Below are 72,089 nucleotides of genomic sequence, written 5' to 3' on the forward strand. Positions count from 1 at the left end.
TTTTTTAAAAAAAAAATATAGAACTAGAAGCATTTGGACCCAAGACTTTGGACTCCAAACTCATTGTAATTTGTTTGAATCTTCTGTGCATGTAGAAGAACCTTCTGAGACTAGAGACCCATCTCCACAATGAGTTGCTAATATGAAAACCCAACTGGCAGTAAGATTTGGAAGGAAAAGGGAAGACAAAGTATAATTAGGCATGGAGAGTAGTTGGAGAGACAACCATCATAGCGATTGCGATACAATGTTGAGTATGATTAAGGGCAAAGATTGAAAATAAAAAATATATTATAAAGGCCGGGTATACTTAGATCATTTTTAGCAATGTTAGCTATTTTTGAGTCAAATTTTAGCCAAAGTAGCTAAAAAGTCATTTTAGAAATACGTCTGTATCTGTGCTCTCTATTTTAGCTAATTTTAAGTCTATATTATTTTTAACTTAAGATTAAATAGTTTAAATATATTTATAAATTACATAAAATAACTCGAAAAAAATGTTTTAAATTATAGAGAGTCTTATCTCGCTCTCTATATTTAGAAGCGAGATAACTAAAAGTTATAATAGAGAGCCACTTAGAGCATCTTTAGCAGGCTCTCTATTTTGGCTCTTTAGCTATTTTAGAGAGCATGTTTAACTTTTTATCTATTTTAGCAGCTGCACCAGACTCCTAAGTGACTCTCTGGGTTCGTGCGTCTGCGGTGCAGTGGATTAGTCTGGCTTTCGCCGCAATGACGGTGCAGGTGTTGGGATACCACTGCATGGGTGTGTGAGTTACTAACCTAACTTTCCGATAAAAAAAAAATAGAGAGCATTGATGCAGACATATTTCTATAGTGACTAGCTAAAATGACTTTTTAGCTATTTTGGCTAAAACTTAACACAAAAATGGCTAGCATTGCTAAAGATGCTCTTAGGAGTCTTGTGCAGCTGCTAAACATGCTCTCTAAAATAGTTAAGGAGGCAAAATAGAGAGTTTGCTAAAGATGCTCTTAGAGATTTACTGGGTTCAAATAGAAAAACCCCAGGTCCCCAGCAAAAAGATTCCCATTTCACCATCACAATCTCCTTTCTGTTTATGGTTCTACAATTTTGATGATGATTATTCAGTATTTTGAAGAAAATTTATAGTTTTCTTGATCACTTTCAAAGCCTGAATAATTTATGGTTGTTGAATTGTTAGGACTTTAATATGTATGCTTCTTTTGAGTTTCTATGAGTCTAATGATGTTGGTTATGGTATGACGTACTTGTCATGATATAAGTTGTCCAAGATAATTCAAGGGTGAACTTCGTTTTTCTCCTTTCAAAAAGATAATAATATATTTAGGACTTTTTTAGGACTTTAAAATGTATGCTTCTTTTGAGTTTCTATGAGTAATAATGTTGGTTATGGTATGATGTCGTTATCACGATATAAGTTGTACAAAATAATTCAAGGGTGAACATTGTTTTCCTCCTTTTAGAAAGATGGTGATATATTTCGCGATCACTGTCATCGTTTTCCTCCTATTAATAAAATAATAATAAATTTTGCGAACTCTGTCATCGTTTTCCGATGCAGAAAGACATAGCTCGATCCTCCTAAACCCTAATGGAGAAATATATAGCTCGATCCTCATAGAGATGTAGCTTAACCCCAAAAGTAATTAGTTCAGTTAAGCTAATAAAGAACAAGAGGCGGTGACAAACTGCCGAAGCAACCCACCAAAAGTTGACATCAAATTTATCAGTTCAAATACAACTTGCAATGTATGTTGCACCTGTTTCTTCTTGTAGTGAACTGAAAAAACAACTTTATTTGAAAGGGTTGGAATTCAATCAAGCGGGCAGGCCGTTCCTTTACACTTTTTTTTACAATTAAAGATAATGTAATACATTAGGGGATATAGAACCAAGAACCCGGAATCATGAAAATGACGAACAATAGAATGCATGAGCCAACTAGGCTAAAAGTAAACACCATCGTAGATCTAGATAACAAACTCGCTAGCTTATGACCAACTCATTGGCTAATTATTCATCATCATCTGTAGCAAGGAAAGAAGAAAAAAAAAGGAAAAACCCAGCAGTCTAGGGTACGGAATCTAAACAAATAGCAGTTGAGCACTTGAACCAGCCAAGACCTCATATTTCTTCACAGGAGCCTCATGATCCTTCTGGTCATTCTGGTCAATGTAATGCTGCATTTTCAATCAAAACAATATATTACTCTTTCAGAATCAAAATATGATGAACCAAATTAAACAGCTCATAATGGATGAAGTCCCTAGCAGGCTAACAGCTACATATCAGCTAGATCAGATCAGTCACAATATTCTTCAGATATAGCATCATCCATGAGTTGCTTTGCAAACTTAGGGACATGCATTGTCCAACACATGTAAGTTTCCTCTACAAAATCTGTTTTCCATCATCTACTTGACTACTTCTCTATCTTTCTCTTTTTTATTTTTTTTATTTATATCATTTAAGTTGAAACCCATGAGTTTTTCCGATTTGAAATATTGATATATAGTTCTAAAAAGGACTTTTGGTCTCAGACACAAAATGAAATTATATGAAGAATGGGAGTCCATTCTTATTAGTAATTACTACATGACATACTCATTGAAATTATATTAGTTTAGTGAAATTCTAAACTAGTGTTTTTTGAAAAATATTTATGTATAATTGTTTAAGTGTTTTTTTTTACAATACATAAGGGCTAGTGCGGCTGCCCTCAGATCATGATTAATGAAACTGTTGAATACATCGGATGGGGAACGGAAGGGGGGGGGGGGGTTTGGGACATGAAACCTAAACCCCGACCCATATTACATAGAGCATAGAGATAGTTTCCGAATAATAGCAGGGCCCTCCACAAAGAGTGCAACATTGACTGCTTTATTTGCTTCACAATAATGGTGGTATACATGAAATATAACGCTAAACTGACATGATAAGACAATTAAATTTGTTTTCCCACTATATTGTCGATCAGTACTAAATTTGCTGACACTAAGTTTCATCATACCATTAGGAGGTTGTGCTCATTTGATCTAACAAAAGACACGCGTCGAGGAAGTCAAAGATCAATGCCGACGTGGAGGGCCGCTAGACGAGGGCAAAGAATGACAACTCGAAGCAAGTCTAGGTAAGCGTGTTACGTCCCGTACCTCAATTTATCGGTCTACTAGTTTTTTAGATGGTAAACAGGAATTACTTTCACATTTACTTTGTTTTAATACTTTTAGTGGCTCTAAATTGTTGACTTTTGTTCGGGTCAAAATTTGAGAAAGTTTCCTTCATGAAAGTTGTACAAGACGTAAAATCGAGCGCGTGCATATGTGGTACGTAAAAATCGGAGTTCGTATGCGAAAGTTATAAGCGAAAGATTAAAGTTACTGTTCATGATACTGTTCACGGTAACTTTCTATAAATAGCCGAGTTACCAGGGTAAGTTTCCATTTCGGGAAACCTACCCCCCCTACCCCGATTTCTCTCTCTTCCTCTTTCTTCTTCCCCCGCGTCGGACTCTCTCCTTCTTCCTTTCGATTCGCCGCCGTCCGGCCACCTGGGGACGAGCCATGGTCATCACCGGCGCGCCTCATTCTCCTCTACACGCTAGCAGCAGCGGGTCACGGCGATTTGGCCGGAAAAGTGGGAATCGACGGCTTGAAGAAAACTGTAGCAGATTGGGGTTTTCAGGCAATTCTTCCGATTCCGGCCGTTTCTGGCCACCAAACCACGGTCGAAGGTGCGGTTTTTGCCAAGGATCATTTTGCCCCTAGCCTTGAGCCACGATTTGCAGTGTAGAGGGAGAATCGATCAAAACTCGATCCTAGGGTTCTTGGAATTTCTGGGTTTTCTTCACCGGCCAATCTCGAGCACTTAAAGGTAAAATTGGAATTTCTTGTAGTTGTGAAAAATGTTGGGTCTGTTGAATAGGTGGTGCTGCCAATTTTTGGTGGTCATCGGAGGTGGTGGCCACCGGCTCGTGGGGCCCACGCGCTGCCACTGTTGGTGGCGCGTGGAGACGAGTAGAGTAGGTTTTTAATTTCTGTTTTAGCCCAATTAAATCCTATAAATGTTGTGGATCTTATATATGAAGTTTTGTGAAGATTAGGGAAGTTTTGAATCGATTATAAATTCCTGGAAATTCAGAATTTCGGTTATCGATTTATGAGAATCCGACCGCCGGATATCTCTCGGTCCTGCCTTGGAACCTTTAAATTAACGAATTGGCATCAGTGATAGAATGTGGGTTGAATCCGAGAAGAATTGGAGAGATGATTTATGAGGATTCGATTTTGAGAATCGTATTTAAATAGAATAGTTATTCACGAATTATATTTATGTACAGGGCGTCGTACCGAGCTATTGCTCGACGAAGGAACTCGTACGCGTGATCGCCTAAATAGTACTGTGAGTGGACTTTTGTTTTTAAATAATGATGCATGCATTTATTTCTTAAAGTAATGCTCTAGTTATTTATCATATTACATTTTGAGCATATAATTGTTTTCGGATTTTGATTTCGATTTATCTCGAGGAATTACTTTCATTGATGAGTTTCATGAAGTGATTATAAATTATTCCGGTTGTGATTTTCGGATATTAATTTTGTTATGCCCGGATTCGAAATTATGATTTATGTTGTTTTTCAACAAAGTATTTTCCATGGTATTTATTTTAAAGTGGAATATTAGTTCATTATTGAACTTCCTTGCTTATTAATCATTGACCCGAGAAATATTTTTGCGTGTGGGACACGCCGTTGATTTATTGTTATTTTCTTATTTATTTATCGACTTTCGGTTTTGGCATTGGGAATGCCTTGATGATGATTTTGGAATTGGTTTTGTTTCGATTTATGGAGATTATGATTTATTATTATTTCTCGCATTTTTGCTATTGATTTGAGATACTCTTGGCGTGTGGGACACGTCGTTGGAAATTCATTTGCGAGAGTTGGGGAAGCTTTATGGATTTATGTGGTTTTCGGATTTTCTTTTGCCATACTTTGGGTGACTATTATCATTGCTAGCATTGATTCGTCGGCCTTTGTGGCGAGGTGATGGGATCACCGAAGACCGTCCGCCTTTGTGGCGCTGGTTACTGTCTTTGTGACAGTAATGCTGAAGCCCAGTATCCTAATCGCTACACATAGTGGCGTGTGGGTATATAACGGGAGTATATGGGAGTACTTTAGCCTGGGAGGCTATCACCCGAGCCTGGGAGGCTTATTCGTATGGCTATCTTCTTCCCCTACTTTTATATTATTTCTGGGCTAGCGGGGTCTAGTCCGATGATACGATACTTAGCGGATTTGATTTACAGTTCCCAGTTTCCAGTTTCCTGATTTTAAGAGATAAATGTTTTACCATTGTTGTATGCATCGAGTTTTTAAAGAAATAAATGTGGGAAAGTATAAAATCCTTTTTCTTTTCAATTATTTATTTTTGTCCACTCACGCTAACGTTTTCATATACTTTTCCCCTGGGCCCTTCGGTTTCAAATGCCCAATTTGCAAGCAAAATTAGTTGAGGTCGGGCGTACATGGAGTCGAGGCATAGCCAACAGCATTGCTTCCGCGTACTCATTCTATTTCTATTTTCTTTGTTACCTAGTAGATTAGTATTGCTCTGATAACGTATGAGATTAATATTGTTTTTGGGTTGAGACTGATATTTGTGAAATTGGACAATGTTGTGATTTGGGGAGCAGGGTGGCTCCAAGAGAATAAGGATGAGTGATTTAGAAGTGTAAATTTCCTTTCTACAGGTTTGGGCAGTCCATTTTAGGGGAAGTTCTGCCAAATTTTTGGAAGAATTTCTTTTAAGGTGGGTCCCGCAGGGCCAGTTCGGATTTCAGAGTGAAATCTGGGACGGGTCCTGTCAAAGCGCATGAGGCGCATTCCAAAGTAAGGGTTTTTTTTAGCTCTTCTCAAGACTTTGATATTTTTGTTTAATTGTTTAGGGAAAGCATATAATTTTGTAGCACAATATAAGAGAATTGAAAAAAAAAAAAAATTGGGGGGAAATGGGGTTGTGGCCACAAGGTGATAAAAGATTTTAAGAAATAGACAAAACAAATCGTAATGATTTTTATCCCTATTTCCAGTCATCTTTTTATATTCCACCATTAAGTATCATTAGATGATGAGATGCTTCAACTATATGACTATTGTACTAAGGAATATTTTGTCTTTTGTTCTTTTGTTTTAGAGTTCAACTCGGGTGATTGCAGGTGGAATCTAACTATATACGTAATTACGTCTAGCCTATTAAAACATTTCAAGTTTTCGGTCTTATTAGTTGAAATAAATAGATGAACAGAGTCTATTCCAAATCAACCATCCCACAGTTAAATTTGATATTAGCTCAGGTAGATTAGGATTAGGAAAGAAATATTCGAAGCACTTTCTGTTGATCTCTTTGATTGATGGCAACAATTAGATGACGTCGTCATGATTGAGGTCGGCAATCCTTGATAACCAAGTTAGTGGACAATTCTTAGGTTCATCCTTAGGGTGAACGAGCATATTCGCCCATATTGTCGATTAACATACTTTTACTTAATAAATTTATAATCTAACGATCCATATCTTAACTTAGCCTTCATAGATCATCTCTGTAAAAAATCAATCGAATCGGAAATCGTTTAATTATCTAACTGAATCAACAAATGGATGGTTCTAACAGCACTTACTACTATTATATATGATGAACCGTCCATGTATTTCATAGAAATGAATGACTAAAAGGTCTTCAATTTGATTGAATTTTTACAGAGCTAATCTTTGTATTACGTTATACAACATGAATGGTTGGATTAGAAAATTATAAAGTTATTATGCGTTAATCGCAAGAGAGGGCGAATATACTCATTCACCCAAGGGGTGAACCTAAGAATTGTTCCAAGTTAGTGGTGCACCAAAATCCTGTAAGTGTTTAGGCTTGTTAATCATCTCAAAAAACAACGTACGAACACAGAGATATTATTGTCATTCACAATAGGGTTTCAATAGTACGAATAAAAAAACTACATAAAACATACTAAATATTTGGGGAATTCTAGTGTAGTGGTGGGTATCTCATACCCACATTTACAAAAGTGAGAACAAATTTTGTTGTCAAAGTTGTAATTTGAGCCCTACTTTGTGTAATCTTAGTTCTAATAATGGTAATTACACATCTTACGACATTTTACAAGTTTTTGAACAAATTCGTTGTCAATGTTGTAATCTTAGTTCTAATAATGGTAATTACACCTCTTACGACATTTTTACAAGCTTTTGAACAAATTCGTTGTCAATGTTGTAATTTTTGTTTAACTATATGTAAATAGTGTAAATAAATATGGTAACTTTTGTTCTCAATGTTGTAATTTTGGTTCAAATACTTGTAAATTTTTATTCAAATAGTTATAAATGAGGGTATCTCATACCCACCAGTACACTAGCTTGTCTCAAATATTTGATCACTCACAAAGTCATAACCATAATAAAACACGGCCGGGAGAAATAGAACGCTGGGTCATGCATGAACGCAGTGAATTGCTGCATGTCTGAATTAACCGGTGATGCAAATTAGATGTCTCATGTCTCTTCAGCTCTTGTAGTCTTGTTAACTGCTCCAATTTTTTTTTTGGTAAGTTGTTAACTAATGCAACTTGGGTTTTATTTTTGGTAATTAGTTCCAAAAAAGGAAAGAAATCTTTACAAGATCTCCAAACGAACAAGGACTCAACAGCATCAATCGAGGCCTATATAAGTTCATAAACCCACCATGGCTTACAAAGCTAACCTCTGACTCATCTCATTGTGTCGTTCTTGTCCTTGTTAGCTTAGAAGGCTATGAAGTCGACCAACTCTAGTTCAGCACCGGCCAGAATAAAGGAGAAGCAGCCAAGGCTGCCTAAGCTCGGGAAAGAAAAAACGCAGAAGACTCGACAAAAAATATTCAAGAATCGATGGTCGACGCTGAAGAGGAAAGCAAAACACCTTGCTTCCCTATGCAATGGCCAGGTCTGCATGGTTATGTTTGGATCCAATGGCATTGTCGAGGTTTGGCCAAATCCAGGAAACCCAGCCGCGGCTGAAGCTATCATGATAAAGTACTTGGAAGCTCATAATAAACATAGCTTTATTCGCAAGAAGCTGGAGCTTAACCTTTCCGATTTTTCGGAAATCCAGAAAACGGGAGCAGTTGATACTGGAAGAGGGTTTAAGAGTCATCACAAGGGTTTTGCAGTGTGCCAGGAGGAATTTGGCAGGTTTTCAAGGGACTCAGGGATGGATTTATCTGTATACTTGAAGTCCAAGGTACAGAAGTTGGATAAGACAATTAGATCAATTGAGGTAACGAATCCTATTTACATGAATCAGGCTAATGGATATTTTGGGACAGTAGAGAGTTCTGGTCAGATATCGGAGAATATTTATAGCAACAACGATTTTAACTACGATAGCTTTTGTCCATGGGGATTTTCGGATTGCCACAACAATCCATATGAAGGTATATATGGTACTACTACACCAAATTCTGGACAATCTGTGATATCGAACGCAAACTCAATAGGTTTCGCAGCGGTAGAGAACAATATGCACCAACAAAGAACACAGAATATTAATGGCTTTGGAGAAACAGATCTTCTTTCTCATCATGATCAGCATCAGCAGTTTATGGAGGTTCCTCAATCACATCCATTTCATTTTAATGAAGTACCAATTTCATTGTGGTCATGATCGATCAGAACACGGATTGTTAATTGTCTAGATGAACACGTACGTCGTAATAGTTCATGAGAGACGGATCCTTCTAGTTTACTTCTTGTGGCGAGATTGTACCCATTTTGATGCTTTATTAATAATATTGTCGCTTTCTTCAAAAAAATCATGAAAAAGCACTAATTTTAACTTTTCTATTGGATAATATAATCATTCCATCAATTTATTTTTGATGCATGAACACGGAAAAATTATTCTATGGTCACTGATCATGATACACGTAATGGTCTAGATTAATGTCATCGGTCTATATGACGAGATAAACTATGGTACTGTGATGTTTATCATACACTCATTTTACATCTATTTGAACAAAAATTACAATCATTTGAACTAATAAATTACAACATTGAGAACAAAGTTACCATATTCATTTACACTATTTACATATAATTAAACAAAAATTACAATATTGACAACAAATTTGTTCAAAAACTTGTAACAAATTCGTAGGTGGTATAATTACTATTATTAGAACTAAGATTACACAAAATATGATTACTACTCTGACAACAAACTTGTTGTCACATTTATAAATGTGTGTATGAGATACGGGTATGTATTATAAAATTTTCCCTATATGACTTGTATTTGTTGATTGGTTCCCTTAATTTTAATGTTTTTTCACCCCCTGCAATTATCCCTACCAAATCCGAGTAATTTTATTGACTTGGATCACCATAAAAAATTCTCTCTGTTTAGAATGTGCTTGCTTGCGTTCTAGGCTTTCGTCAAATCTCTCATTCCCTCTCTGTCCGGCGGTGCGTCCTAGGGATTTGGTTATCCGATGGGCAGTGTCGTCTCAGTGTAGGTTAGTTGTGTGGTCATGGTGCTCTCAATCACAGTGGGTTCGATCGGGATCGTTGTGGGTTGAGGATAGTGGTTGAAGGGATCGCAGTTGATGGTGGGTGGTGGTCTGATTCTCTTCAACAGGGTTGGAGGATGAGGGTGTTGTCGCAGGGTTGGCCGAAAGTTGCTTGTTTGGGATCGTTGCTGGGGTCGAGCAAGATCAGAATCAAAGGGACGGTAGGTACTTTGCTTTGGGTTGGATCTGGGAGTAATCTTGGATCTCATCTGGGTAGGATGGGGGCTAGTGCCTTCACCTATCGCGGGTCCACTAAAGCTAAATCAAGAATCCAGTTGGTGCAACGGGGTTGGTAGAGCGCTGGCGGCGGCTACCCGACGCCGGTAGTGAATGCAATGAAATTGGGCTGGGCTTGGGCTCCCTTTTTAGCTTTGGCTGTTTTTTTCTTTTACGTTTTCAGTTATTTATGTGATTTAGTTGTATTGCAATTTATGCGGGTAATAAGTCCCTATATTGGTTGTGTAGGGCTAGTCGGGCTATATGACTGTGTGTGCAACGTGTCTTGTCTGCTCTAGGCGGCGAGTTCCTTACTTCATCAAATGGTCGCGACCTCCTAGTGACAAGGTGAAACTAAGTGTAGTTGGATTTATTTTCCGCTGGCAACATAGTAGGAAAGCTGTGTTTTTGGTAATTATGCTTCATTGTAATCGAGTTATCTTTCTGTTATGTCACCGATATGTCAAAGCAAATAGAGTAGCCAATAGAGAACTCTTTGCTAGTTGGTGGTTGGTTGAATACATTTATTTGGTAGAGAAATCTTGATATCATTTTAGGACATTCTCTAGATGCTTAATGTAATCAGAAGTTTAGGCTCAATGTCCTGCCCCCTTGTATTCGGCAGATTTATTAATTAAGGCTTGAGGACAGCCGCACTAATCCTTTATTCCAAAAAAAAAAAAAAAAAAAGTTTGACTTGGACCACCACATGACAACGCGACGTGGTAATCTGGAATCACTGAATAATTACTCCATGAACATCAGAGCAATCTGGGACTTGCCAATGACTTTCAAGGGAATTTGCATGTCTAATGTGAGTATCTCACTACCTGGCTACCTGCAAAGCTTAAGAAACTGCTGTAGAACTGTACTGATATCGAGGGCATTATGAGCAATGTGACTTCAAGGCTTGCGATTTGTTGCCCAAGCAGAAAAAACCAATCGATTGTGCTTTCTCTGAGGACAAGTTAACCATTAAGGACGTTAACTTCACAACTTTTTATTTGATTCAAATAAGAATGTCAACCATATATAAATGAATAATGCTATGTGAACTACGTTTTTAGCTCTCACCTTATGTGGGAGCTGGTATGAAATTTCTACACAACCAAATAGTAAGTGGGCTTCCGGATGTCTTCACCGGGTCATAATAGCCCCAAGTCTTTCCCTCCTTCCCTCGCCAATCAGTTCAATTTCATGTCCTTGCTGGAATTCCCTAGTCTTCACCAAATGAGCAGACTTGTTTTCAAATCAAACCCACACCCTCCTCCCTATCTTCTTCTTCTTCAAACATGTTCAAGCATGAACCAACTCAAGCAAATCCATGCCCACACACTCATCACCGGCCTAGCTCGTTTCACCTACATCACCAGCAAGCTCTTAGCCTTCTCCGCCTTATCGGAACACGGTGATTGTCACGCCCCGGATTTTGAATGATAAATTCAAATCCGAAACCTGAATAATTACAATTACAAAAAAACCAAATCTCGAAACTTCGAGTTCATTATTACAATTCACTCTCACAATATATTATAAAGCTCAAATGAGCATAACACACCTCACAACTTACAATTGTTGTAAAACTCTAACAATTGCTCTAACCGCACGATCACCGTCCTGGTTCTCCTGTCCTGTAGGATTACCCGCTACACAATTTGAATAGTGTACCGGGAGTTGCAACAACACAAAACCCGGTAAGCTTTTTACAGCCAGTATGAGTAAACAAGAAAGAACTGTTGATTTATTAGATTTCAAGACTACCACAAACCCACGTTACTTTCTCACTCTCATATATATATATAGACACTTATGAGTTACTCTCAATTTAGCTCATAAGATCACTCACTCTCATATATATATGTAGACACTTATGAGTTACTCTCAATTTAGCTCATAAGATCCCTCACTCTCATATATATATATAGACACTTATGAGTTACTCTCAAATTCGCTCATAAGATTTCCCAACATTTGGTAGACAGACTCATATATATATATAGACCCTTATGAGTTACTCTCAATTTCCCTCATAAGGTTACCATATATATATTGACACTTATGAGTTACTCTCAATTTCACTCATAAGGTCACTCCACATTTGGCAGACAGACTAGAGCTCTAACTGAACGTAACCACTCGTCCGGCCACAGACGTGATTACGATTTAATACTATTAATAACCACCAGCCCGGTACGAGAGCGTGATTCACTAATAGATGCCATGGTCACCTCGTGACCTAGTGATCTCCACTGATCACAACAATTTATTGTTCCTCAACAATAAAACTCAACACCTCTCACAATATATTGTTTCTCAACAATAAACTCAATACCTCTCACAATATATTGTTTCTCAACAATAAACTCAACACAACTCCAACAATACATATTATTTCACGTAATAATATATATACAGACATTCACACAGGAATGTCTAATACACCAACAATAGTTCATATGATTGCAAAATAAAGCAATTAAATATATTGGGTTCGTAATATGAACCACGTGAGGTTTACTCACCTCGATAATCCCGCTGCGTCTTCAATTCAGCTCAAAATACGATCCACAATCGTCCACCAACTCAAACCGTCAATCACCTAGTCCAATAATGATCTTGACTTAGCCAACAACTCAAATATGTAATTAAACGACGATCCAACGCTCAGATTCAAATTAAACGATGATCCAACGGTCGGATCTGAATTTAATGATGATCCAACGGTCGGATCCTCACGGATCGCCTTTAGGATCATCCTCCAAAATTATCACGAAGATCCAACGGTCAGATCTTCCTGAATCGCCTTTACTAACATCTCCACAAAATTATATGAAAATCCGACGGTCAGATTCTCACGAATCGCCTTCCGAATCACTATTTCTCAATTATACGAAGATCCAACGGTCGGATCTTCGCCCGTGACCTCACAAGGTCACCGGGACAGTCATACGATCAACATATCCAAAATTGAAGCAAAACCGATGGTCAGATCTTCACAGATCGTAAACCGAAGATAAACGTAAAAACGTTAAATAGTAACGTCAAAACGTAAATCCACTATTTATCAACTTTTTCTAACATGACCATGTTATATATCAAAACGCTCGTATGGATGCATAGATCATCGCCTAGATAATGAAAACTCGAAATATGGTCTGATGCGCCGCCACAAGCGGTGGTCAGTGGGCGGTCAACGCGGCGGTCAACGCCGGTCAACCACCTCAGATGGCAAAGTGACCAACTACAAACTGGTTCAAAATGAAAGGGTGGTCGACTTTCATACCTGGAGCTAAGCCTGGTTCGGCCTAGATCGTCCTAGATCAAGCGTTGAAGTTGGATTAATCTCGTGCGTCTGATCAGATTCCAGATTGAATCAGGGACGTCGAAATCTTCAACTCGTGATCTTTCACTCCACACTCCAAATCGTCAAGCAAGGCCTATATGGGGATGATCAGGGGGAAGAGGAGATCACGAAAATGGGGAGGATCGGCCCGTGCAACGCCGGCACGGCTGAGATCCGGTCGGGTCGGTTACTCCGCCTGGGGTCGCTTCGATCCAGCTCTGGGGGCAACGGCGGTGCAAGGCAGCGGCACCAGGCGACTGGGCGGCTTGCGGCGATCACAAGGAGGGCCGGGTCGTGGCCGGAAGACGCCGGAGGACGAAGATGGGTCCGGGTCGGGTCAGTCGGGTCGGCCGCGTGGGAGAGGAGAGAGAACGGAGAAAATGGGGGACTGTTCCGCAAAAAGAAATTGTTTCGTCCTTAAATGAAATTTCTGATTTTTTTTCGATATTTATAGAAAATTCCCAAATTTCAAAAGTTCATAACTTATTCATACGAACTCCGAATATTGCGTTCCACATGTCCACGAACTCGTATCGACGAGCTCTACAACTTTCATGAAGGAAGTTTTCCCAAATTTTGAACGTATAAAAAGTCAACTTTGTTGACCCCCTAAAAACGTTCGTTTTCGAAAATAAAATCGTTCGAACTAATTCCACACTTCTCCAAGCTTCGTACTCGCTCCTACTATCGTGAAATCATTTCTAAAAATCCACGGAATTTAATTTGGATTTTCCGGGGTATTACAGTCTACCCTCCTTAAAGAAATTTCGTCCCGAAATTTGAGCGTAAGTCAATTCCTCTCGATTAAGGTTGACCTAACTATAGAATCTCCATCTTTTCCAAATCTGTAGTAATCTACAAAGCCTCAGCCCTTTGTATAAAAATACATTCCTATGGCCACTAAATCCTTTCATCACAAACGTAAACGCACAACACAACTGCTCAACATCACTCCACATCAATTACACAAAATCATCACATGGATCATCTCATAGATCCTTACATAGATCTTCACTCTGTACTGGCATACAAGCACAGTAAACACTCCCACAAAGTGTTTCGCTACTCAATTAGCATCACGGTAAATCTCTATAGTAAAACTCAAGCATGCACCATTCTTCACAACAATAGAGATGCATCACTCAAAACAAATCATCCCCAAAAGCACGCCAATAAAATATGTCACCCAGTGACGATGACTTGGGCTTGTTCAATCCTTGGGCTAAGCACTAGGGCTGGCCATTTGGGCCTGAAGAAATCGGACCATCCACATTTCGAACCGGCCCAAACCACTTTGGGTTTAACATTTGGGCCTACTATTCGGGCCTACCATTCGGGCTTACTATTTGGGCTTACTATTTGGGCTTACTATTTGGGCTTACTATTTGGGCCTACCAATCGGCCCACCAACTTCCAGCTCGGCTACGGTATGAAATTGTACATACCGTATATACGTATGCATACCGTACAGATCGTATATACGTATGCATACCGTACAACTGTATATTCGTATGCATACCGTACAGACCGTATATACGTATGTATACCGTACATACCGTATATACGTCGTATATCAAGCATATACGAGATCCAAAAATATTTGTAAGAGGTAAGGTTCGAACTCCCGACCTCAAACACGAAGGTTTTGCTCCCAACCACTGAAGCAAGAGCTGCCTTCATTAATATATGCTCACGTGTTATATTTATTATGTCATAAGCGACATAAATAAAATAACGGGGGAGGCAAGGTTCGAAACCTTAACCTGCTGCACAAGGGCTTTGCCCACCAACCACTGGAGCACAAGCTGTGCTTAATATAATGTGTACAAATGTTTTACTTATTATGTCATAAGCGAACATAATAAAAATAAACGAGAGGCAAGGTTCGAACCTCTGACCTCTTGTACATGAGCCTTGCTCTTCAACCACTAGAGCACCAGCTGCTCTCGTTACTATCCATGCAACTTCTTTTATTTATTCTATCATAAGCGATAGAATAACAACAAACTGTCGGTACACTCCACGTGCCACGACACGTCTCTTCCGTGATTTACGGAAAGCAAATCACTTTCGGCTAAAGCTGTCTGCCACAGCGTCTCGAGGTTCGGCCTGTCCCCTTACACGCTCAACACGCGCCAACAGCTTTTCCGGGTTTCGGGGCGACTTTAATCCAACGCGTAGAATGAATCACAGGAATCGTTCATCCAACGGTGGAGATCTGCTCACCTCGCTCTATAAATAGGTGCATTCTGGAGAAAAACTGTTCACTCCAAAAGAAAGAAATTTTCTTCCGAGCTCAAGTCTTTCTCTCTCAACTCTTCAGCCTTTCTCTTCTCAAATCCTTTCTTCATCAATTTCAATCCTTCTCTTCTGATCTTCTCTCCCATCTAGTTGATTCAATCCCATCTTTCCTCTGAACTTTCAGATCTTCAATATTTTCCTCCAAATCTTCAATCCTTCTTTCTCAGATCTTTTCTTCCATTTGAAGATTCGATCTCATCTTTCCTCTGAGAATCTCAGATCTCCAATCACCAGTTCAACAACTCCAATCCTTCTAACAAAATCTCCCTCAAACACTAAACCATGTATTCCTCGATTTCCACATCCTCTCACCCCATGACCCAAGAGCCACGAACTCTGCAACTAATGGAGCTCCAAACCCCGCAACAAATGGAACCACAACAACAGCAACCAACAGAGGAGGGAGGAAACACCCAAGCAGCTGGAAGTAGTGCCAACATGGATTTCTGGCGAAGCCGTACCAGGTGGATTCCTACTCCAGAACAAATAAGAATCCTCAAGGATCTTTACTATGTCAAGGGATTTAAGTGCCCAACTACAGAGCAGATTCACGAGATCTGTCTCCAGCTGAACCAGTATGGGTATGTTGAGGGTAAGAACATTTACTTTTGGTTCCAGAACGTCAGGGCTCGAGAGAAGCAGATGAATAGGTGTAATCAGGCTGCTCCAGTGCCCATGAGAACTAGTTCTCTTGGTACTGGTAGATCCATTGATCTCAATTTTGGGTCCACTGGTTCTACTGGTGCTGGTGGATCCATCGACATCAATTTTGGGCCAGCTGGTGGATCCATTGACATCAATTTTGGGTCCACTAGTTCTACTGATGATGGTAGATCCATTGATCTCAACTTTGGTTCCACCTATTCTACTGGTAATGAAGGATTTATTTACTTAAATTTTGTTTCGTATTCTTCCTCACACTTCAACACTAATACCAGTACAACTCTTTTGGCACAACAGGAGGACAAACATCCCTGCAACAACGAGGAGGAGATCACCAGGAGGTTCAAACTCTTCCTCTGTTCCCCGTGCACGGCGAGGACGTCTTTGGTAACCTGAAGGCTACTTCCGAGGAAGGTAGCGCTTTTGGTTACTATTCTGGTGGCTCAGGCGGTTACCACAGTGGCTCAAACGTTTCTCTTGAGCTCAGCCTCAACCCATCCGGAGCTGCTGACTAGGCTTAGTATAGCATAGTCCTCGCTTTTTTTTTTTTTTTTTTTTTTTTTTTTTTTTTTTGTAATATAAACTCAATAAGATGGTGTGCATGTTTTCTTTCCTGTTTGTTTAACCAACAACAACACCAAGGATCGAACCTTGGTCACCCAATACTGTTTTCAAAACCATAAACAACTCTACTGCACACATCTTTCATAATGATGCAATAAAAACAATCACTCAAAAAGAATCCAACAATCAATTAAGTCGCATCGAGGTCTAGCTAGTATCCTCTGAGTCAAACCAAACACAACAATTTCATCGATAGGATTAGGGATTTATAAAGCTAAACACATCCTGAGTTAGCTAGGAAAAACCCACGTCTTTAGAGTTACTCTTACAACTCTTATAGAATCTCGATAATTTCATCTATCAATTGCTTCAACAAAAACTCACCACAATTCAATCCCTAACATTTAGCGATTCAGAAATCGAATCAAACTCCATATCACATAGTAATTCACTTGAACCACTATGGATACCTAACAAAGTCACTAAAATCAATATCTGAAATTGCGTTTAACTATATCACCTAAAATCAATCACCAAAGGCAAACCCTTGCCTGACTCTAACATGTCCTCCATGCTTCTTCCTGCACCATACATAGGCCTCAAAATTCAATTTCATTCACTTGAACAAAACTATATTCACAAGTCTGCTATAGACATCAGGGAAAAACCCATACTTTTACTCATAACTTTTCCTTCTAAAAGTTCATCACGTAGTGTATATAAAATCACCACACAACCTTCTTAGTCTACACTAAGAATTCAATCTCACACAAGGTCAGCATAATTGCCTCAGAGTCACTTTAATCACGTATCACATGTCAATTACCAAAACTCCACTAAGACGTCTCTTTATAAAACAAGATATCTAATCCTTGATACGTACACCTCATCTAAACATCTGTACGTCCAACTTAAGAAGACAAAATTTATAACAATTCATACTCGTATCCACACTAGGTACGTGCATAGGTCCACACCATGTCTTCAACCAAACACTTCAACAATCAAAAGAACCTCATTTCCATAAAACAATCCTCGTTGACTTAACAGAGTTGAATCAAGAGGTTTCTATTCCTCAAGGATTGTAACTCGCGGCCACTGAACTTATTCCAATACGAACCTACAAGACAACTGTAAGGTTCTAAGTACAACCCCTTCGAATCTCCATCACCTAAGGAGTATAGTATGCTTGGCTAATACATGTATAACACCTAAAACACAGTATAAGTCAAATACAAATTCATATTAACCAAGTCAATACTATAGGGAAGGTATTCACGTTCCTAAAACGACCTAGCGGCCTAAACAACTCCCAACACTCACGCATACCCAATGACTTAGCCAATACCGAAGAGCACACGATGGGGATCCGCTGCAGACGGGCCATCACTCGGAAGGTATTGACACATCACCAAATATGCACCTTACGCTCTGATACCAAACTGTCACGCCCCGGATTTTGAATGATAAATTCAAATCCGAAACCTGAATAATTACAATTACAAAAAAACCAAATCTCGAAACTTCGAGTTCATTATTACAATTCACTCTCACAATATATTATAAAGCTCAAATGAGCATAACACACCTCACAACTTACAATTGTTGTAAAACTCTAACAATTGCTCTAACCGCACGATCACCGTCCTGGTTCTCCTGTCCTGTAGGATTACCCGCTACACAATTTGAATAGTGTACCGGGAGTTGCAACAACACAAAACCCGGTAAGCTTTTTACAGCCAGTATGAGTAAACAAGAAAGAACTGTTGATTTATTAGATTTCAAGACTACCACAAACCCACGTTACTTTCTCACTCTCATATATATATATAGACACTTATGAGTTACTCTCAATTTAGCTCATAAGATCACTCACTCTCATATATATATGTAGACACTTATGAGTTACTCTCAATTTAGCTCATAAGATCCCTCACTCTCATATATATATATAGACACTTATGAGTTACTCTCAAATTCGCTCATAAGATTTCCCAACATTTGGTAGACAGACTCATATATATATATAGACCCTTATGAGTTACTCTCAATTTCCCTCATAAGGTTACCATATATATATTGACACTTATGAGTTACTCTCAATTTCACTCATAAGGTCACTCCACATTTGGCAGACAGACTAGAGCTCTAACTGAACGTAACCACTCGTCCGGCCACAGACGTGATTACGATTTAATACTATTAATAACCACCAGCCCGGTACGAGAGCGTGATTCACTAATAGATGCCATGGTCACCTCGTGACCTAGTGATCTCCACTGATCACAACAATTTATTGTTCCTCAACAATAAAACTCAACACCTCTCACAATATATTGTTTCTCAACAATAAACTCAATACCTCTCACAATATATTGTTTCTCAACAATAAACTCAACACAACTCCAACAATACATATTATTTCACGTAATAATATATATACAGACATTCACACAGGAATGTCTAATACACCAACAATAGTTCATATGATTGCAAAATAAAGCAATTAAATATATTGGGTTCGTAATATGAACCACGTGAGGTTTACTCACCTCGATAATCCCGCTGCGTCTTCAATTCAGCTCAAAATACGATCCACAATCGTCCACCAACTCAAACCGTCAATCACCTAGTCCAATAATGATCTTGACTTAGCCAACAACTCAAATATGTAATTAAACGACGATCCAACGCTCAGATTCAAATTAAACGATGATCCAACGGTCGGATCTGAATTTAATGATGATCCAACGGTCGGATCCTCACGGATCGCCTTTAGGATCATCCTCCAAAATTATCACGAAGATCCAACGGTCAGATCTTCCTGAATCGCCTTTACTAACATCTCCACAAAATTATATGAAAATCCGACGGTCAGATTCTCACGAATCGCCTTCCGAATCACTATTTCTCAATTATACGAAGATCCAACGGTCGGATCTTCGCCCGTGACCTCACAAGGTCACCGGGACAGTCATACGATCAACATATCCAAAATTGAAGCAAAACCGATGGTCAGATCTTCACAGATCGTAAACCGAAGATAAACGTAAAAACGTTAAATAGTAACGTCAAAACGTAAATCCACTATTTATCAACTTTTTCTAACATGACCATGTTATATATCAAAACGCTCGTATGGATGCATAGATCATCGCCTAGATAATGAAAACTCGAAATATGGTCTGATGCGCCGCCACAAGCGGTGGTCAGTGGGCGGTCAACGCGGCGGTCAACGCCGGTCAACCACCTCAGATGGCAAAGTGACCAACTACAAACTGGTTCAAAATGAAAGGGTGGTCGACTTTCATACCTGGAGCTAAGCCTGGTTCGGCCTAGATCGTCCTAGATCAAGCGTTGAAGTTGGATTAATCTCGTGCGTCTGATCAGATTCCAGATTGAATCAGGGACGTCGAAATCTTCAACTCGTGATCTTTCACTCCACACTCCAAATCGTCAAGCAAGGCCTATATGGGGATGATCAGGGGGAAGAGGAGATCACGAAAATGGGGAGGATCGGCCCGTGCAACGCCGGCACGGCTGAGATCCGGTCGGGTCGGTTACTCCGCCTGGGGTCGCTTCGATCCAGCTCTGGGGGCAACGGCGGTGCAAGGCAGCGGCACCAGGCGACTGGGCGGCTTGCGGCGATCACAAGGAGGGCCGGGTCGTGGCCGGAAGACGCCGGAGGACGAAGATGGGTCCGGGTCGGGTCAGTCGGGTCGGCCGCGTGGGAGAGGAGAGAGAACGGAGAAAATGGGGGACTGTTCCGCAAAAAGAAATTGTTTCGTCCTTAAATGAAATTTCTGATTTTTTTTCGATATTTATAGAAAATTCCCAAATTTCAAAAGTTCATAACTTATTCATACGAACTCCGAATATTGCGTTCCACATGTCCACGAACTCGTATCGACGAGCTCTACAACTTTCATGAAGGAAGTTTTCCCAAATTTTGAACGTATAAAAAGTCAACTTTGTTGACCCCCTAAAAACGTTCGTTTTCGAAAATAAAATCGTTCGAACTAATTCCACACTTCTCCAAGCTTCGTACTCGCTCCTACTATCGTGAAATCATTTCTAAAAATCCACGGAATTTAATTTGGATTTTCCGGGGTATTACAGTGATTTACGCCACGCCGAGACTCTATTCAATCGAATTCCGGCACCCAATGTCTTCGATTTCAATTCCATGATCATGGGTTTCTTGAAAAACTCACACCCTGAAAAGGGTCTCTCTGTTTTTACCAAAATGAGAAGGATTGGCGCTGACCCAAATGCTCGAACTTTCACAGTTTTGGTTAAAGCTTGTGTTGGGGTGCCTTTGCTTGATCAGATATATGGTCAGATAATGAAGTTTGGACATGGGTGTGATGTTTATGTTACTAGCTCAGTTATTAGTGTGTACTGTAAATTGAGAGCTGTGGAATTTGCTCGTAGAGTGTTTGATGAAAGTTTGGATAGGAATGTGGTGTGTTGGACTAGTCTTGTCAGTGGGTATTGTGGCAATGGGTTGGTTGACGATGCCCGTGACTTGTTCGATAAAATGCCTGAGAGAAATGATGTGTCTTACAGTGCAATGGTTTCGGGTTATGTTCAGAATGCTTGTTTCAACAGAGCTATTGATTTGTTTCGTGATTTCAAGCGTCGTCGTGCGAATGTGAGGTTGAAAGAGTCTCTTTTGGTTAGTGTTCTTAATGCCTGTGCTTCTGTGGGTGCATTCGAGGAAGGGAAGTGGATTCAGATGTATTTGGATGACCATGGTTTTGAGTATGGACTTGAGCTCGGTACGGCAGGAATAGATTTTTATGCAAAATGTGGATTCATTAAAGATGCTAAAGAGATATTTGATAAGATGCCGCGTAAAGATGTAACTACTTGGAGTGCTATGATCATGGGATATGCTATTAATGGTGAAAAATACAGGGCTTGAACTTTTTGCTGAAATGGAAAAGAAGGGACCTAAACCAAATGCTGTGACATTTGTTGGAGTTCTCACTGCATGTAATCACAAAACTCTGGTAAATGAAGCATGGCGAGTATTGGGACGTATGAGTAAAGTTTATAGCATTGCTCCAGAGATTGAGCACTATGGGTGCATGGTTGATCTCTTGGCCCGTGCTGGGCGAGTGAATGAGGCAGAGATATTGATAAGAAGTATGGCAATGGAACCAGACGGAGCTATATGGGGGTCTTTACTTAACGGGTGTCTGATACATGGCCATTTTGAGTTAGCCGGTAAGGTTGGGAAGCTTCTCATTCAATTAGAGCCTCAACATAGTGGAAGGTATGTTCTTTTAGCAAACATGTACGCCAAAATGGAAAACTGGGAAGATGTGTTGAGGCTAAGGAAAATGATGAAGGATAGAGAGGTAGTTTCAATTTCTGCTTGGAGTTTCATTGAGATTGATGGTGTTGTGCATAAATTCTTAGCCAATGATAAGTCTCATTCTCATTCAAGAAGTATATACCAAACATTAAGTCAAGTAAGCAAGGAACTCGAAAGTTTTTCCAATGCCAATGATTCTTTGCTATTGTAAACCAAGTGGAATCGGAAAGGTCAATCCAAAGCAAGCATGTCATCGCGGACTGCTTGTTATTCAATCACTATGTCCGTGGATTCTTCTGCTGATGGTAAACCTTTGTGTTTCTTTCTCTTCTATTTTCTTTTGTAATATCTGTACTTAGCACTAACATAGATGTTACTTTTTCCTCCTGTATAACAAAGGAAGTTAGTGATTGCAAAGGAACCAGACAAGTGGACATCCTGTACTATTGTGTGTCCTTGAGTCATAAGCTTCTCCAAGGGACTGAGAATTATATAAAGCTTCATCAGATTGTGGATGAAACTGTCAAGAAGCTTCAAGCTGAAGTATCTGGCTTACCTGTTAATATGCGCAGGGTTATATTTTGGCACTGTAAGGCTCAAAATATGAATTATCCTGCACACCAACTTGCATAGTCCTACCAGTGAAGATAAAAGTTTGTTGTCAAAATATGCACCAATTTTATATGATTTTCCAATTTTCCAGTATCCATGAAAAGCCAATTGTATATAGGTGAGTCATATGTTCTCATATTTAATTCAAACGGTTTCTCTGATGTCTGCAAAAATGGCTAGCAGAAGTTGCTGCCTAGTGGCACCATGAATTGGTGGGCCCAGTTTCTTAAAACAATGCCAAGTGGGCATTACTGGTAGTGATTGAGGAAGGCAAAAGCAGGAGTTGATGTCTTGATGAGATCAATGATCAAATACCTTTCAGGAAATTGCGCCCACTGTCTTCTAATACCACTCTTAACAGACTGTGCATCACCCTTACAAACACACAGACTGGTTTGTTTGTTTCTCCAACCAATAATTCTACCACCTTTACATAAACCTTTTGGTCTGTGTTTCTTTACAAACCACACTGTTCTTTGTTAAACAGAAGATGTCTGCTGCTATCTTCAATTCTCCGGTTGCTGCATCTGGTTATGTTGGCTTAGCAACCAACCCTTCAAAAATTTTCCCAGCTAAAGACTCTATCGGATGGACCAAGAAAACCGTCTCCAATGGTTCAAGAACTTGCTGCACGAAGGTAATGTGATCTAACATATTTTTTTCCCAGACCCAAGTTCCCTAGTACCCAAGATTTCATTGTACTTGGTTTGGTTCTCAATCTGCACAATTTGCTGAGTTTTTTTGCAGACGTGGAACCCGATCAACAACAAGAAGTTTGAGACTCTGTCTTACCTCCCACCACTCTCTGATGATTCAATTGCAAAGGAGATTGACTACATGCTCAAGAAGGGATGGATCCCTTGCCTTGAATTTGATGAGGTCAGTTGATTTCAAAATTATTAATGTTCTATGTTCTAAAAGAAATCAAATCGCAACTTCTCTTTTAGTTACTAGACTGGACTATAGTGCACTCTGGAGGAGCTTTTAGGACTTCATCATGAATTAGGCTCATGCTGTTGATATGAAGTGACGCCAATCACTGGATTCTGACCATTTAATCGGACCCAGTGATAGGACACACCAACCATGGGCCATGGCCATATAGTTTTCATGTTAATCTCTAGCATTCAATAAGTGAGTTAGAGTCATATGTAATAGCAATAGAACCTTCCTTGAGAATATTAGGTTTGGAATGGGATTTGTCCATGATTTTTTGGTGCCTAACTGTTGCATGTATGATTGGAAGGTGGGTTATGTTCATAGGGAGAATAGCAGGATGCCAGGGTACTATGATGGAAGATACTGGACATTGTGGAAGCTACCCATGTTTGGTTGTACCGACCCTTCTCTGGTGCTCAATGAAATCCAAGAGTGCAAAAAAACGTACCCAAGTGCTTATATACGCTGTTTAGCATTTGACAACCAGAACCAGGGTCAGTGCATGGCCTTTATCATTCAGAAGCCAACTGTCGCGGCCACCACCAGTGCTTGAAGGCAAGACACAGTCTTCTTTCCAAGAACTCAGTTTTCCTTCCATTTTCACATTCTCGCAGTTTTCTTCTTTTTCCTGTGGTATGTTATGTATGCAAAAGAATGGTTTATAGTTGTAGTCTCCTGTTTTGGGAAGTATAATAAGAAGCTTGGTAATAATAAACGCCTTTGTTTCTGTAGTGATTTTTGCAGTCCACTTTTCAACAGATTTCACTACGTGCACCTCATTTTTAACTTGTACATTTAGAATAGCCCTAACAAGACATGATCCCGATTCCCGAGTGGATATATTGGCAATTCCCCCACACCACCACCCCCCTCCCTCCCTCCTTTCAAGATCCAAAATTTACTTTATTTGGTATCAAATGCGAATTACAAGCAATAGAATGCTTTTCAAGAGCATCTATAACGTCACATGAATTGTAAATGCATGAATGTGATTTACCAAAAAGTATGCAGTTCCTAATGAAATAGGTAACAAAGCAACTTTACCGCCCATTCATCACCCTTTGGTTTTTAGTTTTCTTTGTTTTGGAGAGAGGAGGGAGTAGAATTCTAATTAATTTGATCTAGACATTGAGGCTGGCGACTGCTACTATTGGATTTGATTTTTACAGTGGAGATTAAAGCACTTAAAAATCATTCCTTTAATCTCAATCCTCAATATTAAATCCAGAAGTAAATGACCACAATATTCTTGATCACTCGGTGACTATGTGAACATTACTGCGCATCTATATATCAAATAGACTAATCGATATATACACTGGCCATATGAATTGGTACACTAGCTAAGCCTCATCCCAAGCTAGTCTATGATTGTATAAAGCTTGTATATTACTATTAAGAGCTGGTTTACATTAAATTTACCAGTAAGTTAATGAGTTATTAAAAGAATAAGAAGATAAGATATTGCACCTCTTGTCTTGCCAAGATTGCAACCGTGTAAAGAGAATTATAGTCCACCCTTTCGTGCCATCAACCCCAAATGGATTAATTCTTTGATGCCTCAGAGGCTTCGAGTGGTGTTCTAGTTGGTTGGTTTTGTTTTCCTTTTCTTATCCAATGAAAAACATAAAAAAAACCGCAAATCGCATTGTAAGATCAACAAAAATGCAAGAAGCAAAAAAGCCTCTAAAAAAAAAAAAAACTGTTATGCCTCCATAGCTTGTTGAATGCACAAGTTGGGACTTCTCCAAGCATAGATCTTCTACAAACCTGGGAGAATATGAGCATTCTTTTCGACTTTCAGATCCAAGATGAAATAATAAATCACTTCGGAAATCGACCCAATCCCCGTGATTTGTAGGGGTGAAATGCCACGCCTTTCGACCAAAAAAAGAAATGCCACACCACATCAGGAGAGTTTCAAGAAACTAAAATACAAAAAAGTTTCAAGATATATGCATTGCAAATCTTCAATTTGGATCACTTCAATTTGGTTCAGATTATGAATTCAGAAGACAAATCCAAGGCACTGAAACCAGTCCAGCTATGACTAATTTTTTCAGTTGGACTCAAAACATAAGATGCATTACTTCCATCAAATCACAAGAATGATCTCCAACAAGTCTTACATTCACATTGATTGTTCTCCTGCTGGTGCCTTTCAACATCAAAGTCACTGAGGACCTGCATGTAAAAGAAACTGATAATTAAAGAATGTAAATGCTAAACAAACAAATTTCGGAGACATGGCAATACTAATTAACTTAACAAAAATTGCTATATTTCAATGCAAGGCAATAGGAACACATCTCAAACTAGAAAACCTAAATAGGCACTATTTATTTTTGAAAAGAAAGATTAATAGGCACTAAATGACACTTATAGAGCAGCAAACCAACTCCATTACCTGGTGACAAGATAATGCTCTCCTGGCAAGCAATATCTTTCTTCTAATCAAATTGTCCAGGTGATAAGAAAGAAATGGCATATGCTTATTCCCAAGTCGTAACATAACTGAAAATACCTAACGTAACTAAATATTTAACTGCAATGAAGTTAGAGGTACTTTCAACATATAGAATGGGCTTACATGACCATACGTTTCCTCATGAACAAGAAAGGGTACGTCAAGGGTGTTCCAACATTAGAAGAACCTCCCACCCAACCCACCGATAGAAGGTCAAACCCCATACCTCTACAGAGGAGGAGTCTTATTGGAATAAGTTGCTCCAGATAAGCAACTGTGAAATCATAAGTGACCCATTCTGCCTAATCCGGCTTATAAACTCCTGTCATGCACAAACAAAGATAAAATGCTTGTTCAAAGCTTCCCAAGAACAAAACAAAAATGCTTATCAATCTTGGGTCATGGTAAATGATATGTTAGGTGAGAATAGAACCTAGGACCACTTAGAAAGGATTAAAAGCTTTTTGTAAATAGATGAGGTTCTAGTTTATGTATGACCATCAAAGACTGTTTATGTGACTAATTCCTGCAAATTTTAGGGAAACTTAAGTTTATGGGAGCAGAGCCCATTCCATATGGTACTCTTAACCAGAAACTTCAAGAATAAAATCACTTCATAAACTTAAACAACTATGTGACAAGATTCAAAATAGAAATGGGAGGCTTAGAATGAACAACCTTATTCCAGAGCAAGACTATGTTTAAGAGAATGAAAGAGATTGGTGCGAGATATACAAATTTTCCAAAACCACGGCTCAATATCCTTTCCTAACCTTTCTAAGAGAAACATAATTTATTTAACCAAACAAGTAAAAAGTGCGTGACATGGAGTCCACCATAGCAAAACAAATAGAAAAAGAATTTCAGTAAAGAAGTAAATAAAGAGCATCAAACACAAAACCTTTTGAAAGCTACTTTACAATATAAGATGTTCAATACTAACAAGCAAATAAGCCCCCAGGAAAATATTAGGAGCTGCATCTAACTGAAGCATCAACATGGCAACATACAGCTGTAGCTGGTCTAAATAAACAGCAGACATGAAAGCTCCGTGAACCAACAAGCAGCAACCAAAATCTGAACTACCGACCTCAAGAACATGCTCATCCCTCCCTTATCACTCATAATAAAAAAAGAAACTAAAACTAATTACAAGAATGGGCACTAACCAACTACAGCTTGAACCAAGGAGCCAAATGCAAATATGCGACGAAACAAGTATTTAAAAGGTCAACTCAGACAATACAGTGAGACACAAACATCCTGGCATGTAAATTACGGTTATGAACCATGCAGTTCTGACTTGACTCTAGCATGACCCCCATTTTATAAAATAGTTAGAAAAAAGAAAATCACCTTCATTAAAAAGTTAGATAAGCATGCCAAGAGAATCTAGACAAAGTGACAGTGACTTCCATAAAAATAATTAACGGAATTTTAGTACATAATTATTTTGGTCATACCAGTGATATTTATGCTGACCATCATTATATTTGCCAGTATTAATAGAACTTTGCTATATCACAAAAGTAATGTTACACAAGGGAACATGAATCGTACTTCAAATGTTAGAGCATCATGCTCTTATCTCACTTATTCAGTCAACTCCAATACGTACTACTTCTGAATTCAGTCTATAAACTCTACGTTTTTGAGTTCTAAGATTAGATACCAAGCAAAATAACTATATAGTATATGTCAACAATCAATTACATAAATTCCATAGAAGACAACTAGCTACCTGAGTTTAGCCGACAATATCATAACTCCAACCCATTTCTCAAGCAGAACCAATCAGCGCCCTCAATACTAGGAACATCACTAACCTACCTAGAGGCTAGAAGGCTAGAACCCATAAAATGGAAACAGATACCGATAATAATATCCCTGACAAAGAAAACTGCGCACAGTAATAGAAATTGTTGGGTCTATTGCGGACAATTGCACCAAAAAAGATGAATCAAGACATCAGGCATTAGTCTAAAATTCAGAGTATACTCTCATTCTAATCTAGGGCAAGGCATCGACCCATCAGAGACTTAATATTATCCTAAGCTAAACAAAATCCTACTTGATAAATCAAATTAAACAGCATAATGGATCACATTCTGAAATTATAAGCCAAAGAACAAGTAAAGGATGTAAAACCCTAACCAGTATTCTAGCGATTGCGCTCTGCAGGCAACGGCCGGTTAAATCCGCCGCGGCGGTTCATGTACTGTCTAGGCTGGCGCTTCGTGACGGCCCTAACACCACTCACATCGGCCCCCGGCACCGGCTTCCCTTTCGTGGAATCAAACCCTACCGGAATCCCCAACTTCTTCATCATCTCAACCTCGTCCTCGTCCGCACCGCCCTCTCCACCACCGCCGCTCTGCTTCTGCTGCTCCTTCGCAATCCCCTCCACGAATTCCGACACCACCTTCTGCCGGTCCTTCTCCTCCTCCACCGTCGGCTCGCGCCGCGCACGCTTCCGCGACTCCGGGGAGGGGCTGCGGTGGTGGTGGCGGCGGCGGTGGGAGCGGTCTTCTGGAGTGCGGGAACGGGAGAGGGAGCGTGAGTGGTACAAGTCCGGCGAGCGCGTGCGGGAGCGCGTGTGGCGTGCTCTGCTGCGGTCCGGCGTACGTGACCTCTTGCTCCGGACACGGTCGCGGTCGCGGTCACGATCACGGTCGTCTCTGTCACGGCGTCTGTCTCTGTCTCGGTCCCGGTCTCGGATTCTCTCCCGGTCTCGTTCTCTGTCTCGCTCTCTTTCTCGGTCTCCCATACTCGGTCAGTGTGAGAGTGAAGAAGGAAGGGTTTTCAAGATTTCAGGAGCTTGATGAAGCGTGAGGGATTCCGATTCGAATCTGGACTTGGAATGGGCCTAACAAAGATTAAACTTCTATCAACGGACCAAGGCCCAAATTGATTGCTTCTGTGTTTTCTAGAAAAACTGAGGAGCCCAATTACCCAAATACAAATTGTTTAAATTTTGTATCTCACAGCACTTGTTTATGGAAGCAATCCGACGTTGGAAAAACAATGGGATAAAATTTGGGTCATGAATGGCAGTATAACGTTCATATTAATTAATATTTAAGAAGGGCATTGTTAATGCAAAGAAAAAACAAAAGCCCAGTTGGTCTTGCAAGATCGGCTCTACATGCACCAACACAAGTAGTCAAGACAAGTCAATGATTTTTTTTTTTTTTTTTATCATATCAACAACTAGTCTATTGTGAGTCGAACTTACAATTTCTCGCTTACAAATGAGGCTTATGCAGAGTGAATCTTTTGTGCTTTGGTTTTCTACATTGATTTTTCTTTGGTTTATCAATACAGAGTCAATGTGGGATGCAACTAGTCAATGTGGGATCTCACCTCTCTCTCTTCCTCTTTTTTCTTTGGTTCTATTGATGGCAGCAAATGATCTCCGTTTGCAGAGATAATTTGAGATTTGCTATTTTTCTTTGGGTTAAAGTTGTTTGGGTATCCTGGAATCATCATCGAGGCCTCCCCATATTTTTCGTTCTTGTCGGATCATGGAGCTTGGTGCCACTCTTCCTGCGCGGCGATGTAGACGATGCTGATGCGTCCACCTCCTTGTTGGGTTTCTGTTTGGGTTGTTTCGGGTTTGGGCTTACCTTTAATTTGGCCTTCATAGTCATATTTTTAGTTTGTTTAGTTTGAGCTTGTGTTTTTTTCATCAAATAAACAACTCAAATGCTATAATTAGTGTTTCGTGAGTCAAACTCACAACCTCTCATTTACGAAAGGGAGACTATGCCGCTAGACCAAATGGTACTGAGCCAGTTTGAGCTTGTTTGTTTTTCATTTTAAGTCTGTACTAATTCATTTAATAAATTATGCTTTAATTCCCGGGAAAAAAAAAAACAAAAAAGATAACTCCTGAACTTTTTAATGGACTTGTATCTAACTAATACTTCTGCTTTTGCTTCTTCTTTTCTTATTCTTTTTCTTTTTTCCCTTTGGCTAAGTTGAGATAAAAAGAATTTGATATATAGGGGTTGTTATTGGTAGTTTTGACTTTAGTTGGAGTTAGGCCCAAGTCACCAACTGAAAATGGTATTTGTTGTACTAGCCCTCTACTACGAATCAGCAGAAAACTCCAACTGATCCATGTATTCGTTCAAGTAGATAGATATCAACGTACAAGATTCCAAGATAAATAGACATTGTGAGATGAATCATGAATGATGTCCATGAATAGTTTAGAATTATGCGTATTCACGATGCCTAAGAGCAAATGCACCGGAAGGGTAATTGGGTGACCAATTGCTCACAAAGCCCAGATTGATCGATGCACCGGTCCAGAATTAGTCGACCAATTGATGGGGCCCACACAGTCAGGCGATTGGGTGACCAATTCTCGGTCACTCTCTAGGTCGGGCAATTGGTAGGGCCCAAAGTGAGATAGTGGGTCAATTCTCCAGAAATTGGCTTTAATTTTGGAAAAAAGTTACTTGAGAGGAGAGTCGAACCCTCTACCCATCAGAGGAGTTGAGAAATGAGAATAAAGCCTTCGAACCACTAAGGCAAACACTCAATATGATCAATGGTTCAATAATAAAATATTTATTTACGCCAACTTTTTTTATTCTTATTAAATATTGTTAATTATTTTGTCAAATGTTACCATTCAAATTATCATAAATATTTTGTCATTATTAAATGGGGATGGATTAATTAGTGTACCATTATTATCATTTAAAAATAACTAATAAAATCAAATTGTAAGCTTAATTTCATTCATAAATAATTAGATTGATTAATTAATATTGGATTGGCAGGCAAATTGCCTTCTATTGGTGCATTGTGTAAACCAAAGGCAATTGCCAATTTTACATGAATAGTGGATTGGCAATACCAATTTAGTTGGCAAATCAGCAATTGCCCTTGGTTCATGGGTGCATTTGCTCTAAGGCCAGTGAACTACTTTCCCGACTGGTACTTAGAATCTGCTTGATTGGGTTAAGAATAATAAAGTTCATTTGTTAAGTAACATATTAATGCTGTAAGGCCTCGTTTGGTTCACGGAAATGAAATTAATTCCTTTGTCTTTTCCATGGGAAGGGAAATGAAATTTTCCAACAACTTTTTATTCCGATATTTGGTAACGTAAGGAAAGTTATTAAAAAGTTGGTAAATAATGTAATAAAAACAAGGAAAAAAGGGGGGAAAGTGATTCCTTTGGGGTTTGGAATGAACCACTTTCTCCCTTATTTTCCCTTCTTTCAGGAAATGATTTCCTTTCCTTTTGCATCCCAAACGCAGGAAAGAAAAAAGTTTATTTTCCTGATGCTTACTGTCCGCGACCCAAACGTGGCCTAACAGTAACTAGATCTAGTTTAGGACATTGATTTTGGTTATGTCATAACCACATATAATAGTTTCAACTTTCAAGATCAAAACACAACCAAACTTTAGGATAAAATATGAACGGGTGTTGAACAATCATATCCATCCGACCATCCCCATTTTTTAAAATTTAAAGACTTAATCAATTTAGCCTTCTCCAAGAAAGCATTCACGTGAAGATGAAGATCGAAAGCAACATGTCACAGTACTTAAAGGAATTGAAGCCTTGCATGCGCACTACACCGAGAAACGGAAAAGCAGTTGGAACTGCTTAAACGTCGACGTAACCCTTCCATGCACTCCACAACAGTACAAATTAATACCAATAACTCTGGGAACTAGTGACCGATCATCGATGTGGGAGCAAACAGAAAGGTAACTTATATTATTGTCTTAGTGTTACTGTAGTCTCTCTCTCTCTCTCTCTCTCGTTTCATAGTTGCTGCTGTTCTCTCAAAATCGATTAATTTGGTTATTAATTAGAAAAATGGAAGCATGTTTCTGTGTTTCTTAAGCAACACTATATATATGTACTGCGGCTCGTGAAAACCAGTAAAGCGTCACTTTCTTAATTTATTAAAGAAAATGACCCTGCAGAGATAATTTGGTGAAAAATGGTACCAACATGTTTATATTTCTTGGTTGGCGGGAAAACATCCCTATCTGTCTCACAACTTAACTGCTGCTGCGTCTTATCACTAGCTATATGTGAAGGCTCTTTATTCTTCTAAGGCTGCCCTTATTTGGGAAGGTTATTGTTATTCTTCGAGACATTCCTAGTGGTAGATTTCATTGTATTTACAAGGAGGCCAGCCATGTAGCATTGTAGCTCATCGATCAATTAGCTAGATGAGCACTCGCCGGTCCTCTCACTTTTACTTTATTTGAGCTTTGATTTATTAACTAGTTTGCTCTTCTTGTGGTTGAAAACTATCTGCATATCATTCTTTTATCGAATAAGGAAGACTTATGAAGCCAAATTGGCCGAATTACTCATCGTATATGCACTCAATATAAGCATATATATATGGCTGTTTGTGAAACGAATTGGTTAGCGAAAATAGGAAAATGTATAACAAAAGCATGGCTATATAAATTACATATCCACAGGTATTGCCATAATTAATTTCGTTTATAAGTTTATTTTAAGATCGAATTGAGTTTGCCAGAGGTAAATCATTCTCGGAAATATGTTTATCTCAAAATTTGTGTTCATCTTAATCAGTTCCTTATTTTACCCGCTTTTTGTGAATGCATGCACACTACCAATAAGAGCAAGTTCACCCGTAGTCAAGAAAAGGCAAAGTCGATAAGTCAAGAATTCGACAAGTCAAGGTACTGTTCACTGCCACTGGACATGGGTTTCCATCCGTTTTTTTCTTGACCGGTCAAGACTGTTCAGCGTGGCACTGTTCATCGAGTTTTTAATCTGTTTTATTATACTGTTCATTTTCACTATTCATTTTTTTAAACTGTTCATTGAATTTTTTTTAAGTTTTTTTTTTAAATAAAATATATTTGATGCTAATAATGGTTTTTTTTTGTATGTTTTTTAGAATTTTTTACAAATTTTTTTCTGCCCGTTTCTTACCGTTGGCTATATTACATTCATATTAATTTGGCAGCCGTCAGATCTGCTTTTACTGTTCAATCCACGGTCCAGATGTGTTGACCGTTGGGTTCAAATTCCCAAAGCAGCCAACGGGTGTGAGCCACGTGCGCCCACAATGGAGGATTCATTGTCGCTACGCGACAAAAAACGGAAGCAGAAGCGTCGGCGAGCTGGCGCTCCCGCATTCGTCCGTGCTCTTCACGCTGTGCCTCTTCCGCGTCTTTCTCTGCACGTCACCATATGACGTCAGCCACGTTCAAGGGCGGGCCGAGTTGGCAGTCAGCCTTGCTTGGGCAAGAAAAATGTCATGGGCTTGCCCATTTTTTTGACTTGGGGCAGGGAAAGGCAAAACATGGCTGGACAACATTGGCCCGGTGGAGTTGCAAAGTTTGTCTTGCCCGGTCACCACATCATCATTCTCTCCTTTTGCCCGGGCAAAGCAAGACCGGTGGACTTGCTCTAAAAGGAAGCTATAATTATGAAAGGGCAATGATATAGGGCCTCAATGAGACATAAGATTTGTGGCCTTAAATCCTAGGTGTCATGTCATGTAAGCAAATACAAATTTTATTTCAATTCCACATAATATATCTTGCCATATCATACTATTGCAACACCAACTTTACCCTTTTATACTTCCTTTTCGATGTTAAGGAGTGAATTAATTACAATAATGAATTTAATTAGGTGACGAAAAAAAGATAAGCTATTAATTATGTATTAATTTAAGAGATATGTCTACAAATTCTTTGACCAATATTTTTCTTAATTTAATTAAATTCTTTCCTATAATTTTTCTTTCCAAATAGTGTTAATATATTGAATTAGGTGTCAAGAAATAGGCATTAACTTTTCTTTCCAAACATTGATTAATTTCCTCCAAAAAACTAGCATTAATAAATTGATTTTGGAAAATACGTATGTCTAAATTAAGAGGTAAGAAAAAATTTCATGTTAGTACCAGCCATTAATTATCATCTACAATCTAAATATATGGGGGGAAAAAATAAAAAAATAATAAACTCAAATATAACGTTTAAACCCTAGCTAATAAAGAGAAAAAATGAACAAAAGAATATATATATATATATATATATTAAATTAGAAGGATCTAGATTCCTATTCAATGTACGATTACTTTCCTTGTATGATTAAGATTCTATGCATTGTAATCCTCTATATAAAGAGGCCCCTATTATCAATAAGAATAGACAGCAAATTTCTCTCAATTTCAGTTTCTCTACAACACGTTATCAGCACGAGCCCTAACCCTAGCTTTAGAAACCAAAACCCCAGAAATTGATCAAGCTCCACCAGATTTGCCTTGCCTGCGCTACTACTGCCCCCGCAGCCCCCGCGTCGCAACTCAACGCTAACCCTACCAGGTTAGCCTCGCTGCCCCTGTAGCGCCCGCAAGCCCTGCTTGCCTTCTACCTTCGCGCGCGCTCGCCTGCCCTCGCGACCGCGACTCACCAGCGGCCTCGCGGCATCTCCACAGCATCCCCGCAACTATCCTCGCGGCCTCGCGACATCCCCGCAGCAGTCACATCCTCGCAGCGGCCCCGTAACTGTCCCCGCGACCTGGCGACATCCCCGCAGTGGCCCCGCAACAGTCCTCGAGGCATCTCCGTAGCGTCCTCGCGGCATCCTCGCAGCGACCCTGCAGTATCACTGCACAACCCAACCAACATCTTTTCCGGTCAAGAATTCCGGCATATTTTCAAGGTAAACTTTTCTAAAAGTTCCCGTTTTTGAAGTTTTTCAATTTCTTCATCTTTTTCTCGGGGACTTCCAACATCCCTTCTTCTACCCCCCTTTCTTCTTCATAGGGGAGACCAAAAGCCGAACTGTGGGGGTTCGTGTTCACTCCGAGCTTAGAGCTTGTAGAGCCCTCCAACCTTAGAGTTTGTTGAGAAGAAAACGATCGACCACATACATTGTCGTTTCGATCTAATCCAAAAACCCTTCTTGGAATCGGATTTTCTTGGAAGCAACTACGCTTAGAAAATCCCTAATTTCTTGGAAGCGACTCCGCTCAGAAATTTTATAGTTTTTCGTGGTAGCCTTCTTCGCTCCGAAACTAACCCTATTTTCTTGTTGTTTTTCAAGATGAGTAACCTGAACAAGTTGAGCTTCGCTCCACTAGAGACAACAGGCGCTGGATACCACAAGTGGGTCCGTGATGTGCGCCATCATCTTAAGGCTGATGGGATCCTGAGTACGATCCAAGAGCCAAGTCAGGACGTGCGTACTCCTCAACAAGCTGTTGTTTTTGAAGCAAATAGAGCTACGAGAGAGGCGAATGAAGCTAAAGCCATCATTCTCATGACAAGGCACATGAATGACGCGCTCCAAAATGAGTACCTCAATGAGGAAGACCCAAGAAGACTATGGGTAGAACTCGAGCAGCGTTTTGGCAACGTCCGTGATTCCCTGCTTCCAGACTTAGAAGTGAGATGGTCTAACCTCCGCTTCTGTGATTTCAAGTCTGTACTTGACTACAATTCGGAAGCCCTTCGTATCAAATCTTTGATGGAATTCTGTGGACAGAACATCACTGATACGATGTTGATCGAGAAGACTCTCTCCACCTTCCCCATCTCTGCATTGATGATAGCCAAAAACTATCGGATTGATGTCAATGCCAGACGCATCACAAGATTTCATGAGCTAATTGGTGCCTTGAACGTAGCTGAAAAGCACGACAACATACTTGTGAAGAACTATAACTCTAGACCCGTGGGAACCAAGTCAATTCCGGAGTCTAATTATAGTCGCGCCTCCAAGGGAGGACGCAAGGAGCGAAACCCTAAGAATAGGGATAATTCTGGACGTTCTTGTCCATATTCTCGCCCTAAAGAGGAAGGAAACCGTCAAGATAGGCGTGCACGGAACCGTGGAGGTAAACGTGTGAAGAGAGAGAGAGGCCAAGCCTCCGGTTATGGTGGTGACGCCACCAAAGGATATAACCGCCCTCAAAGCGCTCCTAAAGCGCCTCGATCAAGGGAATCTGACCGTAAAGATGCTTGTCTCAGATGTGGACTGCCAGGACATTGGGCAAGGGCGTGTAAAGCATCCCAAAATGTTGCAAACACATACAAGATGTATTGTGAAGCAAGGGAGGCAAATTACATGGAACAAGAAGATCAAGATGGAGATCTCGATCTAAGGGTGGAAGACTACAAGGATCAAGACCCAGAAACTGGCGATTTTGATTAAGTCTTTTTATTTTCCAAGAGATGCAGGCAATTGCCATATTGGTTAAAGAAACGATGATGTAATTCCGTTTGGCTTATTAATAAAAGTTGAGTTCTTTTCTTTATGACTCCTTTTTAATTACGAGCTTTTCTTTTAGGAATGGATGAACTTCAATGTCTTGCGGATAGTGCGACTACGCACACCATTCTACGACATAGGCAATTATTCTTGGAGATGTTGCCTACATATTCATCTGTGACTACGATGGCTGGGCCATCAATTTTAGTTCAAGGACATGGAATGACCCAATTCCTTTTGCCTAATGGCACCTTGATTAAAGTCACTGAAGCTCTCTACGCTCCTAAGGCAAATCGAACCTTATTGAGCTTTAAAGATATTAGAGCCAACGGATTCCATGCGGAAACGCATAGTGAGAACGGAATAGAATTCCTTTGCATTACCTCTAATGATTGCGGAAGAAAGCGCATCTTAGAGAAGCTTATGTGTCAATCTAGTGGACTTTATGTCACTACAATTCGACCTATTGAATCCAATAATGTCATAAGAGAAGATCTCTTGGATTCAGACACATATTGGCTTTGGCATGACCGACTAGGACATCCTGGTCGTGATATGATGCTCCGTATACTAAAGACTTCACACGAACATCCATTCTTCAGAGTGAGAAGAAGCAAGAATCGAAAATTGATTCTAGGACTTAGCAAGACCGCAACAATTGCAGCATCTGGCGCTGCAGCCGTCTTGGGGCGCCATAGGGCTGCCCAAGTCCCATGTGATGACGCCATCAATGGCGCCAACCATGAGCATGACGCCATGGTTGTTCCTCCCAATGACCATGACGCCATAAACAAAAATTCTCATGGCTCGAATGCCATGATGGGAGATGTAGTCACACATTTTGCTTCTAATAGCGCTACAATCGCTCAGGCCCAACCAAAATCCTCCTTGGTTGCTTCTAAGGCCCCTCGCTCTTTCTGCAAAGCTTGTTCATTTGGGAAATTAGGACCGAGACCGTCCTACGCAAAGGATCCCAAAATACTCATTCCGTTCTTACAGAGAATCCAAGGGGATATCTGTGGACCAATTCAACCATCATGCGGACGTTTTAAATACTTTATGGTATTGGTTGATGTGTTGACACGCTGGTCACATGTCGCGCTATTGTCCACTCGAAATGCTGCTTATGCTAAACTCCTCGCCCAGATTATCCGTCTACGGGCTCACTACCCTAGCCATCCTATTAAGTCAATTCGACTTGATAATGCTGGGGAGTTTACATCGAAAACGTTCGATGACTATTGCATGTCACTGGGGATTGATGTAGAGCATCCAGTTCCCCATGTTCATACCCAAAATGGTCTCGCAGAAGCTGCTATCAAACGACTACAGATGATAGCACGGACATTGGTTATGCGCACCAATCTCCCTGTTTCTGCTTAGGGATATGCAATATTGCATGCAGCGACGCTAATTCGTCTACGACCCACTGCCACCCAATCTTACTCTGCGTTACAGCTAGTGACTGGGTACGAGCCTGATATCTCGCACTTACGCATTTTTGGGTGTGCCATTTATGTGCCTATTACGCCGCCACATCGTACTAAGATGGGTCCACAACGACAAATGGGCATTTATGTTGGATATGAATCTCCAACGATCGTCCGCTACCTTGAACCCTTGACAGGCGATCTCTTTACCGCTAGATTTGCGGATTGTCACTTTGATGAGACAGTCTTCCCATCGTTAGGGGGAGATAAGAACACAGATGTTCAACAGGAACGACAGGAATTGTTGTGGTCTGTCCCCACTATGTCTCATCTCGATCCCCGTACCGCACAGTCCGAACTTGAAGTGAGAAGAATAATCGAGCTCCAGAACGTAGCAGACACTCTGCCGGATGCGTTTTCTGATGTTGCCAAAGTGACGAGATCACACATACCTGCTGCAAACGTGCCTGCAAGGATCGATGTCCCAAATACTGGACACCATGCCACTTCTGTGACACCAGGAGATGGAGCCATTGCCCAACATGGCAATGATGTGGCATTTATGGTCGCAGGTCCCGCAAGAAAGCGCGGTAGACCGATTGGTTCGAAGGATACTCGCCCTAGAAAGAGAGCGAATGGGGCACAAACAAATCCTTTGATCATCGATACTCAAAATCCGTCCCATGAGAATGTTCCGGATTATGGTTATGTCCAAGAGACATCATTGGGGGACGCCTCAATGTCAGAACCTATCCCTGAGAACGTAGAGATCTCTGTTGATGATGTATTCGCGTATTCAGTGGCGCGTGAGATTATTGAGACCGATGACATCGAACCAGGCTCCGTTGATGAATGCCAACGTAGAGCTGATTGGCCAAAGTGGAAAGATGCGATCCAGGCAGAACTTGATTATCTAGCGAAAAGAAAGGTATTCGGACCAGTTGTGCCAATACCGCCCAACACCAAACCAGTTGGTCACAAATGGGTATTCGTTAGAAAGCGTAATGAGAAAAACGAGATTGTAAGGTACAAAGCTCGCCTTGTGGCGCAAGGTTTCTCACAACGCCCTGGAATCGACTACGAGGAGACCTATTCTCCTGTAATGGACGTCATAACGTTCCGCTACCTTGTCAGTTTAGTAGTTTTCGAAAAACTGAACATGCAGCTTATGGATGTGGTTACTGCGTATCTATATGGGGATCTAGATACAGAGATATACATGAAGATTCCAGACGGAATTCAGTTACCCAAATCAAGTGGCTCTAAACCACGGAGCGTGTTTGCGATTAGATTGAAACGCTCACTATATGGATTGAAACAATCCGGACGGATGTGGTATAACCGTCTAAGTGACTACTTGATTGGAAAGGGATATGTCAACAATGAACTATGCCCATGTGTGTTCATAAAAAGGACAAGTTCTGGATTTGCAATAGTAGCGGATTATGTCGATGACATGAACATAATTGGCACCCTTAAAGAGTTAAGGGAAATCGCTGAACACTTGAAATCCCAGTTTGAGATGAAAGATCTTGGGAAAACACGGTTTTGCCTCGGTTTAGAACTTGAGCACCGTAGAGATGGTATCCTGATTCATCAATCAGCTTATACCCAAAAGATGCTTAGGCGTTTCAACACTGACAAGATTAAGCCTTCAAGCACCCTAATGGTCGTCCGTAGTCTTGATCCAAAGAAGGATCAATTTCATCCAAAAGATGACGATGAAGAAGTGCTAGAGGCAGAAGTGCCCTACCTAAGTGCAATAGGCGCATTATTGTACTTAGCACAATGCACAAGACCGGATATCTCATTCGATGTGAACTTGCTAGCTAGATATAGCTCTGCACCAACACGCCGCCATTGGACTGGTATTAAAGATATCTTTCGATACCTAAGTGGTACGATCGATATGGGCTTGTTCTATCCCTACAGAGAGAAGATGGATTCGGACCCATCAGGTGCCAGGGACGCCACACATGGTGGATTGCGTTCCCTCTCCCCATCTCAAAACGATATAAGTGTTTTGGAAGGTTTTGCTGATGCTGGGTACCTCTCTGACCCACACAAAGGTCGCTCCCAAACTGGTTATGTTTTAACCATGGGAAAGACCGCGATATCTTGGAGGTCTACAAAACAGACCTTAGTCGCTACTTCTTCGAATCATGCAGAGATTATTGCTCTTCACGAAGCAGTTCGTGAATGTATATGGCTTCGATCCATAGTTATGCATATTCGAAGCAATTGTGGTTTGAAGTCTACCACAGATGAGCCAACGAGCATTTATGAGGATAATGCTGCTTGCATTGAACAAATGAAGCAAGGCTACATCAAAGGCGACAACACCAAGCACATATCGCCTAAATTCTTCTACAATCAGCAACAACAAAAGCTCCTCAAGATCAAAGTGAACCAGGTTCGATCTGAGGACAATGCGGCAAACTTGTTTACTAAGTCATTGCCCAAATCCACGTTCGAGAAACATGTGGCAAGAATTGGCTTGCGGAAATTATCTGAACTCCCATGATCGTAGTCATCAGGGGGAGGCGCAGACATCAGGGGGAGATGTCTACATGTTCACCTCGAAACGTGAAGGGTGTGTTGTGCTCTTTTTCCCCTTCGACCGAGGTTATTTTTGTCCCACTGGGTTTTTGTTACTCGGCAAGGTTTTTAACGAGGCAACGAGAGAAGCACCGCGTTTGGGCAACACAAGGGGGAGTGTTCAAGTAAACCCTAATTTGTGTTTGGCCCAAACCCTAGGTTACTTGACCTAGTGGTAATAGGGTTAAATTAGAAGGATCTAGATTCCTATTCAATGTACGATTACTTTCCTTGTATGATTAAGATTCTATGCATTGTAATCCTCTATATAAAGAGGCCCCTATTATCAATAAGAATAGACAGCAAATTTCTCTCAATTTCAGTTTCTCTACAACAAATATGTATTTTTCACACTATATTTTCAAAATTTACAACAACCCAACAAAGGTTGAATTCATATACATGTGTTAAAGCAAATCTATTGTGATCAAATGTATGTGCAAATCCATTAATTGACTGAATTACATGAAATTTTCCTATTCTTGATTGGAGAAAAGAATTGTTATTTAAATCTAAGCATGAGTGTAATGAAAAGAAAAATGAAAAAAAAAAACTAAAATAATTTTTTTTAGAAAGCCAAAATAACAGTCATTAGATTTTGGAAGGATAAAATGATATTTTTCTCAAGAGTTACATAGCATGATTTGACAAGAGAGTTTCTATTGGGTCCTCCAAATCTGCTCACTTGACCTCACTCTGTTATGAATTATTAAATGACATATATAACCTACTATAAAATGACTATTAAGGACAATAATTATACCAAAAAAATATTATATTTATTTTATGTAGACTTTCCAATTCAATTAATATTAGATTGTTTAGATTGTTTTCCTTATTATTTTCCTTATCTATTTTCATTTTTCAATTTCACTACATACTCATTAAAGCATTCATATATATTTAATAAGAATTAAAAATATGATTAAGATCATGTGACATAAAAATATATGATATATATGTTGAACGCATATTGGTGAGGGAAAATAAAATAAATCCTCTTATGATTTATGACCTAAATCTAAGTCAATCCATTATATTTGCAAAAAAAAAAATAATAATAATAATAATAATAATAAATAAAATAAAAAAAAAAAAAATATTTAAAAAATTAATCATGTGGTACAAAAAATACAAAAACAAAATAAACATTAAAAAATGAATGATTTTTTTTTTGAGAGAATACAAACAAATGATTTCTTCATTTTTTTTTTGCACAGCTAAAATAGAAAAAAAAAACATAATAGTTCATGGCATTTTCTTATTGATTAGACATTAATTTTTGAAACTCAAGTTTGATTAAGAAATGTATATTTAGTTAAGATTTATAGAATGATTAAATCATTGAAATGACTAAATTTTTTATTTTAAAGATAAACATTTGTTTGCAAATTATATGAGAGGTTATTTGAGGAAGTTTAGTGAGGTTTAGTGAGTAAATTTAGTATTTGAAAATTTGATAAGAGGTGTAAAAAGCATAGAGGTCAAGTGAGTAAATTTGGAGGTTTCAATAGAAAAACTTATGAAAAGGCGATTCATCCATGCATAAACAAGTAGGGACTCCCTGATATATATGCCCTTGCGCAGTGTTGGGGTTAAATCCCATCTGGACGTTGCAGATTATGTATCCAGGAAGCAAGTTAAGATATATATTCGTCTGAGTTGTCCTTACAACCAAGGAGCTATAATTTTGTATGACAAGTGCATCCTAATAAACTACTCAAATCAATATTTCTTTGACGTAGTAGACACGAATAATGTAATTCATGAGTCTAATGACAAAATTGTCGAGAATCCCAAATTATTCAATCAGCATGTTAGTTATTTATCAAGGGAAGTAAAATTCACACTCCTCATTTTAAAATCAACGTCCCCCTCTTGTATTCAGTTTCATTAATCAAGGCTTGAGGGTAGCTGTACAAGCCCTTTATTCTAAAAAAAATCCACACTTCATGTTTCTTTTTTTAGTATCTTAAGTTTTGTCATTTTGTAGTGTGGATTGCAAACATGTAATGCTAAGATACTAAAAAATAAAACATTGAGTGTGGATTATAAAATGAGGAATATGGATTTTACTCCCCTTTATTAAACGATTAGAAATTAGCTTTGTTAGTTAAAACGTGTATTATACAAGTATAAAACTTTAGTACGCGTATAATAAAAAAAAACATTTTAATTATACGCGTATAATTACAATATATCGTACTAAATTTTTTTGTAATACATGTTTGAAGGAAACAACATCAAAATTTGTAATAAGACTTAATTAATATGATTTATGTTAGTCTTTATTTTCCAGGGAGGGGGTGAAGGGTTGTTAATGCAATCAATTAGAGTCTTGGAATCGCCTTCAATGAACCCTGCTTGAACTGCAGCTCTTAAGCCTGCTTCTAATCCACATTTTTCAGCTTGCAAAACATTACTGTAACCAATAGGTTTAGCACCAGGAATTAGCACATATCCATCTACATCTCTAATAAAAAATCTGAAAGCAGCATTTTGGTTTTGTCTAACTAAACCATCGAAGTTAAACTTCACACTCTTCAATGGAGGAGGCTCCCATTTTATCTCTAATAAAAATCTTCACATATCCATCTACATATGTTACAGTTCTTAGCTTTATGTTTACTCTTCTAATTAAATTTAAAACCTCATCTAAGTAATGGTGTTCAATATAGTGCAAGATGCTCTGATTGTGACAAGATCTGCCCCAGATTTCACCCTAAAATTGGAAGTGGCCATGCGGGGCCAACCTTAGAAGAATTTTCATCAAAAGTTTGGAGGAACTTCTTCCCCTAAAAGTGGACTACCCAAAACCTGTAAAAACATTCTAACACTCCTTAATAATCATATCCATCCTCATCTCCCTGGAGCCTACTTGCTCCCCACAATTCACAACCAACTCCCCAATAATTTCTATAAATTTAGATCTACTCAAAAAACAAAGTTATACAAATATTGGTAATTAGAGCAACTATATCTATACTATTATTAAGAGAATAGAGCTCGCTCTCCATAACTGATTTTTTTACTAATTTGTCCCTTATATATTAAAATATTTTGAATCAGAAATAAGCAATAGGGATAGTAAAGTCAATTAACAAAATAAAAAATTAAAAAAAAAACAGAAATTCAATTATATGTAGTGGAGACGTGGTGGGAGGGAGTTTCCACAATTTTTAACTACCTACACCACACACTCTGAAAAAAAAAAAAAAAAAAAAAAAAAAAAAAAAAAAAAAAAAAAATCCCTGCACATGCTGTGTGTAGGCCACTGCTAGTAATAAATTGTAATAAAGTACGAGTAGGTTAAATAGTAAGCTAGAATGAAGATTAAAGCCCTGGACACTATGCCTCGACTCCTACGCACGCTCGACCTCAACCTATCTGCAAATTGGGCACGTAAAACTGAAAAGCCCAGGGAAAAGCATTTGAAAACCGTTAGAGTTAGTGGACGAAAAATAAGTAATTATAATTAAGATAAAACAAAATATTTAATGACAGGACCCGCCCCAGATTTCACCCCAAAATCCGAAGTGGCCCTGCGGGGCCCACCTTAGAAGAAATTATACCAAAAATTTGGCGGAACTTCCTCTAAAATGGACTACCCAAAACCTGTAGAAAGCATATTTACACTTCTAAATCCCCCATCATTATTCTCCTGGAGCCACCCTGCTCCCCAAATCAACATCAACCAGAAATCACATAACACAAATCACAACTTAAATAACATTAATTTCCTTAGGTAATCAGAGCAATTCTAACAGCAAGGGTAATCAAGGAAAACCTAAATCAAATAAAAATGCGGAAGCCATGCTGTTGACTATGCCTCAACTCCAATGTACGCCCGACCTCAACTAATTTCGCCTGCAAACTGGGCATTTGAAACCGAAGGGCTCAGGGGAAAGTAATTGAAAAACACGTTAGAGTGAGTGGACAAAAATAAACGACTAAATAAATAATTTAAAGAAAAGAAGTTGTATTACTTCCCCACGAATTTAAATTCGTAAAACTTCGATGCATGCAATGTTTATAAAACGTATGTCTTTAAAACTCGGAGTCTCGTGAAAACATATCAGTCCCCGCTGGCTAAGAGAATCAGACTAGCCCCGCTAGTCAAGTAACAAATAAAAGGATATGGAGAAGAGATTTCACCATACGGGTAAAGGAACCCCTAACCTCGACTGCCACCCACACATAGATTGTGTGAGGAGGAGAACTAATAACCTCGACTGCCACTCACGTGAGAAGGAGAATAAGCTACCTCAACTGCCACTCACAAACACAAAGTAAGTGAGGAGGAGACCTAATCGAATGACCCGAGTATGGTGAGGAAAAACAATCGAAAACCAGTAAATCAGTAAGGCTTCCCCAACCTCGCAACAAAACACGAGTATGAATCCCATCCATACTCGGAAAATCTCAAGAAAATACATATACTCTAATGACGTGGCCCCGCACGCCAAAATATTCTAGAATTCATAAACCATTAGGCGAGAAATAATCGATAAAATAATTCAATCGAAAATCCCATTTTCGAAAAATATTCCAAAAATCTCAATATCAACGAATAAAATATATTAATAAATTCTGGAAATCACCTCGGAAAGTATTCGTCGAAAAAATCACTTTAATCATGATTTCAAATAAAAGCCATATATCGGAGATACTTATCAAAGGCTCAAAATCCATTCCCGAATCATAATTGAAAATAAATTATAATTAATCTCCGAAAATTTAATCATATTCCGAAAACAAATCATAAAATCCAAATCTGAGCATAATAGATTCGTATATGAAATTCATATGGAAAAACAATGCCAAAATTATAATCCAAGGCAAAATATTATGCTCGATAATAAAATGATAAATAAATTATTATTTCGGGAAAAAATAAATGCATGCATCATTCTTTAAAAATAAAAGTCCACTCACAGTACTATTCAGGTGATCACGCATACGAGTTCCTTCGTAGAGCAAACGCTCGGTACGCCACCATGTACACAATTATATTCCGTGTATAGTTATTCAACAAATTAATATGATTCCTAAGATCAATTCCTTATAATTACATCTCCACTTCTTCTCGGATTCAACCCAAATTATACCACTAATACCAATTCGTTAATTTAAAGGTTCCAAGGCAGAACCGAGAGATATCCGACGGTCGGATTCTCATAATTCGATAATCGAAACCCTAAACTTCAAAAATTCATAATTAATTCCAAGCTTCTCCAAAATTCACCAAATTTCATATACAAGCTCTAAAACAATTATAGGATTTAATGGACTAAAAACTGAAGTCAAATGGCAACCGAACCGCCGCCACGCGCCTGTTACGCGCGTGGGATTCACGTGCCACCTCCACCAGCTCCGATGGCCACCAAATTTTGGCAGCAACACCTACTCATCAAACCTAACATTTTTCTCAACTACAACAAGTTCCAATTTTACCTTGAAGAGCTCCAATTCGGCCGGTGAAAAATTTCCAGAAAATTCAAAACCCTAGAATTGGGTTTTCCTTGATTCTCCTTCCATGCTGCAAATCGGAGTCAAAGGCCTTAGGGGAAATGATCACCGGCTCGGGGCGCCTCTACTGACCCAATATGGTGGTCGGAAATGGCGGAATCGCCGGAAAAACTCAAACTGCCCCCGTGAGGGTCCTTGCTTCGGTTCGGGGTTTTCCGGCCAAATCGCCGAAACCCAAGGGCACTAGCGTCTAGAGGAGGAAGAGGCGATCACGTGGTGACTGGTTGCCCACCGGTTGATGGCCGGACGGCGGTGAATCGAGGGGAAAAGGGAAGAGGGCCGACGCGGGGGAGTGAGTAATCTCGGGGGGTAGGTTTCCGGAAATGGAAACCTACCACAGTAACTTTCCATATATATAGAAAGTTACCATGAACAGTAATTTTAATCTTTCTCTCATAACTTTCGCATACGAACTCCGATTTAAGTGTACCTCATGTCCACGGACTCGGTTTAACGTCCTTTACGACTTTCATGAAGGAAATTTTCTCAAATTTTGACCCAAACAAAAAGTCAACTTTAAGGGTCACTAAAAGTATCGAAACAAAGTAAAAAGTGAAAATAGTTATCGTTTACCGTCCAAATGACTAGTAAACGGGTAAATTAAGATACGGGACGTTACATTTAATGTTCTCCCAATTTCATTTTCATATAAAAACTAAGCATGCAGTATACGTTCAAGAAAATCACTTTTAAATGTTAACTGAAACGAGCATCTCAAACTATTTTAAAACTCGTGATAATACTCTTAAACATTCTGATACTGAAATGTCAAAACATATTGTAAATCATCTTTAAATCCGTTTAGAACCTCTAATAAAGATATCTCGAAATAAATTGCAAATTATCTCATTTAAAATACGAAAGTCTCAAAATCATTTCAGAAATATGGAAATCTCATAATCTTGAAAATCTTATAATCTCAGAAATCTCATTTAAAATACTCATATAATAAAAATAGGCGATGATTGGAGGATATTGCCGACCAGATGACGCCTCGGAGTACTGTCGACTGGAATGTGAGGAGGTGATGGATAGAGGGTACTGCCGACTTACCATCTCATGCCATATATGGAGGGTACTGCCGGCCAAATAGAGCATCGGAGGATATTGCCAACCGAAATAGATAGTTAGAAGGTACGGCTGACTAACTATCTCATGTCATCTGGAGGGTATTGCCGACCAGATGACGCATCGGAGGATACTGCTGACCGGAACAAATAGTTAGAGGGTATTGTCGACTAACTATCTCATATCATTTGGAGGATATTGCTGACCAGATGATGCATCGGAGGATACTGCCGACCGGAACAGATAGTTAGAGGGTACAGTCGACTAACTATCTCATGTCATCTAGAGGGTATTTGTTAGCCAAATAGCCACCCTCAAGTATAAGGGGTACAAGTAATAGTATAGGGATTTAAGAAAGGTTGTCGAACCCACGAGGATTAGATTCCTTTCACTAGCTAGGGTGTGAACCTAAGGAGAGCTAGAATATACAAATGTACAATCACAAACCTAAATTTACAAGGAAATCTAGGCTTATGGTGAGTATGTGCATTGTGGTGATAGTGAAATTGTTTTTGGTTTTTTGAAGATAGTTTTGAATTGAAAACAATTAGCTCAAATGTAAACTAAATTACTCTAAACTAAAATAGTGATATAATGGATGAAGTTAGGGGTTTGATTGTCTACCACTAACCTCCCTTGCAAATATTGAAGTTCAAATACAAGTGATGCTATTCTAATTTCCCAATTACCCTCTTTGCATCCGGATAAGACTACAAAGGCTTAAACTCCTTTAATGTTATTAATTCCAACCGGATAAGTCTAGAATTAACTACCTAAGAACAATTCCTATTACCGGTTAAGTCTCAATTCATTGTTCCTAGATGCATAAAGCTTTGAGTTTAGATAATCATGCAAGCAAACCAATCCTAGATCTAGGTGATTTTAACTCACAACCTTCACATGCACATAGAGGATGCTATCATGCTATTAATGTTCAAGGTTAACTACTCCCTAAACATTTTTTCATGAGATGACAAACACAACACATTCAAAATAGTTAAGTTTGAATGAATGTATTCACTTCTTGAATTAGCATATGAAGATGAAAATCATAAATAACATCAAATGCAAATTAAAACATCAATTCATACAAGTTTGGCTAGGGCTTTCAACCCTAGCCCCAACAAAGTACTACTCACTCATAATTACATATACTAACTTCATAATCAAATTAAACACCAAAATATAATCTAGAGTAAAAGGGATAGAGTTGGCTTAGTGGTGTGTTGGATGGTCCCCAAGCTCACGTCTTGGTGGTGATGGTGGTGGTGGTGATTCCCTCTCCTTCTTGCTCTTGAAGATTTGATGATAAAAGATAGTGAAGCTTGTATTATGTATTGTGTGAATAGGTGGACTAGATGGAGAAAATGATGATAGAAAAGAGAGTGGAGAAATGATGTAGTAGTGATGGTGTTAATGGAGGTAGAGGATAAGAAATGGTGGTGGTGATGGAGGAGATAGAGTAGTATGGATAGTATGAGTTTGGATTTTGGGAGGTGGAGATGGAGGTTTTGTGAAGGAGATGAAGAGAGAAAGAAGATGTAATGGATGAAGGAATTGGTTCTTTTCTTCTTTGTTGTAGCCACTATTTATAGGCTACCAAGCAAAACTATTTGGCTTTAAACAAATGATGATGGGTTAGGTTTGAGCATTTAAACATTGATGGAATTTGTTAGGTTTGAATATTTAAACACTAATGGAATTTGTTATGTTTGAGTCACTTTCTACTCATTTTTCCTTCAATTAATTCTCTACCAAGACTTCAGATTTTGCCCGTGACTTCTTCATATGAAATGATCCACCATGAGTGTAGATCATTGTGTCAAATTTTCAGAATTAATTTCCATGCCATTGGGCCGAAATCGCTGCTGGACTCCTTACAGGTCCAGTTTTCCAGTTTTGCTTCTGCATAAAATTGGGCTGACTGTTTGAAGGCCTTCCACTTCTATTTGGCTCTTGCACTCTTCATAAGAAATGTTTCTTAGGATGTCTAGAATGGATCTGGAAGGTTTCAGCTCATTTGAAGTTCATTTGGTCAGGTGGTCGCTCCTTCTTCCTTGCTTGGCTTGGTTTCTCCTAGCCGGAGTAGGAAAATGTGTAAAGTTGACATTTTTAGTGCATTTCCATTTTTCTCCATCACTTTCTAGCATGATAAGGAAAACATAATAAATATATATAAATAAACACAAAGGTTAAGCAAAAGTACAAGATTAAGGAAATAATGAAATTGGATTAGTCAACATTAAATTTAGACTTTAGAACAAGTAATTTCCATGTTTTAGGAGACAAATATGTATATGAATTATGATCCAACAGTATTGCCAACCGGATGACGCATCAAAGGGTATTGCCGACCGGAATAGATAGTTAGAGGGTAGTGTCGACTAACTATCTCTGTCATCTGGAGGGTATTGCCACTAGATGACGCATCAAAGTGTATTGCCAACTGGAATAGATAGTTAGAGGGTACTGCCGACTAACTATTTCATGTCATTTGAAGGGCACTGCCGACCAGATGACGCATCGGAAGGTATTGCTGACCGGAATATATATTTTGCAAGGTACTGCCGACCATGTAATACATGCAGGTGTTAATACCATATTCATCTTCATAATTAACCTCCTCAATTTCATAACTCTGAACTCAAACTCATTTTCTTTCCGAAAGAAACTTTTAATATCTCGATAAATGTTATAATCATAAAATCTCAATAAAACCACCATACTTAAATATCATGATAAAATCGATATGATAAATCGATACTCGAAAAATACATTATATGAAATCTCGATAATGCAATCTTACTCAAATACTCAAAAATCGTTAATTCTCATATCATATTTAACTCGTCAACATGCTATTGAAAATGTAATTTATGAAATTTCGATAAATCATTAATTTAAGGAAATCAATAAACTGTCAAAATCATATATTAATTCAAAGAGCTAAAATTATTTTACCACCCTAAACTTTATACCTAAAATCATTTGTGCCCCTAAACTTCTAATATGATCGCTTGTGCCCTTGTACTCTCCAATGTGATTGATTATAGCCAATCCTTAACTAATCCACCAATTTTTTCGTATAGTGTTGCCCACTCAAACTAGATTTTGGCCTTCAATCATGCAAGAAACACACTATTTACATGTCTAAAGCTAAAAACTAACCCTAAGTGGACTCTCATCATCACCAATTTATGAAGAAATTAATGAATTAGTTTACTAATGGCTTTGGTTGATCATATTGGAGAGTATAAGGGCATATGTGATCAAATTAGAAATTTGGGGACACAAATGATTTTAGGTGTAAAGTGCAGGGTGGTAAAATGATTTTAGCTCTAATTCTAAATTAGAAATTAAAAATAATACTGCATGCAATTTTATATAAAAGCAAATGTCCACTCACATAATTGTGGCTATGATGGTTGTCAGATGATTTGCTCCTCGAGTTCGAACTACACGTCGTTCTGAACAATTTGATACTATGAATAATTGTTTTCGAGAATCGAAAATAAATCGATGAAAATAAAATCAAAACCCTAAAAATGATAAATTCGCCGAAAGGTCGAAATCATATCAGAACGAGCTCAAATTTCATAGATCATGTTAACCCCAATTAGTCAAACAATCTATCAAAAAATGGGGTCGATCCAACGGTTGGATCTTCCCTAATCGAAACCCAAATTTCTGAAATTTTAGAAATTCCAATCATTATCAGACGTCCACCAATCGATACAAAATTCATATCTACAAACTCGTACTACTAAGCCCTACCCAAAATTCATATCAGATGCCCCACCCGCCGCCAACTTTGAAACCGAATTAGGTAGCAATACCTATGCCAAAATCTTTCTTACAACACCCCCAACAACTTTTCTAACTACAATATTGATCAATTACGAAAGCATAAGCCGGAATTTACCCCAAAAGCTTCGATGGCCGGAAATCTTCTAATCTGAAATTCGTCTTCCTCGGGTTGAATTGAAATGTGAAACTTTGTGGGTTTGTAGAGCATCGCAAGACAAACAAAACCCAATTAGTCTAAGCGTCCAATTTGGCTGGAGTTGGCCGGAATTTAAAAAATATGCCGGAAAAGAGTCGTAGATTCTTTTCTTCGATTCTTCGTGTACGGTGAATAATATGGTGCAAGGTATATATGGTTGGAAAAGTCGTTTCAAGACGAAGAGACTGATACTAATTTCATGGTTATAGGTGGCCGAAGAAGACAATGGCGACGCAGAAAGTGACGACGTTGAGAAAGAAAAAATTTAGGTTTTGGAGCTGCTTGCCTGAAATGGAAAGTCAGCCTTGATATTTATAGTAAACAAATTTCAGAAAATTACAAAAATATCACTGACTTAAATCCTTTATAACTCTTTCGTTATAATTCCGAATATAGCGTTCCACATGTCCACAAATTCGGTTTAACGTACTCTACAACTTTTTAGAAGGAAGTTTTCTCAAAGATTAAGCTGAAGAAAAAGTCAACTTTTGGGTCCCCTAAAAGTTCTAAAAGGAGGTAAAAGTAAAGATTTTAATCCTTTATTGTCCAAATGACCAGTAAAGGGGAAAATTTGGGCACCAGATGTAATAGATTGTCTGCAGCTAAGCGCTTTAGTGCCGATTCTTTTATCTCATCATAATGATGAAATGGAATATGATCGAACATGTCATTTCAAAAAGTTGTTATCGACTAATGTGATCCTAAATGACTTCTTTTATTTTTCTTTGTTTCTTTTGTGAGTAGTCACCAAACCCTCCTGACAATGTCATTTATCATAAACATCCTATCAATATTGAGTAAAAATTGTAGGATGAGCTTAAAGAAAGTAAAGTAGTAGCATATTTGAGTTAACTTGGGTGTTAGCAGAAAGCTCAGAGCTGATCTCATTGGGTTAAGCAAATCCATCGTTTTTGCCTAACTTTGAAGTCTATAATACTTTGCTGAGTCCCTGTTACAATTCGGTCAAGAAAATTTCCTCATGGAGATACTTTAGGTAACTATCATTATAGGTATGATCGTGAAATTTCTTTGCAGTAAAGATGACTTATGTCGGAGTTTAGTATTAATTGTTTCTTTTATTAATTGTTTCTTTTTATTGCATCTATTTATGACTTTATGAGCTTTAAGTTTAAGATAAAGAAGGTTGTTGTGGGGGTGGTCAATAAATTAGGACCCGCAATCATGACAATGAACCCCACCATGACTACGAGAATGATTTCAACCATGAATACAATAATAATTATGATCGTAAATGCAGCAATAATGACAGCCATAAAGCACGGTAATTATTAAGCACTAATCATTAAGGCCATAAAGCACGGCATACAATAATGACGGTCATAAATCTCGATAGTAATTATAGGTATAAAGACGGTAATAACCTCTACTTATGTCTTACTTATGTTCTTAGCATTGCAATCCTTTCCACATCAACTATTTTTTGATGGGATAATTGTTTATATATATGTAAGCTATTTCATTTCGCATATTTTTCTTTTGATTTATACATTGCTTAGTTATTTTTTGTTAATCAAATAACAGAACACTACAACTTTTTTTGCCGCAGCATCGCACGGCTATCTTTTCTAGTGAAACTCTAAAGTAGAGGAAAGAGAATCAGCTTTAAGTTTTTATGTTTTCTTTTGTATTGTTAGATGAGAAGTAAGAAAGAAATAGAGGCAGTTATAAATTCTTTGTTTTCTTTATGGTGTTTTGATAATTGTAGAACTGTTGTATTTACCGAACAATTTCATTATTATTTTTTTTGGTAAGCAAAAGTTTGTAGAGAGGAAGACTATCCTACACCTCTGCATTAGGGCAGACTTACAACATCGACTCTGAATGACTGATGTGAGACACGTACCTATCTCGATAGCCCACAAGTATGGAGTTTCATATGAGATTAACAAATCGCGCGACCCAACGCAGGAATACTGGTAGTGAGGATCAAACTTGGATTAGGGCTCAACCATAAGCACACCCATACCAATTTTTTTTTTAATATTTTTTTTGGGGTTAAATACTGCTTACTCCCTATACTTATAGGGTTTCATCGTTTCAGTCCCTGACCTTCGAATTTCACCTAAAAAGTCTCTGAACTCCCAATTTCCTCCCAATTGGTCCCTGCCGTTAAGTATCCGTCAAAAACTTCGTTATATTCCCCTAAAAAGTTTATTATACCCTAAATCACTTTAAAAAAAAAAATCTCTTCAACTTTTTTTTTATTTTTTAATTTTTTTTCTTTTTACCTCTTCTTCTTCCAGCTCTCTCGCCTCCTTCTGTTCATCTCCTCATCAAGATGGTTCCAATCCACTGACCTTCAAGAGGTGAAATGAAAAAAAAAATAAAAGAGAGAGAAAAAATAAAGAGTTTTTCTATTGAAACCTCCAAATTTACTCACTTGACCTCTATGCTTTTTACACCTCTTATCAAATTTTCAAATACTAAATTTACTCACTAAACCTCACTAAACTTCCTCAAATAACCTCACTCATATAATTTGCAAACAAATTATTATCTTTAAAATAAAAAATTTAGTCATTTCAATGATTTAATCACTCTATAAATCTTAACTAAATATACATTTCTTAATCAAACTTGAGTTTCAAAAATGAATCTCTAATCAATAAGAAAAATGTCCTGAACTATTATGTTTTTTTAAAAAAAAAAATTTCTATTTTAGCTGTGCAAAAAAAAAAATGAAGAAATCATTTGTTTTTATTCTAAAAAAAAAAAATTCATTCGTTTTTTAATGTTTATTTTTTTCTATATTTTTTGTACCACATGATTAATTATTTAAATATTTTTAGTTTTTTTAGTTTTTTTTTTTTTGCAAATATAATGGATTGACTTAGATTTAGGTCATAAATCATAAGAGGATTTATTTTATTTTCCCTCACCTATATGCGTTCAACATATATATCATACATTTTTATGTCACATGATCTTAATCATATTTTAATTCTTATTAAATATATATGAATGTTTTAATGAGTATGTAGTGAAATTGAAAAATGAAAATAATAAGGAATACAATCTAATATTATTGAATTGGAAAGTCTACATAAAATAAATATAATATTTTTTTGGTATAATTATTGTCCTTAATAGTCATTTTATAGTAGGTTATATATGTCATTTAATAATTATTGTCCTTAATAGTCATTTTATAGTAGGTTATATATGTTATCTAAATACTAAATACACATCCTTTTTTTCACACACCCAACATCACATTTTATGGGTAGGTTAAATTACCAAAAGAGATATTTATATTAACAATAAAGAAATATTGTTGGAATTAACCCTATATGCAGTTTTTGTTTTGTTTTTTGTTTCCAAGTCTACCACAGATGGATATCATGAATTTGATTCTCAATAATTTAGCATGCATGGAATCGAGCCTTCTTATCAATCTAGTTTCAAAAATGTATTAACTGTCCAAATGATATGGACAAACAAGAGCAAGTGAAAACCGTTGAAAATTTCCTCAAGAACTCTTGTGATGTATTATTTTGTTTCGCTCCAATTTCATCATCAGTTGTTCACAAATCTCAACAATTGGAATATGAATATTGTCTTGGTCAAGTCCTCAATGACAAGCAATTCCCCATTGGCATTTGAGTATGTTCAACCCAACAAGTGAAAAGCAATTAAAACATTCTTTGGGTGTCATTGTATTAACTTTAGTGATGACCATGTGATTTACCAAAACTCTCACATTGAGCCATTGAGGAATTGATGCTGAGTCTTCTAGTGTAATATGCCATTCTTTGGGTCTCGTTTTTTTTTTTATTTTTTTTTATTTTCAATTGCAGCAAGGGTGGGTCTATTCAGACCTCTCAATTTACTATTTGGACCTCTCTTCATTTTTTTTGCCACTGAACTTCCTGATTTACCCCTGTTTTTATCTATTTACACCTCTGTTATATATGCGATGTTCCAATAATAAAAGAAAAAAAAAAAATTTGCACCTCCAAACTCCAGTTAGCTTTCATGATCAACTGGGAGCACACCCAAAAAAAAAAAAAAAAAAATTCTTTTAAGATTACGATCGACTAATTTGAACTCTCAATTTCAAACCCCATTTTGTGTTCTTCAAACAATTTGGCATTACTTGATGCAGTTGAAGTTGGATTTCCATTGGAGCAATTTAAAGAACCTTATAATTCTTGATTGCCCAACTAGGTTTGATGAATCTTGGTCAATCCTTTTTGGGTTGAGAGAAAAGTCAGTGAAAGTAAGTCTTGACCCTATTTTTGTTTTCTGATTTCAAAGATATATTGACATTGAAATTGCATAAATTTAAATTCAAAGATTTCAAATATCATCTAATCTATAATTTATAGAATCTAATAATAAACTTGAGATGAAACAATGAAGACGTCTCAAGCTCCTGGAGCTAGTGACAACCAATTAGGAGATGAGTACAAGAAGAGAGAGAGGGTATGAGAAGAAAGACATGAAGGACTAGTGAGGAAGAGGGAAAGGAGAATAGAGAGAGGATTACAATATATAGAGAGTTGGAGAGAAAGAGAGATGTCTATTGCTTAGATCATATGATACATTTTCTTTTTCTGTTTTCTAGTTTTGATCAAAACATGTTTCTTCCTCTTCTTAATCTTTGATTAGATGGTGATTTCAAATAAATAAGATGGAGTAGTTATTTCAAAGTTTGAATTTTAACTTTCTAAATTTTGTGGGGGAAAAATTCACCAACGGTGTCTGGACACTTAGGGGACTTTCAGAATGATACCTGAACTTACAAAGTTATCAATGTGATACCTGGACTCATTTTTTCGTATCAACGTCGTACCTATGACCAATTTCCGTAACGGCTCCGTGACGGAAATTGGCCGTAGGTATCACACTGATACGAAAAAATGAGTCCAGGTATCACATTGATAACTTTGTAAGTTCAGGTATCATTCTGAAAGTCCCTAAGTGTCTAGACACCGTTGGTGAATTTTTCTCAATTTTGCACGTGCGATGCACGTGAGTCACTTAATGAAGACAAAATGACCGATTTACCCTCAAATTCATTCTTTCTTTTCTTTTCTTTTTTTCTTTATTCTTCTTTCTTTCTTTCTTTCTTTCTTCTTCTTCTTTTCTGGTTTCTTCTTCCCCTGATTTGAATCATCAAGATTCAAATCATCTTGCTCGTCCGATTCCCACCGCCGATCGCCGATCAAACACCGCCGTTGCGTCTCAATCCACCTTCATGCACCACAGATGTTTCTGGTTCCCCCAACTTCAAATCCTATATCAAATTGAAATTGTGCATTGAGGCTTCACCGCTCACTCCGAGTTCATCCCCGCCGCCACCGCCAATGACTTAACCACCACCACTCTCGTTCTCTCCTCCGACCCCCTTTTATACACCATTGATCAGAAACTCAGACCCCGCCAGCCCTCCACTCTCAAATCACAGCTCCAATCCCACCCCTCCATCCTCTCCTTCGTTCCCGACATGCAACACCACCTCCACACCATCCTCACCTGCAATTTCATCGGTTTAGCCGACAACTTCGGCCTCTAGCCCAACTTCAATCAGAGGCAATTTTAGGCAGACAAAGATTAACAACTTCGGCCTCCACGCCATCCTCACCTGCAAAAAATTCGAGTTGTTCTTATTCACCAGCTTCGCCACTCCGCTGCTACCCACCATTGTGCCTCGCCGATTAGTAGACAAAGAACTCGGAGGCTCCACCATCGAGAAATTGAGGCTCACGTTCTGCGTGTCCTACGCGGCGGATATCAGCATCGTCGGAGAAAATGTTGTATGAACATAAATTTAGTTTGGGTTCCACGGTGGCAGCTAGTCGAGCTCGTTGATTTCGGCCTTGGCTTTCTTGATTAGCCAATCGACGACCTTGCTAGGCTGGTCGTATCCAAGCCAGTCCTGCATGTCGTAGAATTGAATGGCGGTGTGGGCGACGAGCCTGATGCTGCGGTCCCTGGGGCCTTTGGTGGTGCAAACCTTGCTGTGGCGGTCCTTCCGGCCGGTGGTCCTTAGAATGTGGCCTTGAGCCTCCACGATTTCGCTAGCGGTGGAGGAAGAAGCAGTCCTTATCCCCAAACCCAATCGAGAAGCAGCGGAGGACGACGTTTTTGTGCGGTGGTGGAGGTTGTTGTGGTCAAGTCATTGGCGACGGCGGCGGGGATAAACTCGAAGTGAGCGGTGAAGCCTCAATGCACAATTTCAATTTGCTATAGGATTTGAAGTTGGGGGAACCAGAAACATCTGTGGTGCATAAAGGTGGATTCAGACGCAGCGGCAGTGTTTGATCGGCGATCGGCGGTGGGAATCGGACGAGCAAGATGATTTGAATCTTGATGATTCAAATAAGGGGAAGAAGAAACCAGAAAAGAAGAAGAAAGAAAGAAAGAAAGAAGAAAGAAAGAAAGAAAGAAGAATAAAGAAAAAAAGAAAAGAAAAGAAAGAATGAATTTGAGGGTAAATCGGTCCTTTTGTCTTCATTAAGTGACTCACGTGCATCGCACGTGCAAAATTGAGAAAAATTCACCAACGGTGTCTGGACACTTAGGGACTTTCAGAATGATACCTGAACTTACAAAGTTATCAATGTGATACCTGGACTCATTTTTTCGTATCAATGTGATACCTACGGCCAATTTCCGTCACGGAGCCGTTACGGAAATTAGTCATAGGTACGACGTTGATACGAAAAAATGAGTCCAGGTATCACATTGATAACTTTGTAAGTTCAGGTATCATTCTGAAAGTCCCCTAAGTGTCCAGACACCGTTGGTGAATTTTCCCCATTTTGTGGATAGGGATAGAATTGGAGAGAGAACTGCAAGATGTAAGAGGGGAGTTGCAGCTCCCACGATATAGATGCAGGTTTTTTTTATTATTTTTTTATATATATATTTTTAAAGGGGTAAAATTGGTTTTAAAAATGTGCAAAAAATGAAGGAGGTCCAAATAGCAAATTGGGAGGTCTGAATAGAATCACCCTTGCAGCAATGCAATAGGTAGTCTCTCTTGTATAAGAAAAAAAATAGGTAGTCTCTTACCAGATATTTATCTCAATTTATTTCAGCAAAAAAAAAAAAGATATGTATTTAATGAAAAGATATTGTGTATTGTGAATGAGGATAATTTAGGAAGTTTGGGGCTGTGTTTCTAGTAATATTAAAATAAAAAAGTTAATAGATTGTGTATTAAGTAAGAGATGTGTATCTTTTTTTTTTTGAAAGAATTGAAAGAAGAGAATTCATTGAATTAGCGATAGAAATCGCTCAAGAGGGCATCCCACATGAGATTGGGAGCATACAAAAGCCAAATTCGGCTTGACCATAGAGCTAAATGAGAACAAATCAGAAGGTGTACTCCACCAACAATTTGTCCTTTTACAATAAAACATTGCTCTGAAGCACTAATAGAGAACTTAGCAAAAACTGAAGATAAAATCCCAGCCTCCTCAAGATAATTACCAACAATAGCACCATTGTCATGACCTTAAGATTTGTAGATCAAATCATCAATATCTGCAATTCGGGTATGCAAGGAATTGGTAGACCAATCAAAACTAAATTCATCCCAGTCTAAAACACACTGCTCGCCAAGGCACTCAATTGTGGTACTCACAACGCGATTGTACTGAGACTCTTCAAAGAATGTAGCAATGATCAATTTACCCAAGAGTAAACGCAGCACACCCAAAATATTACAAGTAGTAAAACTTAAACAGCAACCAGATAGAAGGTCTCCTGGGTCCTAAATCCAGACCCATGGAGAGGTTTGGCCCAACAAAAAGTTGAACTGGGCCCAGAAGCAGCCCAAATTCATGGAAGCTTGATCTGATCTGGACACCCAAGATCGGGCACCCTTCATTTGTGCCCCAGCCGACCACCACTTCAGGCACCCTCTGCCTCCCTGCAACACCACCGTCAGCATCACAAATCGAAGTTCGAACGGCGAAACCGAGATTTCGATCAACCAAAGGCAGATTCTCCAAGCGCGGCTGCGTAAGATCGCCTCCAACCCAGGCCATACTAGCTTCTCCGACATCGACCGCATTAAGGCCACCCACCAGAGAAGAACCCAGCCGCCGCTCAGCAGCGCCGCCATCCATCTCGACCGGTCTATCCGAGATCCACCCCATCGGAACCGAAGGCCACCCTTCAGCCGCCCTCTCTGTGGCCGCTCTAGCCATCCAAAAGAAAGGCAAAGGAGATCTGCCATGGCAGATCCGTACCCATCATGAATCCAACAGAAATGGGAGGTCAAGACACGCGATCGTTGTGAGTGATCGCGTGAGGTAGGAGTGCGACTGAGATCGTGCGCACCATGCTCGACACCGGTGACGGCGTCACTAGGGTTTGTGAGACCGAGAGCAAGCGACATTCTCCTTTAAACGTGAGATGTGTATATATCATTTAGCAATGTGTGAATAAAATTTCTCATAAAAAACCCATCAAATCCACGTTGGTTTATTTTATTATTAATTTTGTCAGTTTCAAATATTTTTTTTTCCGGTCATTATTTTATCAATTAAATTATTAGTTTCTGAAACTTTATTCGAAGCAAAGTCATGCCTTCTCTTCTCTCTTTGATTAGCATTTTTCTGGGAATATTGCTTTTGAATTTTGATATAAAATATTACTTATGATGCGACGCATGCAAGTCTCGAAAACAACGTTTAATTGCTAAAGATCGTAACTCATGTTTTTGCAACTGTCTTCAATAGAAATTGAGCCACTCATTTAGAATTAAATTAATTCATCCCCCCATCTTTGTATCCAACACTCACTTTTTGCGTAGTTCCAACATTTTCGATGGCAACAATTCTGCTCTTCTTGGAAAAAGGGCCATTTTATTTAATATGGAAAATGCTCCTCACATGGAATAAGACATTATGTAACATTGTGTAATCCGTATGGAAAATGGAATAATTTCCGTAGTCTAACCCCAATGTACCAACAATAAATATATGTTTCATTTTGAAGGATTCAATAGTGATGACTCTTCATTTTGCATTTCATCACACAAATAATCAATAAATCAAACTATCAATTCAAAATTAATATGGCAAATTTAAACCGACATGTGCTTGGTTTAAATTGAAAATCGAACAATATAACATATCAATTTATTTAATAACGAGTATTTAGTTCTCTCCACAATTTGAATTTTCATGATAAAAAAACATGTTTTTTTTTTTTTTTTGAGAAGATGATAAAAAAACATGTTGATTTTGTTTCTTATAAATAATGCAATTATCACATTAATAACTCATACAAATTCCTGTGTAGTCACGTCGTGTTTAGGAGTCGTGTGTGTAGCACTGTAGCTATCTGCCAGGTCTTGAGGCTCATGAGCCATGAACCAGTCTGTCTGGAAGTGGACCATCCAGGAGGAGCTGGATTGAGTCCAACTAGACCTAATCATCTTTTCAACCCCACAAGAGCCTAACCAGAAGACTGACCCATTTGGCCGCTCTAAATTGTCTTTACCATCAATGCCAATTTAGATCAAGTTTAAAAGTCAAATCAAAATTTCGCAACAAATGAAGGTCAAATCCAAATTTTCATGACCGTTTTATATTCAATTCTAGGCCTCATCATTTAGCCCTTAGGCCCTAAACCCGCCCTAAGCCCGCCCGGCCCGTAGGGCCGAAGCCCTACCCGGCCCTTACATTAGGGCGGGCCGGCCCTACCCTTTCTCAAATAGGGTAGGGTAAGGGTCATGCAAATGAAGCCCGGCCCTACCCTACGGCCCGACCCGTTTGAGCCCGTTAGGGCCAAGCCCGGCCCGGCCCTAAAAGCCCTACCCGGCCCTACCCTAAAATTTATATATTATTTTTATTATTTTTCTATATTACATATTTACATAAAAAGAAATAAGAAATATGTTATTTTAGAGAATGGGTATTAGATTGAACATTTGAACCCAATTAATTTATGTAAATCTAATTTTTATATCATACACTCCAAAGAGAATGGACACTAATTTTTTTATAAATCTATATTTATATATCATACACTCTAAAGAGCAACCTCTATCAATTCAAAGAAAATGAGAAAATCAACCGTTGGATGTGATTATTACAATAAATTATGCGTGTGGTTAAAAATTTAGTCAATTTCACCATAGTTTCGAACCCGATCGGATTGGTCAACCATATTCACTTGTATGTTTTCTTGGTTGACCGATGGCGTGACAACCGCAAAACGTGCTAATTTTTTTACATCACTTTTTTAAATATTTCATCAATGGATGTGCGTAGATATAAGATAAAAATTTCAAATTTAATTACAAATATGTTGGTCTATACCAATTTGCCTCCTAAAGTTGTATAACTTATACATTGCATTTAAATGATTGAGGTTGCCCTCCATGAGCAAAATGGGGGACGAAATGGAATTTTTTAAAATGAACCGCTGGATGTTGTTTTCATATGAATATATGTTAGTGGTAGAAATTTCAGCAATTTCCGCCTTCGGTTGGACCTCGATCTACCCGGTCAACTCAATACCCTAAATAGAACATAAAACAAATATGCTCTTAACCGGTCCTTGGAAATTCACTTTTTTCGATTTTTCAAATCCCACACTCTCATGGGTAGGGGGTCTACTTACGGATGTCAAAATTCTGCAACGTTTGTCCGCGCATGGTGCCGCTCCCCTTAGGGAAGTTTGCTTGTGCAAAGCGTTGACCGCTACGTTGGACGCCTTATTCACGGCAGATCGGCCTAATTTCTTTACACAATACCTATCAATGTTGTATAAACATATGAGAATTTTCAGATTGGTCGATTTTCATTTCAAAATTTTTGGATCGCACATAATCCTTATATGCCTTGTAATGTAGTATAACTAATTTATTAGGCTTGTTACCCTCCATGAGGAAAATGGGGGACGAAATGGAATTTTTTAAAATGAACCGCTGGATGTTGTTTTCATATGAATATATGTTAGTGGTAAAAATTTCAGCAATTTCCGCCTTCGGTTGGACCTCGATCTACCCGGTCAACTCAATACCCTAAATAGAACATAAAACAAATATGCTCTTAACCGGTCCTTGGCAATTCACTTTTTTCGATCTTTCAGCTCCCACACTCTCATGGGTAGGGGGTCTACTTACGGATGTCAAAATTCCGCAACGTTTGTCCGTGCATGGTGCCGCTCCCCTTAGGGAAGTTTGCTTGTGCAAAGCGTTGACCGCTACGTTGGACGCCTTATTCACGGCAGATCGGCCTAATTTCTTTACACAATACCTATCAATGTTGTATAAACATATGAGAATTTTCAGATTGGTCGATTTTCATTTCAAATTTTTTGGATTGCACGTAATCCTTATATGCCTTGTAATGTAGTATAACTAGTTTATTAGGCTTGTTACCCTCCATGAGCATTGTCAGATTGATCAATTTCCATTTCGAAATTTTTGGCCCGCCCGAATAAGCCATAATTTTATTATTATTTTTTCTATTTTTTAATTACGTTTCTCTTTTTTCTATAATATGTAATTTATCTCTTTCTTTGTAATTGATTTCATAAGTTTTGTTTTCTTTATTTTCTATTTTCTTTGTTACACAACAATTAATATTGGGAGATTTATATAGATAGTTAATTGAATATAACCACCTTAAGTAATATTAATAAATGTTATACGTTACAAGTATTATATGAATATAAAATATGTTCAATAAAAAACAATGAGTCTTTTATCACCAATACATACCATTAAGCCATATTTTGAGAAGAAAAAAATAGTGTTTTTTTTTTTGTTAAACAAAATAAGGCCCTTTTTAGCCCATTTCGGCCCTATTTGAGGGCCGGCCCGATCCGGCCCTTTCGGCCCTAACGGATCGGGCTTTTCGGGCGGGTAAGGGTTAGCATATTTAAGCCCCGGCCCGACCCTACCCGGCCCTAAATTTTGTTGACTTTGACTAGGCCCGGCCCGGCCCGACCCTAAGCCCTAAAATTTAGGGTAGGGCCGGCCCTAGCCCGGCCCATGATGACCCCTATTCAATTCCAAGGTTCTAAGGCAAAGCATAACGCAATTTGTCTGTTCATCTTGGACAAAACCCTTTTTAACCCACTTTAGCAGAGACCCTTCTTGTCATCTCTCTCTTTCTCTCCTCTCTATGAGTATTTATCCAATGCATGCAGAACCATCATTCCTCCCAAGTCCCACACCATAGAACCAAATATAAGCAAGTAGAGACATCCCCTACTTCTTTAATTTGAGACAGAGAGAAAGAAAGAGATAGAAGTTGGGTTCGCTTTGACTCTGTTCTAGTACTTGAGTTGCCCGTATAGATTTTGTTTCTTGTTTCAACTTAATTTGTAGCTAGAAATGAAATACATTCGGACAAACAGCCTGAAAAGGCTATTCTCACTCAAACGCAGAAGCTTGGAAGAAGTTGCAAGCCCACCAAGTGTGTGCTGTAATGTTGAAGAGAGCAATGAAGGTCTCAAGAATGTTGAAGCAATAGAGCTTTCTCCAAGACCCACATGGAAATGCTTCTCCTTTGAAGAGATTTCAGATGCCACCAATGGTTTCAGCTCAGGTTTGTCTGCTTCAAATATGAACTTGAAAAGGTTTTCTCTTTCTGGTTTTTTGTTGGGTGATTGTGATTCATATTTTGTGTTGTGGGTTTCAGAGAATTTGGTTGGGAAAGGAGGCTATGCAGAGGTGTATAGAGGTGTTCTGAAAGGTAATGAGGAAATTGCTGTGAAGAGGATCACAAAAACTGTGACTGATGAAAGGAAAGAGAAGGAGTTCTTGAATGAGATTGGAACTATTGGCCATGTTTGCCATCCAAATGTGTTGTCACTCGTGGGTTGTTGCATTGACAATGGCCTATATCTCATCTTCCATTTCTCCTCCAGAGGCTCTGTTGCTTCTCTACTCCATGGTAAACATCCCACAACAATTTTGATTCTTTTTGTTCTGGTTTTGTTTCTGGGTGCCTTTCATTTTGGGATAGTTTTGTTTCAAACAATTAATCTTTTGGAAATCACTGTTGTAGATGAGAGTTTGCCACCTATGGATTGGAAAACAAGGTATAAGATAGCTATTGGGACAGGTAGAGGCCTCCATTACTTGCACAAGGGCTGCCAGAGGAGGATAATTCACAGGGACATTAAGTCCACAAATATACTGTTGACTGTAGATTTTGAACCACAGGTACACACATTAGAGTCATAGCTTGTTCAATCTTATATTGAAATGGGTTTCTAAATGCATTAAATTTGATGTTGTTTGTGTTTGGGATCACAGATATCTGATTTTGGACTAGCAAAATGGCTTCCATCACAATGGACTCATCACTCAATTGCTCCAATTGAAGGGACCTTTGGGTAAGTAATCTTCCAAGCTTTTAGTAATCAAACCAGTGATTTTGATCAAAATGGTTGCTGATGTTTTATATATTGTGCAGGCACTTGGCACCTGAGTACTATATGCATGGGATTGTGGATGAGAAAACAGATGTCTTTGCTTTTGGAGTTATTTTATTAGAACTCATCTCAGGCAAGAAACCAGTGGATGGGTCTCACCAAAGCTTACATAGCTGGGTAATGACAATCTTGTGGAGCACTAATAATTTCAAGTTGCTCATTTTTCAGAAGGGAATAATTGGCTTGTTGGGTTTCTTCTAGAGTACTAAGACTAGGTGATTAATTATTGGGATTTGATTATATGCATTTGCTGTAGTTCTAATCAATTGTAAATGTGGGTTTCAACAGGCAAAACCAATATTAAACCAGGGAGAGATTGATCAGCTAGTAGATCCAAGGCTTAGAGGGGTCTATGATGTTACACAGCTGAAAAGACTTGCCTTTGCAGGATCTCTCTGCATTCGAGCATCGCCCACATGGCGTCCTACCATGAGCGAGGTACCTATTAATTATTTTGTCATGCTACTATTGCATTATGAATCACATCTCTGATAGAGATACGACTTACTAAATTACTATATAGGTGTGTTAAATCCCTATTAGTGATTACGCATACACAGTCGCCCGTGAAATGCGTTCCAAATGGTTTTATTTCTAATTATAAAGTACCATGTTGTCTCTATATGACATCAAAGCTTATCCTAGTCTCATTTAACTACTGGCAATATCAGATTAATTGTATTCAATAATGATAATTAAGGGCCCTTAATCTTTCGCAATAAACTATACATAATCCGAGAAGAATACCGTATCGTTTATAGATATTTGTGTGTCATGTTGATTATAGCAATAGTAATAGTAGTTGACCAGCCAACTAACGTAAGTATTTGTATTAAAGCCTAAATGTCGTAGTATACTCTCTATACACACAGTAGTGCACAGTTGATAGTGATGTTATGGGTTGCCAAATTTTTTATGGTGGTTTGCCTGTAATGACTTTTCTGCCTCGTTTTTTTCACCAGTTAGTACCAGAAAAGAAGAAAGCTAGATTTAGTTTTCTTTCTGGGAGTTTTTTCTTTGCTGGGAGTTGGTAGCAGCGCATTTCGTTTCTCCACGCAAGTCATGTTATAAAAAAACTGAAAGAAATGGTTCCATTCCACCAAACCATAATATATCTGCTAAAACATAGAACTATCACCTACGCATTTAAAAAAGATTAAGACTTGCGCTCCTAAAATGATTGTGAGAGCCGGTCCTAATTTGACTCTTTATGTATGAGCCATACCAATATTTAGTTGTCTTTTTCTTTTGCATATTGAGTTAGGAAGTTGCAAATTCTGCACCATGAAAAAGCAGAACAATTCTTTTCATTCACAGACAAAATAGTGACATTAAAGAAAAGATAGACCTTTCATTTAATTCACCATTACACTATTCCTTTTTATTGATTGATAAATTAAACATGCAACACCCTTTTTGCTAATAATTGCAGTCAGCTAATCTAATCAGTGAGCTTTGTAGGCCTACTAGCTAACGGGGTTGTTATGATTTTGAAATAGCAAATGTTCTTCACTTCTTTGGTTTCTTCTACTTTTTTGAGCACTACTTTAGAGTGCAATAATTAAAGCACATGCTGAATGAAGCAGTTAGGTATACAAATACTGTTTCATTATGAATTGTAGTTGGAATGCAATGGGAGGATTAATCGACATTCATTAATAGAAAGTTTGCTATATCCTTTGCAGGTGTTGGAGGTTATGGAATTAGAAGGTGAAATAGACAAAGAGAGGTGGAAGATGCCAGAGGAAGAAGAAGAGCATGATGAGTTCTGGGGTTTTGAAGATCTGGAATATGAGTTTGACAGTTCCTTCTCTGTTTCACCCCATGATTCCATTTCTACAAGAAGTCGTTAAGGGTTTAAGGGGTTGTTGGAAACATTGTTACTTCCTAAACCTCAATTTTTATCAATCAACGTGTACAGTTACAGTTACACAAGTTTATGTATATAAATTATAAAAAGCATAACATATAAATATAGAGACAGAGCTGTTGTTAGAAATTAAAAGCCGCTTCACGTGAAATTGCCTCGGTGATATGACTCCATAGCGCTGGACATCACTCCACCACTTCTTTATTATACATTTTTGCTTGCTTTTGCAGAGATTGTGCACTCCAAAAAGGGCTGATATGGTGCATGGGGAGATGTTTAATTTTGTTAGCTGAGATGTTTAATTTTGTTAGCTGGTTGTTTGTTTGCACCATAATCAACCGATTTTTTTTTAATGTCACTGTACTAGATTACTAGGTAGCTACTTGTGATCTAAAATTGAAAGTAAAACGACATAATTAGCATTCTAGAATTGACACGTGAACGACATAATTAGCATTATGCAGTTGTAGACTAGTTCAGTCTTTTTTTTTTTGAGAGAAAGTAGGCTAGTTCAGTCTGGATGAAGTTAATCGATTGACCATTACATAAAATTAGTCTATAATTGTACGAATTAAGTTAGTGTACAACTTAAACGACATGATTAGCATTATGAAGTTGTAGACTAGTTCAGTCTGCATGAAGTTAATCGATTGACCATTACATAAAATTAGTCTACTATTGTACTGTACGAAGTTGGTGTACTTGATACACCGTATATTAGTTATACCATGATGATGCAAAACAAACAATGTGATTTGGTTATACATGCAGAAGATCACTAAAGAGAAGCTAATGACATGCAACCACACTAACAGGGACACATATCAATTATCATGCATGGAAACATGACAGTTCAAATAGATCTATAAAATGGACACTTAGCACCCTATTTCTTTATAACAATTAACAAGGAAACAATTAATGTTATTAATTTGTTGGATAAGATCATGTGTCATAGTTTCCATGCATGTTGTGGGTTATAAAGAAGAACAAGTCTTGCTCTAGCAATGCAATGTAAACATCATCTTGCATGATTTTTAAGTTGACAAAGTTATCAATCCACGTACCTAGAAAAAAGAAAAGAAAATGTAACTGAGAAGAGTGGATAAATATTCAAACTTGATGGACTAGCTAGAAATTTTAATTTTAATTTTGGTTATAATCTTGTGACAAGGCTGGAGGCTTTTGAATATTTTAGTTCATAATCTCTGTTAGTTGACTGTAGGTTTATGTGTAAGGTCTACTCGACTAACGTGTTCTAAATGCTGAATGCATTTACAACAATGATAATAATTATTAAGAAGAAGGGGGAGTGCTAATTGCTCTAATTAAGATAATAATTTTGCTCTCAAAATAAACATTTTGCATCTTACATTCAAAATATTGTATGCAGGAATGCAGGATGACAAGGATGGGTTTCAAGAATAATGGCGGCCGCAAGAATCAGTCTCCTATACTTATTGTATGTATTATGGCGGCCGCAAGAATCAGTCTCCTATTCAAGAATATTAAGTAACAACTCTTGACCGAGTCTTATAACGGCTGTCAACTAGCATGACATTAAAATGATCGGTAATATCACGAAGCAAATTTGATGGAGGAAGTAATTGTAATCTCTTCGGGGTGAAGCTGAACTAGAAATGCCCTAAATCCTGCATGTTTTTGTAATAATTCAGTAATGATTATATAAGATCCTTAATAACATAAGAATTAATCTGCTGCTTGCTGTCATGCCAGTAGGCAATGTATGCGTTTAGCCCTACCCGGCCACAAGTCCAGTAGAGCTGTCATTGATGGGAACCTTATGATTTTTTTTTCTCTCAGAATTATATACGCCAGCATTTGAATGATCTTTTAAATAATTGTGTTGCTGCATTATTTTCATGCAGCTTCACTGCCCACATCAATCATTTAATTACTTTTTTTGTTCGTTCTCAAAGTTGGTATCGTATATTAATTTACAAGGTAGATATGTGTGTTTTGGGTATGAATGTCTCCAAGTAAGCAAATTATGGCAAACTAGGTGACAGGTATCCCACCAAAAATAGAATTAGAGTTGGTATAAATTAAACAAGTAGTGGTCCAATCATGGGTATTCTTAATTTAATCGATTATTAGAGACAGAGATTCTATACTAGCTAGCTAGATTTATAAACTATATATGAGTTGCATATTCTGAACAAAGCTTAGCTACTGAAGTAGCAGTTGATGAACGAACATGAAGAGTTTGTTTTTGACTGTACATGTGTATCAGTATTGTGTTAGGTGATGAACAGTAGCCGTCCACAGTCGCATAAAGCTAGAGAGTCTGTTTAAATTTTAATTAGTTTATCATTTAAGGAGCATTCTAATTATTGGCTTGAGATAGTAGTTTAGAGATAATGTCATTAGAAATATTCTCCAAGTGTGATAGAGTAGTTATGTATAAAGATAAATCAACTTCATGCGTTTGTAGACTAGTTTTCTAATGATATAGTCATAGTCTATTAGTGTGGAAAGTTAATCTACGAGTCAAAACACCTCATCTACATCTAGTCTGCTACTCGTTAACTAGTGAAATTAGTGAGTTGATAGAATAATGAACCTAAGGGGAATTCACCTAATATCTTTATCTACATTACTTGTTTCACGAAACTAAGAGATATATATTGGTGTAGCCATATCCTACGATTTGAATTTTAATTTCCCGGTTAAATAACTAGTAAATGCTAGATCTATGTATGAGTTTAGTAATATATTTTAACTTTCAGCCATATTCCTCGTCTTTGCAACCATTTAAAAACAACAACAAAATGGCATTATTTATTCCCTAGCTACTTGATTTATAGTTTGGTACTTGATTCATGGTTTGGTTCACAAGTAGGTTGGAAGTTGTTTACCTTAAAAAGACTTCGGGAATAATAGGTATATGAATGAAGTAACGACAATAACGATAATGCAGTATTGATATGTGTTTGAGCATCAAAGAAAACTACAAATGGGGTATATGCTTGAGTTGTTTATCATATATCTGATCATTGTTGTAGAGATTTAGGGTCTAGGGAGTAATTTCATAGATGAGACTTGTTTATGTTTAATTAATGGGTGCAACTATTGCCACCTTACAATTTTTTTTATTCACCCTACTTGCTCATTACACCATATATTTTAATTTTAATTATTAAATTTACTTATCTAACCCATTTTTCTTTCCAGAAATATCCTTATAAGATATATTCAATTAAAAAAGATTTGTTAAAACTTAAATTTCTCATTTAATTTATACCAATAAAAAAACTAAAATATATAAAAGTTTCCTAATAAAATCATAATCAAATTTACTTCCAATTTTTTTTTTCTTTCAATTTCAATGTTCGTCTATTTCAATTCATATCAAAATATTAGTAAGTTAATAACTATGAGCAATGAAGAAGAGATTGATTTTTTTTTTTGTATTTTAAATTTTTCACTTTCGGTGTTCACAAAGGGTACTGCAAAGATTTTGATGAAGTTCACACTAATGGTTTTATGAATTGAATAATGAATTAATGATGAGAAGGCAACAAAAAGACGAAAAATAGTAATAAATTCACATTTGAGTGGAGAAAATGAAAATTAATGTTATCCAATGAGAAATTAAGTAGTATGTGTATTTAATTAATTGGTTACGTATTTATTTTGTTTTCTTACATATTTGAATTTTAGAAAAAAGAAAAAGAAAATTAGTATATTTATTAGTCATTTTGCACTTGGGGGTAATATAGTCTTTTAATAATTTAAATAATTGTAGGGTGAACTAAGAAAATAGTAGGGTGGCAATAGCCGTGTGATGCCCCGGAATTTCGTATTTATTTTCCGAGGATTTTCCGGAAATTAAATTGTGTTTATCGGACGGTTTCGTGGCTCGTGGATGGAGTGGAAGTATTTCGGACGAATTTTTATTCAGAAAGTATGACTTTAGGGGGTTTGCAAAGGTTGACTTTTGAAGTGTTGAGATTCTCCGAAAACTTCCTTCACGAAAGTTGTAGAGCGCATCGATACGAGTTCGTGGACATGCGGAACGCGAGAATCGGAGTTCGTATGAAGAAGTTATGGGCTTCGGAAAAACTTTCCATTTTGGTATAAAAGGACAAAAATTTCCGGAAATTGCAAAGAAGGCCAGGTTTCCATTTTGGGAAACCCAGCTCTCCCGAGCCCGGTTTCGCCCCTCCAATTCGCCGGCGTCGTTCTCCCTCCTCCGGCCACCAATCGACGCGATTCCAAAGGGAATCCTGCTCGCCTCAGTCCCCTCTACACGTCTGTGGTGGTAGTTCGTCGTGGGAAGCACCGTAGGCGGCGCTGCAAGGCCGAGAAGAAGCCGCTTCGGGGATGAAATCGCCTTGATCGGAGTCGGAGATTCCGGCCACCTTTGCCGGTGGTTCTTGAGGGCATTTGGAGCTTGGAGGACGTTGATGCTTCCCACAAGGTGGCTTGCATCGATTCAACTCGTGGAGGCCGAATTTTGGAATTGAAACTCTAGGGTTTCAATCGGTCCGGTTTGTTCTAAGGTAAAATTCGATCGATTGGTTTATAATTGGACTTTGTTGTAGTTATGAAAGTTGAAATTGGGGTTGAGATGAAGAACTTTGGTGTTGGAAGTTTTGTCAAATTCCGAGTTTGGTTTGGCGGCGGTGCCGCCACTGTGGTGGTGTTTTCCGGCGGTTTCCGGCCACCTCAGGGATAGTTTCTGTTCCTGAGTTCGATCTACTCGTCGATACGAGCATTTCGATATATTGTTTGTAATTTTTGGAGATCGTATGAACATGTTGTGATTTTTACGGTTTCGGACCGTTCGATGTTTCGATCTGTGAAGATTTAAGCATCGGATCGACTTGTGGCTTGGACACATCGATCGTGGAAGTGTTCTGGAGACTTTGGGAGGTCTCGGATGTGGTTTCGCCTTGATTGGCGTCACCTTGGGAATTTTGGTTCGATTTAGAGTTTCGAACGTTATTCCTTGTGATTCGTTAACTGAATCAGAGTTGTGTTTCCTTAGGTACTTGACGAAGTATTCTTTGGACGGCTATTGTGATTGGCTGCTTTGTTCTGTATTGAAGACGCAGCGGGAGTTTCGAGGTGAGTAATCTCACAAGGTTCATTTTGGAACGGAACACCTTATCGTTTTGTGAGTTATTGATTTAACTGCAAATTATATGTTTTAGTGGGTTGTGGATTTATGGAAACAATATGCATGAAATGATGCTTTTTATTGTTTTGTGGCTTTTCGGAAAACAATGATTATAGAAATGTCGATTTCGATTGTTTTGAAAAGCGTGAGATTTGTGTAATGTTTTTGAGTCCTGTGCGACTGTTTTAATGATTTGCTCCAAGGGACTGTGCGGCCCGAGGAACGAAGGTCTATGACCTTGGGCAGAATATCAGGTAATCACGTCTTTGGCCGGACGAGTGGTTACGTTCAGTTAGAGCTCTAGTCTGTCTGCCATCTAGGTAATTCATGGGGTAACGGGAATTGGTTATTGATAACTCATGACATTACGTGTTTTTAGGGAATAAAGTGTGAGTTGCTTCCTTATTAACGGTTTTTAAGGGGACAAGGTGCAAGTTGTTTTCCTTATTAACGACTTGGTACGAATTGGTACGTTTTGGTACGATTTGGTACGATTGATAGAAATCAAGGTGTGAGTTGCTTTCTATGTTATTTTGATAGAATTCAAGTGTGAGTTGTTTTCTATGGTACGTTATGGTACGATTGATAGAAATCAAGGTGTGAGTTGCTTTCTATGTTATTTTGATAGAATTCAAGTGTGAGTTGTTTTGAGAATAATGTTTAAACTGAGATTGTTTGTTTTAATGTAATCT

At 38.3% G+C, this 72,089-nt stretch overlaps 5 protein-coding genes across 8 annotated transcripts; 4 read left to right on the plus strand and 1 right to left on the minus strand.

The window, feature by feature from the left end:
- Positions 1–20,918: 20,918 nt before the first annotated feature.
- LOC133711667 (pentatricopeptide repeat-containing protein At1g08070, chloroplastic-like) lies at positions 20,919–21,653 on the plus strand. Its single transcript, XM_062137770.1, has one exon. The coding sequence runs from the start codon at positions 20,919–20,921 to the stop codon at positions 21,651–21,653; it is 735 nt and encodes a 244-aa protein (XP_061993754.1).
- Positions 21,631–24,335, plus strand: LOC133710576 (ribulose bisphosphate carboxylase small subunit, chloroplastic 3-like). The gene is made up of 5 exons (XM_062136680.1): positions 21,631–22,354; positions 22,449–23,054; positions 23,149–23,298; positions 23,409–23,540; positions 23,908–24,335. Exons 2-5 carry the CDS (start codon positions 22,956–22,958, stop codon positions 24,151–24,153), a joined length of 627 nt encoding a protein of 208 aa, XP_061992664.1. The 5' UTR covers positions 21,631–22,354; positions 22,449–22,955; the 3' UTR covers positions 24,154–24,335.
- On the plus strand, positions 21,667–22,682 carry LOC133711668 (pentatricopeptide repeat-containing protein At5g08510-like). Its single transcript, XM_062137771.1, has 2 exons — positions 21,667–22,206; positions 22,449–22,682. The coding sequence occupies exons 1-2, from the start codon at positions 21,667–21,669 to the stop codon at positions 22,680–22,682; spliced, it is 774 nt and encodes a 257-aa protein (XP_061993755.1).
- A 906-nt stretch (positions 24,336–25,241) lies between the features above and the next one.
- LOC133712061 (uncharacterized) lies at positions 25,242–28,928 on the minus strand. Of its 4 annotated transcripts, XR_009847136.1 has the most exons (4): positions 28,222–28,928; positions 26,191–26,389; positions 25,730–25,784; positions 25,242–25,477 (listed from the first exon to the last, which is right to left on the minus strand). XR_009847136.1 is itself a non-coding variant. In XM_062138138.1 (2 exons), exon 1 carries the CDS (start codon positions 28,832–28,834, stop codon positions 28,229–28,231), a length of 606 nt encoding a protein of 201 aa, XP_061994122.1. In that variant the 5' UTR covers positions 28,835–28,927; the 3' UTR covers positions 25,535–25,784; positions 28,222–28,228. The 4 variants fall into 4 exon arrangements, 1 of the variants encoding a protein (XP_061994122.1); XR_009847134.1 differs by lacking the exon at positions 26,191–26,389 and having other exon boundaries at positions 25,283–25,477; positions 28,222–28,927; XR_009847135.1 differs by lacking the exon at positions 25,242–25,477 and having other exon boundaries at positions 25,535–25,784.
- A 34,069-nt stretch (positions 28,929–62,997) lies between these two features.
- LOC133712732 (probable receptor-like serine/threonine-protein kinase At5g57670) lies at positions 62,998–66,386 on the plus strand. The gene is made up of 7 exons (XM_062138830.1): positions 62,998–63,489; positions 63,583–63,837; positions 63,952–64,109; positions 64,203–64,282; positions 64,363–64,498; positions 64,670–64,819; positions 66,067–66,386. The coding sequence occupies exons 1-7, from the start codon at positions 63,276–63,278 to the stop codon at positions 66,232–66,234; spliced, it is 1,161 nt and encodes a 386-aa protein (XP_061994814.1). The 5' UTR covers positions 62,998–63,275; the 3' UTR covers positions 66,235–66,386.
- Positions 66,387–72,089: the final 5,703 nt, after the last annotated feature.

This window comes from Rosa rugosa, chromosome 5, assembly GCF_958449725.1.
Source record: "Rosa rugosa chromosome 5, drRosRugo1.1, whole genome shotgun sequence".
In the NCBI taxonomy this organism is placed as follows: Eukaryota; Viridiplantae; Streptophyta; class Magnoliopsida; order Rosales; family Rosaceae; genus Rosa; species Rosa rugosa.

Bases quoted from the DNA above. Each gene is read 5' to 3' on its own strand.
- LOC133711667 (XM_062137770.1), top strand. From the start codon at position 20,919: ATGGGTTTCTTGAAAAACTCACACCCTGAAAAGGGTCTCTCTGTTTTT.
- LOC133711668 (XM_062137771.1), top strand. From the start codon at position 21,667: ATGGAAAAGAAGGGACCTAAACCAAATGCTGTGACATTTGTTGGAGTT. The intron at 22,207-22,448 runs GTAAGCAAGGAA...TGTATAACAAAG, and splicing joins TATACCAAACATTAAGTCAA to GAAGTTAGTGATTGCAAAGG.
- LOC133710576 (XM_062136680.1), top strand. From the start codon at position 22,956: ATGAGATCAATGATCAAATACCTTTCAGGAAATTGCGCCCACTGTCTT. The intron at 23,055-23,148 runs GTTTGTTTGTTT...TTTGTTAAACAG, and splicing joins CCTTACAAACACACAGACTG to AAGATGTCTGCTGCTATCTT. The intron at 23,541-23,907 runs GTCAGTTGATTT...TATGATTGGAAG, and splicing joins CTTGCCTTGAATTTGATGAG to GTGGGTTATGTTCATAGGGA.
- LOC133712061 (XM_062138138.1), bottom strand. From the start codon at position 28,834: ATGGGAGACCGAGAAAGAGAGCGAGACAGAGAACGAGACCGGGAGAGA.
- LOC133712732 (XM_062138830.1), top strand. From the start codon at position 63,276: ATGAAATACATTCGGACAAACAGCCTGAAAAGGCTATTCTCACTCAAA. The intron at 63,490-63,582 runs GTTTGTCTGCTT...TGTGGGTTTCAG, and splicing joins CACCAATGGTTTCAGCTCAG to AGAATTTGGTTGGGAAAGGA. The intron at 64,820-66,066 runs GTACCTATTAAT...TATCCTTTGCAG, and splicing joins GGCGTCCTACCATGAGCGAG to GTGTTGGAGGTTATGGAATT.